The following is a 66,236-nucleotide window of genomic DNA, read 5'->3' as shown; positions in this document are numbered from 1 at the left end:
AGGTTCATAGTCCTAGTAGGTGTAGGATTGGTCGAGGTGATCCGGAGATGGAAACCTAGTCCGAGTAGGAGGTAAACTCGGACTCAAGGTTCAGTACTATAAATAGGGGACGCTGTGCATCAGGAAAGGCCCTACAAAATCAATACAAAATTGCCCTGCGCAAACTCTCACAACTTGTGATTTTTCTTTTTCTTTTTTCGCTGACACATCTTCCGTTGGCATCAACAGCACTGTGAAGGCAACCGGTGATATCTTAAGTCGGCATAGATAGCTCTGTCACCGTAGAATCAGCCGATCTCGCAGCATCTTCCGTTGGCATCAACAGCACTACGGCGAGGACGACTGGTTACCTATCCAAGTCTCGGTCGAGAAGGATTTCCGAATCCTTATTGGTCGAGGTCATCTCATCAGCCTTCTCGGCGAAGTGAGGTGTTACCAGGTTATTGTATTCGGCACGTTGACAGCCGAATTTGAGATTGAACTTCGCAAATTAGCAGCCTTGTCTTCAGGCTCTAGAACCCAAGAGGCCGAGAATTGTTCCTTCCTCGGCCGCAATCGCAAGACATAGAAGTCAACAGTGCGCTCAACGCAACATCAACAAATTTACTCCTCGGCCGAGCTCGGCCGACGAGTTGGCACGCCCCGCAATCACCGAAGGACGTAGTTAGCTTAGAAAATACTCGGCCTGCGCGCGACGTAGGTTCTGTAGTTTCTAGGGTCAACATTTGGCACGCCCAGTGGGACCCAGTGCTAATACTACGAAGTTCATATGATATATCAAGATTCCAATCTGGCTCAACGTAGCCGATTGTACGAGCTCCTGGAGGAATTGAAAAAACATAATGAGGAATGTAAAAAATCTTTGGAAGCAGAAAAAGTTCTTCGTGGCCATAGAGAGATGCAAAAGTCATTCGCTTGCATGTTGAAAATAAAAGCTCCTGTTACCCTGCAAGGGCAATGGGTAAATGAAGACAGGGCTCGATTTAATGCCTGGCTAGATGAAGAAAATTTTCCTTACGTTTCTGATTACAGATCAATTCCATTTGAAAAATGGTTAGGCCCAAAGGCCGGGGGGCAATTTTTCGCTCCGGCCGTAATCAGACATCGGCCTAAGAAAATTGTTAATTTGGCCGAAGAACAAAGGCCACCTATTTTTTCGGTTGAGGCTGAAAATATGGTCGGGCAAGAAGAAAAACCTAGGCCACCTATTTTTTCGGTCGAGACTGAAAGTGTGGTAGGCCTAGAAGAAAAAGTTAAAGTTTCTGAGCCACAAATCGACTCAAAAAATTTGGGTCCAAACACGTCCAAATCACTAAAACAATGAAAAATATGAAGTCTTACCTCATGTGAAAATTTCGAAATACCGATTGCGTGTTCCATTCGTCAAAAATAATTTTTCTCAATCAACATATTTGTAGTTTCATTGGTTAGGGTTTTATTCAACAATGGAGGGTGGGTGGGGTTTTGAGAGTTGAAGAAGATAAATAATACGTTAAAAGTGATTTAGGGTCTATTTAGAAATTTTTTATTTTTTTAAACCTAATAAGGTCAAAATTGTCATTGCATAGTAAGGTAAATAAGTCATTAATATTAAATTTTAATGTGGGGTGCATTCAACATTTTGTGGGGTGTTAATATAAAAAGTCTAAACGATATTAGCTACATTAAGGAAAAATAAGGTTGACTTAGCCTTATAATAATTTAACAATAATGTAGTTTAAATTCTTTTTTGGAGAGAATTGAATCTAAAACCTCTAACGTACAAGTGAAGAGGAACAAGACTAGACTGTAAATTAGGTGATTAGATTTTAAATGTTTAACGCTTGTAGTTGTAGGAAGATGCTGGATCCTCTTTGTGGGATGTTAGCGATCCTCATATCCTAACCGAACATCTTACATGATGTAGCCAATTTTCGTTAGATACTATTTGTGTTTAATTTTAATAAAAAAATTCAAATAATTCTGACCGCTTAATATACGACGAATGATTAAGATGTGAGAATCCTTAAATCCCACCATTTGGATCCGGTTGGGATCCAAATCCGTTGTAGGCAATGGCATGTAGGGAAGGGGACTTTGTTGACGTCATCATATATGCATTTGTCTGCATCGGAACTTTTTGTTTTTAAAAAAAAATAATTAAGTGCTTTTCTTATTATATTTTTTATACCGTATATGTACTATTCGTCTAATAGCAATGAACATGTATTTGCGGCTCTACTTCTAATAGAGTTTGCAACTGATAATCATATTAACTTAAATGTAGATCAGTAAGTGTAGCTTTACTCTAATTTCTTTTAAATCATACATATATAGCTTGTAATCGATAATTATATCAACATAAAATCAACAAAATAAACACAAGAGTGATCGTATTCATGTCTCATTGTAGCAAAAATGATTGACTGGAGTCGTTAAGGAACCATAATAATTTTTCCATATTAATTTCGTAAAATATATTTAGCAAAACTAATCTTTATATTAATCATAATAGTATTACGGTTTAAATTTCATTATTATTTTATTAGCTTTCCGACGTAGGAATATTTTTAATATAAATATTAGCGTATCAGATATTGATTTTTTTATTTTTTGGTAACGAAATCTTTAGTTAATTGAAAAAAAATGGCACCACACATTTTGTTGATGACCGGAAGAAACACCGGGCCTAGCCACCAGCGAGGCAATCAGTGCCTTCTCATAAGAGCAAGAAAAGAGCAAGTCCACCCAGAGGCGGCTTCCGGAGCGAGTGAAAACTGCAATCTCAGGGTTCTAAAGCCCCTTATTTATAGTAATAATGTTGTACTTGTACATTAAAAAAAAATAGTTTTATTAACACTTTAAAATCTTTTTGTGTACGTGTAATTTTCTTCTAAATATAAAAATTTGAAACGCACAATGAGATATTTGAAGTGTTCATAACAACATCCTAAATCTAGCAAAAAAAAAAAAAAACACCCTAAAAACGTTTTTTTATTCTAATTTTATTATATCATAATGCTTTATATTGGATGAGGATCCTCTCCGGATCCTCTTTGTGAGGATTTCGGGAATCCTCCAAGCGAATCAGTTTATCGTACATCGTGCGATCAGTTTTCATAGGTACTATTTATATTTAATTTTATATAAAAGAATTTACAATGATTTCTGATCACACGATATACGATTGGAGGATCCTTGGGATCCTCATAAAGAGGATCCATAGAGGATCATAATTCCCTTATATTCAACTGAAACTTTAAAGTTAGAGTTATTGAAGCTTCTTTTCTTGTTTGGTTGTTTAAGATTGAATTGCTTTGGATTATTTAGTAAAGATTATGTTTGTAGCTCTTTTTACGTATTATTTCATGATATTTGTAATCTTACAATCAGTGAGTCCTAAAATTTGTTATGATTTAATTTATTGTTTTCTAGTATCAATACATTGTCCTACTTTTTATTTTTATTTTTTTTGGAAAACCATCTTAAAGAGACGCCCTTTTTTTAAATTTCACATAGGTCTCTTGAAAACTTAGAGATAGCCCTCAATCCACCCATTACCCAAAAGGCAGGGTAAGGGCTGCCAAATTGCTGTTTAGCCCGAAAAAAAACACTTTCACCTGTCCATTATGTGGGGGGCAATTGATGGGCCAACACATGACCATCCAACATCCCGAGCAATTTGAGCCCGACCATGCAGCAGCAGGCAAGGCTGACGTTAGTATGACATCAGCCATGTTCGAGTGAGCGGAACTGGCAACTTCGGTTATTGTGGGTCCACTGCAGCAGCTCCATCAGAAACCTCAACGTCTTTATGGCGTGGCGAGATGTTAACCCTGGGATTTTCACAGCCTGATGGTCTAGAACAATGAATTTTCAACAATAAAATAAAGTTGAAAAAATATTATTGGTGTACCACTTGACACATTCTAGTGTGTCAAATTCAATAATAAGAAAAATCAAATGGTCAAGATTAATCCAGTTGTTAAAAATAGAATAAAAAACATAGAAAAGGGGGAAAAAGTTACCTGACCATCTTCTGCATTTGCCTTTTATTTTTTAAATAATTATGCTTGTTGTAATGCTATGTTTTGCTTTGTATTTGAAATCAAAATATCATATTTTTTTTTAACAAATGATATTATTTATATTAAGGGAGGGAGGGAGTGAGTTTAACCTCATAATAAGTTATCAATAATAATGTGGTGCAAATAACATATTACAGAGTTAACATTGTTGATGCAAAAATAGTAAATTTAAAAGGTACAATTCTTAAGTAAGTGGCTCTCTATTCCAGTGGTGAAAATAAGCGTTAACAGATTTATTGTTTGACAAAAAAAAGAATTGCAATTCTTGATAGAAAATCAATGGGGGGATTATCAATATTGGACGTGTACTTAAGAGGGAGGGAGGGAGGGAGGGGCAGACGGACGACAGAGGGAGCCAGGGAGAGAGAAATAAGGAGAGAGGCCCAATTATGGACAAAGTTGCAGGTTTGAAACAAAGGGAATCGGGTTTGCTGGAAGCCATGGCAAAGCGGTGGGGAGAGGGGTACTTTATAGAGGAGGAGATGGTTGGTTGCTAGAGATTTTTTTAATTTTTTTTAATATTTTTTTTCACAAAAGTTCTTTATGTATTTTTCATTTTTCTTGCGTAGCTAGTTCTAAGGTTAAATTTGTCTTTAATAATTTCTTTTAGATGAAATCTGATTAAAAGGGGTTATGTGAAAGAGAATTAAAGCATGAGAAGGTGTTAGTTTAATGTAAACTAGCATTTGTCTACACACTTTGTGTGTATGAACACATTTTTTTTTTGTAAAGTGAGAGAGAGAGAGAGAGAATGTGGGGGGAGTGGGAGGTTTTTGTTTTTAGTTTTTTTTTTTAAATTTTAAATATTAGAGATATTTTAATATCATTTGTAGGTGAGGCTTCAATAAAAAACAATAAAATTTGAATTTGTGAAATTACATTATTGCCTATCATTTTTTTGTGTGATAGAAAATTAAGTTGTCTTTTCACTCTCTTTTGGTTGACAAAGAGAGTTTCAATAATTAGTAGAGATAACACCTTATGTATGTGTTTGGGCCCAAAATAATAGTTTGGGCCGAGTGTAGAATCATTCTCGGCCCGGAAGGCCTTGCGACAAGAAGACCATGGATCGTTCAGCTTGTGGGCTTCCAAACCTAGGCCGGTTAGGTCAAAATGCAATGACAAGTCGAGTCCTGATACAATAGGGAGTCTCGGCAGGATTAACAACCTAGAAGCGGATAGGGCTCGAATAAGGACTAGGTTCACAATCCTAATGAAAATAGGACTGGTCGAGGTGATATTGATCCGGAGAGGGAAAACCTAGTCCGAATAGGATTCTATCTCAGATTCAGGGTCCAGTGCTATAAATAGCGGAAGCTGTGCATCAGGAAAATCCTCGACAAAATCAACACAAAATTGCCCTGCGCAAACTCTCACAACTTGAGATCTTTTTCTTTTCCTTTTTCGCTGACACATCTTCCGTTGGCATCAACAGCACTGTGGAAGCAACCGGTGATATCTTAAGTCGGCATAGATAGCTCTGTCACCGTAGAATTGGTCGGTCTCGCAGTATCTTCCGTTGGCATCAACAGCACTGCGGCGAGAACGGTCAATTACCTATCCAAGTCTTGGTCGAGAAGGGTTTTCGAATCCTTATTGGTCGAGGTCATCTCATTAGCCTTCTCGGCGAAGTGAGGTGTTACAGTTATTACATTCGGCACATTGAAAGCCGAATTCGGTTCGTGAACTTTGTAAGAGTAGCAGCCTTGTCTTCAGGCTCGAGAACCCAAGAGGCCGAGACGTGTTCCTTTCTCGGCCGCAATCGCAAGACGCAGAAGTCAGTAGCGCGACCCAACGCAACATCATCAAATTTACTCCTCGGCCGAGCCTCGGCCGACGAGTTGGCACGCCCCGCAATCACCGAAGGACGTAGTTAGCTTAGAATATACTCGGCCTGCGCGCCACGTAGGCTCTGTAGTTTCTAGGGTCAACATTTTGGCACGCCCAGTGGGACCCAGTGCTAAAACTACGAAGTTCATGCCAATTGAAACGCGATCGGTAAAAAAGAAAACAGCTATGGGAAAATCAATAGCCGATTTACCGATTCAGAACGTAGGACAAAGTGTGCCACAGGCGCAGAATCCCCTTAGCGCCGGGACACTTGAGTCCACAAGTGCGACTCGCCGAGAGAGGGAAGTTAATCTCGGCGGTCAACACCGCAGTCTAGAAATCCCTAACAGGAACACCTGTGTTCTCAATGAAGGGATAGTGGAGGATTGCGACGAGGATGGCGGTGAAGGATCTGACCCACCAACAAGGTCGTTTCTTCGAAAGCGACTCGACGAGCAGTCTCGGTCAGTCGAGCAGACGTTTAGCCGAGGTATTGACAAGCTACATGACGTGATACTCAATTCCACTGAGCAGCAAACCAGATTGCTCGAAATGCTGGTTAGTAAATTCAGTGACGGCAGGCCTTTCGATCCTTTCCAGCGCTTGCCACCAAGAAATAATCCGTTACCAATGGTACAGGCCGAGCCAATTCCTGCTCGGCCCAAACCAATTGACTTGGAAAAGGTCGGAGGGTCAAATAGTAGGTCGGACGGAATCGACCAGAGGGTCGAAGCAACACCTGTTGATATGACCGAGGTTCAGCGGATGATCGACTCAGCCATGAAGAAAGGGCCGAAGTTTCCTAAGTTTATCCATCTGTACCCGGCCTACATAGAAACGTTCGGATATCCGAAAGGTTTCAAGATTCCAGATTTTAGCCTTTTTGCCGGTGAATCGTCCTTGTCTTCGTTGGAGCACGTGGCTCGTTTCACCGCGCAATGCGGCGATGTTCATAGTGATTTCCATAAATTACGGCTGTTCAACTTCTCGTTGACCGGCTCGGCATTTGCTTGGTATATCAATCTCCCTCCTAATTCCATCCAAAACTGGGAGGAGTTGGTCGAGAAATTCCACGAACAGTTTTATCGACCAGGGTTGGAGGTGTCGGTTTCTTCATTAGCAAGGATGGCTCAGGCATCAGATGAGTCCCCAATGGATTATCTTACCAGGTTCAAATCAGCCAGGAATTGGTGCCGAGTACCCTTGCCCGAAGTCGAGTTCGTCCGGCTTGCTTTGAACGGCCTCGACGTCGAATACAAAAAGAAATTCTTGGGGGCAAATGTTCGGGATATGTATGAATTAGCCCAACATGTCGAACAGTATGATTATTTGCTCCGCGAGGAAAAGATTTCGAAAACTCCGTCTCGGGGGACGATTTACAAGAATCCTACTGTCAGTTATGCGTCAACCGAGGATGAATGCGTTAGTGTGGATGCGGCTGAGATAGTAATAGATAAGCCATACGTTTGCAAGGCCTTGACTCAAGTTGACTCCAGGGAAGTCAAAAGCCGCTCGGCCACTGAAGGAACATTGAAACCGTCAAAAGTGTATACTTTTGATATTACAAAGGCTGACGCAATTTTTGATCAACTGTTGTCAGCAAGGATTATCAAACTTCGGCCTGGTCACAACATTCCCAAGGCCGAAGAGCTTAAAGGAAAGGTGTATTGCAAATACCATAATTCAAGTAAACATACGACAAACAATTGTGTCGTATTTCGAGACAACGTCCAGAGCTGGATTGATAATGGAAAACTGAAATTTCCAGAGAAGAAGATGAGTATTAATGCTGATCCTTTCCCCACAGCAACCGTGAATATGGTCGATGCATACCTACCTAAGGACAAAGGAAAAGGGAAGGCCGAAGTTGTTGCGACGCAAGGCTTTCGGACTCAGAATTCTCGGCCACGTTTCATGGCCGATTTTCGTTCGAACAAACTACCTACAGCTTTAACAGGACCCGCTATTGTTAAACCTATGAGGGATTATAGCACCGATGAAGATAGTGGGACGGCGGTTTTTTGCAGTAAATGTAGAGCGAAGGTCGGCAGTGAGCCAGAGGAGAAACCATCTTCGCCTATCACAGAACGACCCACGGCCGCAATTCAGCAAAAAGCAGCCGGCGTCGGCCGACCTCAAGGGGTTTTTGATAGGCTCGGCCCAAAAGTGAAGATGGAAGAGACATCCTCAGTCAGGCGGCGCCTCGATTTTGGCGCTTCATTTTATGACGAGGACTATTATACACGTAATTCTAGTAGTTCGGAATCGTCGCGGAGTCAAAAAACCTTCAAACCTCCCGAGCCTAAAGATCAACGTTGGTACACATATCATTCTTCGAAAGGCGTCTACACCGCGTTGTCCAAATCCCAGAAACGCCGGCACCAGAGGATAGATTGCATGGCCCGTCGACAGGCAGCCCAAGAAACTTCGGTCCCTAAATGGCGGCCGAAGGACACATTTGTTACTGGTCATGAACGACCATCTCCAGCTATTATGACAGAGTTGGGTCAGGGGAAACGGTTGGTCGACCGAGATATCGAGACCACGTTCGAAGAAGCCGATAAACGGATCAAACTTCTTCTTCGCCCAGGGGAGATGAAGGCACGCCTCGAGCATTTCAGGCAAGAGGCCGAGAGCAAATTAGCCCCGCCAGCTATACAAGAACCGTTGATTAAAATTCGACGGAATTTGCATCCACCATTCCTTGGGGAGGCTTTGGAATATATGCGCGAATTCCATAAGAAACATTCGGCCAACGATCTGTATGGTTTGCCGAAAGCATGCCAGGACACCATTGATCTAGTCCTGACTTGTCCGGACGCCGAGTGCATCATCCAGAAGACCTCTGACCCGGGATTGAAAGCAAGGTTCCAGCACATACGAGAAGCCCGTGTCCTTGGATTTGAAGTCGACCCATACACTGATATCGTTGCAGCCGACCTTCCTTTCTCAATGGAGGATCTTCAGTATTTACGATATCACTTCGAAGTATTTTCGGCGGTTTCTCTCTTCGGCCTCACGACCGATGAAGTAGCACGTGTTGCACGTCTGGATGCTTATCTCGATACCAGAGATGCCCGGCTATACTACCAAGAGCAGGTGCAGGTCCTGACCCCAAGCACACTGTCGATCTCAACCTCGCCTGCGGCGGTCACACAGAACCAACAAGCTGCCGAAGCCGCACCGCAGGTTCAAACCCTCGAAGAAGGGACAGAGGAGTCTTTTTGTCCAACTCTGACAAAAACAGAGCCCGCAGTCGTCGACCAAACGAGGGATGAGGTTAGCGAGGAGGGTCCCAACCCGATGGGCCCGTCAGTCTTGGATAACATGGAAATTAGTATGGTCCATGTGTTACCTGCTGATTTTCAATCAAGCACGGCTCAACCGAATTTCCTCGATGGTGATGTAGTCGCCGAGGAAACTGGCCATGTGGATTTTGTATCTATTGCTGAAGTTGAGTCAACAATGAAAGATGATAGTCTGAAGGCCGCTTTGACCGAATTATTTCCTCGTTCGTCATCGGCCGCACTCCACCATTTAAAGCCATTGTATGTGACGGCCCACATCGAGGGATATCCCGTTTCTAAAGTTTTTGTCGACTGTGGCGCGACCGTCAATATCCTGCCTCTGAACATCATGAAGGCCTTGCGTCGCTCGAACGACGAACTTATTCCGTCAGGGATCACAATGAGTAGTTTCGTCGGCGACAAATCTCAAACCAAAGGTGTACTTCCGTTAACTGTGACTATTGCCGGTCGCACTCACATGACCGCTTTTTTTGTAGTTGATTCCAAAACCGAGTATAATGCACTGCTCGGTCGAGATTGGATTCATCAAACCAGTTGTATTCCTTCCTCATTGTATCAAGTGCTTGTTTTTTGGGACGGCAAATCGGTCACTGTTCACCCAGCCGATAACCAGCCCTTTGAAACTAACATGATCCAAGCACGGTATTATGATGACCACGTCGGCTACATTACTTTGCAAGGCTTCAATGATGAAGGCCGGCCGACTCGGATTTCTGTACAGAAAGCTATCGAGGTTGGCGCCGAGAGTGTCCACCAGGATTCGGCGAGACTCGGATTAGCCAATTTCCTCCCCGAGGCCGATGTCTGACACCGATCGAGAAGCACGTAGGGCCGCGGTTTCATCGACTATGGAACGACTGCTGGCCCATTGGTATACTATATCTAAACAGCCAAATTCGGGCGTTAACCTCGTCGAGTTCCTGGCCGAAGGAGATAATGGTCCTGTTTTGTCTCTTGATAAAATTCAAGCCGCCCCGGCCGAGCTCGAAGACCATCGGCCCCAAGTTAAGGATCCCCTGGAAGAGATTAATGTTGGGATGGCCGATGACCCACGGCCTTTGTTTATTAGTGCTTTACTTCCCCAACAAATGAAAGATGAGCTTCGTGCCTTGCTTACGGAGTTCAAAGATTGCTTTGCTTGGAGCTACCATGAGATGCCCGGCTTAGATCGTACTCTTGTCAAGCATGAGTTACGTATTAAGCCCGGATGTAAACCTTTCCGTCAGCCACCGCGTCGATTTTCGACGGAAGTGCAACTCAGCATCAAGGACGAGCTGGTTCGGCTTTTGAAAGCCGGGTTTATTCGGACAGCTCGATATGTTGAATGGTTGGCGAATATCGTTCCTGTTTTAAAGAAAAATGGTGCACTGCGCATATGCATCGATTTCAGAAATCTGAATCTGGCAACTCCCAAAGATGAGTATACAATGCCGATTTCAGACCTGTTAATCGACGTCGCGGCGAGTCATGAGATGTTATCCTTTATGGATGGGCATGCCGGGTACAATCAAATATTCATCGCCGAAGCCGATGTGCATAAAACTGCTTTCCGTTGCCCGGGGGCACTCGGTACTTACGAGTGGGTTGTTATGCCATTCGGCCTCAAAAATGCCGGCGCCACATACCAACGAGCGATGAACACCATCTTCCACGACTTAATCGGAACCATCGTCGAAGTTTACATCGACGACGTTGTCATCAAATCTAAACGCCGACGGACACATCTGGACGACCTCCGACAGGCTTTCCTCCGCATGCGTCAGCACAACCTCAAGATGAATCCTGCCAAATGTGCTTTCGGCGTGTCGGCCGGAAATTTCCTTGGTTTCCTCGTGCATCACCGTGGAATTGAAGTCGATGCGAATAAGGCACGCGCAATCGTCGATGCTCCACCCCCAACGACGAAGAAACAACTCCAGTCCTTACTCGGCCAGATCAATTTCCTCCGCCGATTTATTGCTAACTCGGCCGGTAAAATGAAAGCGTTCTCCACGCTTTTGAAACTCAAGGACTCAGATAAATTCGTGTGGAACGGCGAGCATCAGGCGGCGTTTACACAAATCAAAATATCCCTCACGAAACCCCCTGTCCTAGTTCCCCCTCGGCGTGGTAAACCTCTTAAGCTCTATATCTCGGCGGCCGAAGAGTCCATCGGCTGCCTCCTCGCGCAAGACAATGATGCCGGCCGAGAGCAGGCTATATTTTATCTAAGCCGGAATCTCAATCAACCAGAGATCAATTATCCCGCCGTCGAGAAACTGTGTCTCGCCGTATTTTTCGCCGCATCCAAGCTCCGGCATTACATGCTCCCGTCGGTCACCCAAGTCATTGCCCAGACCGACGTTATCCGGTACATGCTTACCCGACCAATCGTCAAAGGCCGAATTGGGAAGTGGACAATGGCGTTGTCCGAATTTAGTTTGCAGTACGTGCCGCAAAAAGCTGTGAAAGGACAGGCGTTGGCCGATTTCCTTGCTCAGCACCATTCGCCTTACGGTTTCGGGGATGCTGACGTCGAAATCGGCATGGTGGTGACCCGCGACAACTATTGGACGATGTATTTTGATGGTTCCAGTACTTCGTCTTCGGCCGGCGCGGGCATCGTCCTTCAATCTCCTCACAACGATCGCTGGTATTTTTCGCTCAAATTGGATTTCGAGTGCACCAATAATCAGGCCGAATACGAGGCTCTTGTCATTGGTCTTGGCCTCCTTCTTGACCTTCGAGCCACTCGTGCCCTCGTCCTCGATGATTCTGAACTCGTGATTAACCAAATTAATGGGTCTTTTCGCTGCATGAGTTGTACTCTGGCGCCCTACCACATGGTCGCCAGCTATTTGGCCGAGTCTTTTGACGGTATTACATTCGAGCATATTTCTCGGGTTCATAATACCGACGCAGACGAGTTGGCTCAAATCGCCTCCGGTGCTCAACTCATGGGGGGCAAGCTAGGCCGGGAGATACCAATATTACGACAGCTATACCCGGCCTTGGTTAATCAGCAAATCCTCCGACGAGACAATGTGATCCGCACCAGGGTCATGTCCTTACCTTCGTTGTTAGATCGGCAGGACTCTATAGAAATTTGCGCGGCCGAGGCTATACCAGATGATTGGAGGAAACCCATTATGCAGTACCTTGATAATCCTAACGGGACACATAGTCGCAGGACACGGGTTCACGCCATGAACTATGTCACGTACCAGAACGAGTTGTACCGAAATGGCGAAGATGGTTTGTTACTGCTATGCCTCGGCCCCCAAGAGAGTGCTCGGGCGATCGCAGAGGTTCATGAAGGGGTATGCGGAGCTCACCAGTCTGGACGGAAAATGCGATGGCTACTCCGACGACACGGCTATTTTTGGCCGAGAATACTGAAAGATTGTATCGAGTTTGCACGAGGATGCGTGCAGTGCCAAATCCATGGGCCTATACAAAGGGTCCCGGCCGAATCACTACATTCGGTCATTAAGCCGTGGCCGTTTAAAGGATGGGCCATGGACGTAATCGGCAAAATCACGCCGACTTCTGGAGCTGCTAAGCATGCATGGATAATAGTCGCAACTGATTACTTTACTAAGTGGGTCGAAGCAAAATCATATGCCGAGTTAACATCTAAAGAAGTTTGCGACTTCGTGGAGGAACACATTGTGACTCGGTTCGGTGTACCGGAAACAATCATAACCGACAATGGAACAATCTTCACAGCCGAAAGGTTTAAAGAATACACGGCAAATTTGAACATTCGGCTGGAGCAGTCCACACCGTATTATCCACAGGCGAATGGGCAGGCCGAAGCAAGTAATAAAGTGTTGATCGGCATCCTCGAAAAAATAATAAAAGAGAGGCCTGGCATGTGGCATTTGAAGTTGAACGAGGCATTATGGGCATACCGAACGTCGCCCCGATCGGCGACTGCAACAACCCCATACGCATTAACCTACGGACACGATGCAGTGCTACCAGTCGAGTTGAGCATAAATTCGTTGCGATTAATTGAACAAAGTAGTTTGTTTAGCGCCGAATATAATCAGTCCATGAGACAGGAACTAGAAGATTTGGAAGAAGCGCGACTTGACGCTTATAACTTACTAGTGGCGCAAAAACAAATTGCCGAGCGAGCCTATAATCAAAAGGTGCGACAGAAAACGTTCGGCGAGGGTGAATTGGTATGGCAAACGGTGTTGCCCGTAGGACTAAAAGATCCTAGGTTCGGCAAGTGGTCGCCGAATTGGGAAGGGCCGTTCATTGTGCATAAAGTATACGGCAAAGGGGCGTATCATCTTAAAGATCGGACTGGTGTGATTCACAAATTACCGATTAATGGGAAGTTTTTGAAGAAATACTATCCAGTTACTTGGGAAATGCGTGAGTAAAAAATCAATCCATTAAAATTGATAAGTATTTACAAATGAGTAGGACGATTGGTTTACATTCAAATACATCTAAGGAGAAGAGGGAAGAAGAGTGCTGAGCAGAGCCTTCAACTCCAACCACCGCACGTCGGCCATGATGACTTCGGCTTGCCGATTCTTTTTAGCCAGCTTCAGCCGCTCGACTCGTTTGTTGGCCGCCGCATACTCAGTTAGGCGATCCTTCCCGCCTGACTCGAAGTCCCTCGCAAGCTCAGAAGCAATGGCCGACCGGCGTTTTGCTAGTTCGGCCATCTGACGGTCGAGCTCGGCTAACGTTTCTCCTTTTGCCCGTAGATCGTCAATCTTCGGACGGAGGGTGTCTTGAACGGCCATGGCGGCTTGCAGGTCCTGTTCGGCCTTCAGAGCAGTCTGGAAGATACTAAATGTCTCCCGAACGCGCTCCAAGGCAGACGATGCCCGGACAATGGCATCTCCGCTCAGGCGACCATCGGCTCCAAGGTCGTTCAGACACACGCCGAGCAAATCGAGACCGTTGCGCTCAAGAACTTGCGATGATGAGAGCGCTAGGACTTCTCGCAGCTGGGTTAGGGCACTTGGATCGGCAGCATCAGTCGGAGCGGCCGAAGGGCCGGACTTTGCAATCGTGCTGGAGAGGAGGGCTTTGAATTCAACCTCCCATGAAGCCTGCACAAATAAATAAGGTTAAGTTTAAAGGAAGTCATGACAAGAATAGCAAGAAGGTGTCGTGTTTTAACCTGCCGAGAGGAGACCTCGGCCATGTCCCCAGGATCGTTGCTCGAACCTAAAGAACTCAATGGCCGAGCCCAGTGTCTCAGATTGCTTCTCACTTCACACGGCCGATGGAGGTTATCTACGTTTGATGGCCACTGAGGCGGCCAGGAAATATAGATAACGCCCTTCGGCGCATAGAATTGACGGTGAAAAGAATGTACAGGCACCTGACATTTGGTATTTTCTTTGTTTAGAGGTCTAAAGCGGAAAAGTAATCAGGAGGAGACGAGTGAAGGTACTTACGAAGGCCGAGGTAACCTCCTGTGGAGGAATATGGAAGCTTTGGTCTTGGGGATGGACCGGCGATTCCGCCGTAGCCTCGGGTTCCTCAAGCAGCCGTTTGCCCCGGTCGGCTGCCGATGGGCCGACTGGCGCAGCTGCTTCAGAGGAGGCAGGGACGCCCTGGTCCTGAGAAGGAACGAGAGGTTCGGCCACCGGGATCGGTTCCTCGATCGGGCGCTTGCCACGATTAGCTGGGGAGGGGCCGGTTTGAACCGCCATCTCGGGCACCGGGATCGGTTCCTCGACCGTGCGCTTGCCACGATTAGCCGGGGAGGGGCCGGTTTGAACCGCCATCTCGGGTATTGGAGGAGGTTGTCGACGAGTATGAGGACGGTGCGCCAGCGGGACCTCGTCGCTCCCCTCGCTCTCGTCCAACACAAGGACCGAGGGCTTTGGATTCTTGGGAGAGGTTCCCTCGGTCGTAGAAACCGCCTGTTGTGAGACAGGTGCCTTCTCGACAGAGGGAGGTACAACTGATGCGCCGGCCACTGAGGCAGGCTGCGCTGGGGTCGTCTCTGCGGCCGAGGCCGGTTGTTTCTCGACCCCAGAATGGCCGGCGGCGGGAGAAGAAGCACTGGGAGTCGTCGTGTGACTGGAGATAACGTGGATCTCCCGGGCACCCTTCTTCGCCATTTGTTTGACCCGCTTGGCTGGCGGGGAAGGCTCGACAGCCGGCTCGGCCTCTTGGCGAGGCCGTTTGATCAGCACGGCCCTACCAGCGGGTTTGTCCTTTTGGGCCACGACCGATTTTTTCCCGGTCGTGGCAGCGGCAACTGCCTCCGTCTTTCTCAAAGGTCGACTACCTAAAAAGATAGACAATTCAGTAAGGCAACTCAATATGCAAGGTTGATGGAAAGGAAGAAAATGAAACCGGTACCTTGAGGATGAGGGGCCGAGGCCTTCTTAGGCCGGTCACTGAAGAGTCTGCTAAGCACGTCTTCGACCGGCGCACCAAAGAATTCCTGGGTGTATTTCTCCCACCACTCACCAAAGGTGTCGGTGCATTGGGTTTCCGGGGTGGCTGGTCGAAGGCGGAATTTTTGGCAGCGCTCTTGGAACTCCTTCACGGCGGTTCTACATTCCTTCTCAGAGGAACGAGGTTCGCGTCCACGGCTTAGGACCGTTCGGGAGGAGAGAAGGGGGATAGGGCAGCCTTGAAGGTAGCCGAGTTGTCGGGCGAGGAAGTTCGGATGATATACTTCCCATCCTGACCGTTTCCCATCGCAGCCGAGAGGGAGGTCGCGGGCAAGCACAAACGACCCCCAGGTCTGACGGAGATCGGCGTCCTCCTCCGCGCTCCATGGGGAGATAGGCAGCCTGATGGAGGAAGGATAGTTTCGACGACGACATATTAGGAACTCGTCGTTGGAGAAGTCGTCGAGAGCGAAGAGGTACCGAAATACCTCTTCGGCTTGATGGGGAGGTGTCGGTCGAGAGGCCAGTTGAGACCCAAGCGCCTCTGTTGGTGAGAATTCGGCTATGGCCGGCCGAAGGGAGGCGAAGTATACCTGCAACCAGAGTTGGAAGACCCAGAGAGGACCATTCTGGTGCGGGTCGACCTTTTGGAGGGTCGCCTCGGCCAGGCAGCGGAAAAGTTGGGCGAGAATGTTGGAACTCAGCGCCAAGACGTGACCACTAGCCAGGGCTTCGGCTACCGGCATGTTCTCGACCAAACACTTGTTTGACTTGGTACAACAAATGTATTTGTTGTACCAGTAGAAGAGGAAGGCTTCATGTTCTCCCTCTCGCAGGTCCTCTTCTCCTCGGCCGGCGAAGTGAAGATAGAGGGTGTTGTAATTACAGAAGTTCTTGTGGAGCTTCTGAATATCTTCCTTCGACGGGATATGACCGTCACGGCTCAAGGTCTCGAAGGCCCGACGGTCGAAGAGCGTTTTCAGGTCGATATTCGACGGATGCCCAGAGAGGGTCGCGTCGACAGGGATCCCGATCGCCGAAGTCCCCAGAATGGCAGTAATATCCAGGATGGTGGGACCAATGGGACCCAGAGGGAGGACCATTATGTTGGTGGCCGAGCACCAGAAGCACAGAGCGGCTTGGAGAAGTTCCTTGTCGGGGACGATTTCCATGGACGAAAGGAGGATGGCGTCGTAGATGCCAAGGGCTTTCCATTGCTCGCCGAAGAGTCGTTCCATTCGAACGACCCAGGCTGCCCAGGATGTGGTCGTCGAGGGCCAGGAGCCCTGGGGTTTAGCCGCATCCCATCGCGACCATTCAAACCCTTGAAGCAAGGGTTTTAGGCAGTGCTCCTGTAGAAGGCCGATGATAGTCGGCGGTATTGTAGCCTTGAAGAGAGGACCCAGGATTTGGTACTGGGTGTTCATGTCGTTTTCAAACCGGATGGTCTTGATCGAGCTCCGATCAAGGATCTTCTGATGTTGGTCACATTCCCTGGAAAGCTTGGAGATGAAGGATGCCATTATGAGAAAGAAGCACGGAGTAAAAGGGTTTTCTGGGTTGGGGATTTAAAGACGAAGACTCGGAATAGGAGAGGCACTAGAAATCAATGGCAGAGAATTTCGGGAAGTTTGAGAGCGTAGAAGTACAAATGAGGAAATTTCGGTACTTATAGAGGTTGTGGGGGGAAGAGCAATCGTTCGAAATTCAAAACAAAGGGCAAAATCGACCGAAGGAATTGTTGATCATGATGAACATTTGGGAAATGCGGTTGAGAAGACCGAAGGTTTTAGGGTTTTGGGGGCGCACGATTGCGTGTGACGGCTAAATTAATGACGAAAAGACGGTTCGACGACCGCACGATGACAAATGGGCTCACGGACTGAGGTAGTGGCTCGCGGATTGAGATAATGGTCATGATGGCAAGACGGTTCAGGCTGCCGCACGCCTTAGACGTCATTATGTGGGATTGGCCATGTTAGAGGACGCCACGTGGCGAGTAGGTTAGCAGGATCAAGATCGTGCGATCGTGCTCAATAAATGCGCCTTGGAACTCGGGTATAAGGATTCTGAATGGTAGATTCGCTTCTTCAAGGCCGGAACTCGGCCGAAGATTGCAGGCCGAGGACCTCAGAAGCGAGGGGGCAATGTTTGGGCCCAAAATAATAGTTTGGGCCGAGTGTAGAATCATTCTCGGCCCGGAAGGCCTTGCGACAAGAAGACCATGGATCGTTCAGCTTGTGGGCTTCCAAACCTAGGCCGGTTAGGTCAAAATGCAATGACAAGTCGAGTCCTGATACAATAGGGAGTCTCGGCAGGATTAACAACCTAGAAGCGGATAGGGCTCGAATAAGGACTAGGTTCACAATCTTAATGAAAATAGGACTGGTCGAGGTGATATTGATCCGGAGAGGGAAAACCTAGTCCGAATAGGATTCTATCTCAGATTCAGGGTCCAGTGCTATAAATAGCGGAAGCTGTGCATCAGGAAAATCCCCGACAAAATCAACACAAAATTGCCCTGTGCAAACTCTCACAACTTGAGATCTTTTTCTTTTCCTTTTTCGCTGACACATCTTCCGTTGGCATCAATAGCACTGTGGAAGCAACCAGTGATATCTTAAGTCGGCATAGATAGCTCTGTCACCGTAGAATTGGTCGGTCTCGCAGTATCTTCCGTTGGCATCAACAGCACTGCGGCGAGAACGGTCAATTACCTATCCAAGTCTTGGTCGAGAAGGGTTTTCGAATCCTTATTGGTCGAGGTCATCTCATTAGCCTTCTCGGCGAAGTGAGGTGTTACAGTTATTACATTCGGCACATTGAAAGCCGAATTCGGTTCGTGAACTTTGTAAGAGTAGCAGCCTTGTCTTCAGGCTCGAGAACCCAAGAGGCCGAGACGTGTTCCTTTCTCGGCCGCAATCGCAAGACGCAGAAGTCAGTAGCGCGACCCAACGCAACATCATCAAATTTACTCCTCGGCCGAGCCTCGGCCGACGAGTTGGCACACCCCGCAATCACCGAAGGACGTAGTTAGCTTAGAATATACTCGGCCTGCGCGCCACGTAGGCTCTGTAGTTTCTAGGGTCAACAGTATGAAAAAAAATATCACTATTTCACTTTAATGAGAAATGGATGGTCTTTTGGTGGGGCATGTTAAATTTGTTAGTTGGTACTTGGTAGGGTGTTTTTTTTTTAAAGAGGTCGTGGTTCGAGTATGATGGTAACTCAAATAGTTGGTACTTAGAGAAAATGTTGGAATTTGAATAAGTACTAACAACATAAGATTTCTACTTTGTTTAGGGTCTAATTTATGCACGTTTGGTATTTTTTTTCTTTTTTTCATAAAAAAACGGCTTCATTTTAAATTAAGCAATAAAAAATGTTTGATAAAAATAAAATATCTTATTTATTTTTAAACCAATTGCTTTTAGACGGTTGTTTTTACAAATAACATGTACATTGCTTTTAAAAGCTAATTTCATAAGACAGGGATAATTTAGCCATCAGATTCACAACCTGTATGAAATGTTAAGGGCTTGTAGGTGAGAAAATGACGGTATTAAATTCTAAAGTATGTCAAGTAACTTAAGTTGACGAAAAATTACACAAAATAGCTTTGAATATAATAGCATGGATGAAATTAGCAATTTTTAAAGAATTTAGGGACTTATTTTACCGAAAAAGTAATTCAGATACCTAATTTTCACTAATAGTTCAGCAACTACATCGACACTTCACCCTTCTTAAAAAGTTGCATTTTTGTTCTTCACTCTTTACAGCATCTGCACCAATTAGTGGAAGGCAAAGGCAATAAAATTGCTTTCACTATTTACTCTAAACAATAATTGCCTTTGTGCAGGTCCACCTGTTTGGAAGGAGGAAGGGCATAGGCAATTGCTATTATTCACAAATATTTTTTTATTATTCTTTTAATGTTTTATTCATCTAACGAAATGACAGCATGTCATTCCGAATGAGACCAAACAAATCAGACCAAGACTTCCCTTCAAAAATTGTTGCCTATGTTAATAACTTTGACACTTTCCAATGATACGTGGAGAAGCCGGCGAAAGTGCATCCAATTAATAGCTCCTAATAGGCCTCTGTCCATGTAAATCCAAAATGGAAGACATTGATGAGATTAAGGAAAAATAATGTATACGTCTTGCGCTTTTAACTTCAATCCAAAACTCGTGTACAAACTCACTACTTAGCATGGAAATTCTTTTATCTAGATCAAAACTTGTATCTGTATGTATTTTCCCTAGCCACTCAATCAACAGTTGGTCGAAGTGTTCGTACATGATGCCTTAAAAGTCGATCACAGTTCTGGTTTGAAAATGACTGAGTGGTGAAAGGACTTTGTTGTTAGCATAATACTAGTTCCTAAACTCGTTGAATCCACTTATCGGACAGTTTCGATGTATGGTGGAAAATACGATCACCCAAGTCTTTCTTGTCATTATGAAATACGAGAAATATCTCTTGAATAATTAGAATTTCCACCACCGTAGTTGGTTGGAATTGAGACTGTGTTGCTGTTGAAGTCCCCACAAATGAGCTCTTACCAAGCCACTTGCACCAATTAAGACATCGGTGTAAGGGTTTTAGTCGCACTATTTGCAAATTCCATTAAAGGCCTCTAATTGGGCATTCATATCCTTTACACAACCATTAATTTAACATTCAGCGACTAATTGTTAATAAATCAATGATCATGAAAAGAAGAAAATGGATTGCAAAGTCAAATCTTGTTTCATAGATAAAAATAAAGAACATTACAAAGTTTTCAAGACGGTTAGATTACATGAAATGAATACATCTTGTCAAACATTTATTATAGAGTTACAAGATTCTCGACCATTCATATAGTGTCATGTGTCATTATTTATTAGTAATATCCTCTCAGATTTTTTATAAGATTCTCGATATAATACCACGTTGCTTTCACTATTTACTCTAAACAGTAATTGATTTTGTGTAGGTCCACCTGTTTGGAAGGAGGAAGGGCATAGGCGATCTCTATTATTCACAAATATATATTTTTTTATTCCTTTAATGTTTTATTCATCTTATCCTCTACATGTCATTATTGCCGTAGATTTTGTTAAGATTCTCGACCATTTACATAGTGCCACCTATTATAATCCATTAGTAATATCCTCTCAAATTTTTTATAAGATTCTCGACCATTCATATAATACCACATGTCATTATCCATTAGTAATATCCTCTCAAAATTTTTTATAAGATTCTCGACCATTCATATAATACCACGTGTCATTATCTATTAGTAATATCCGCTAAGATTTTTAGTATGATTCTTTACCATTTATAAATTAGGGTAAAAGACTGTTTACTATCCTTATTGTGGATGCAAATTTCTTCCTCCTCGATCTTGGACGATTTTGCACCTACAAAACAATTAACACCTTAGGTTAAGACCAAGAGCCTCACGCGCCCACGATGAATGGGGGGGGGCTTTGCCCGAAGAACCTCCGATGCCAAAGTTAGAATTTAGAGAGAAAGAGTGTTTAGAGAATTTTGGGATTTTTGCCAAAGTGTTGGAATTAGCTTTTTGGTGAGAATGGGAGTATATTTATAGGGATAGGAGGTGGCTAGGGTTTTTAGGTTTAATTAGCCAATTTATTTGGCTATTAAACATAAAATGAATGTTTTGGTGGTTTTTTGTATAATTGGCTAATAAAAAGGAAGAAATGGTGGGAAAATGTAGAAAAAGGTAATGGATTAGGTTTTTCAATGGGATAGCCGGCCCTCTTGTGTTTTTAGGTTTGAGTGGATGTTTCAAATTGACAATTAAGGGATTGATTAGGTAATTAATCCCTTAATTAGTCAATTATTATGATTTTATGAAATATGAAAGGAATAAGTATATTATTTAGCTAATTGATTAGCTAAATAATGAAATGGGAAATATATGAATAAATTAGGTTTTAAGTTGATACCTATTTTGGGCACTTTTGACTTGGTTGAAAAAATGATTCTCTACTGCTCGCGTGTAGGAAACCCGGTATGCCTCGAGGGTATTTTTGTCCTCTTTTGTCCAAAAGTCCACGTGTCGCCTAGTGAATATTTTTGGCTCCACAAATGCCCCCACACCTGTTGGGCTGCTCGCAAAAAAGGGCAGCAGGTGTAGAGATCTTCTTGCTTTAGAAAACTTAAGACTGCTTCCTATTTTGATGTTGATTCTCTCTTTAATAGGAAATTAGATCCTTCTAGGAAAGGGAAATAAATTTCTCTCAAAGCCTATTTAAGTCCACCTTAAGTGGGTTATTAAATCAACTTTGGAGAGCGATTTATTCTACCCTACAAGAGAGAGATAGCTTAGAGGATATTTGTTCCCCCTCCTCTAGCAATCTTCTACATCTTGCCCGTGCAAAGGACCGTCTTTCGTTGCTTTCTTCGTCTTCTTCGTGCCGCACCGATGTAAGAAAAATTTAATTTTTCTTGCCTTATTCTTGGATAGTGCTATTGCGGGGCAGCCGTCGGGGTGGTGCGGCACATCGGCTGGCAGGGGCCAGGAGTTGGCTCGGCATGGGCCGAGGAGATGTTGTGGCAGGGACCACTGCTTGGGCAGCTTGGCTTGGCTTGAGCCAAAAGGCAGCTTATGCAACTAGGGTCGCGGATTGTGGCGCTGGGGCGCAGTGCTAGGCGAGCCGCATGGCTCATGTCCTTTGGGCTCTTGGACCTGACTCGGGCCAGGCTGGTGATTGAGAGAAATAAGGAGATTGCGGGTCTCATGGGCTGCTGGAATGTTGGGCATGCAGGCCTCCTGCCTGTTGGAATGCTGGGTTGAGCTCCTCTGCTGAGTACCATGAATGTCGTTGGCTGCTTAGTCCTCTTTGCCGAAAGAAAGGTGGGCTGCTCCAGAAAGAGGAGGTAAAGAGGATCAAGGCGGATGCATTGGCTAGTCTGATCGCTGTCGTGGAGCTTACTATGAATGAAGATGGAAAGAAGAGATCTTCCCCGCCTGCTCATGAGATGCCAGTTAAGAAAAAACTGAAGACTTCTTCTGCTGCTCATGAGGGTCCGCTTGCTACCGAGAGGTATGTGATTGACATGATTTTCCAATGGGAAGAAATGTAAGGCTGCTAGATCTGAGCATGTGGCGTCTTCCATGTTGAGAATGGCTAGTACAATTGTGGATAAGATTACTCAGCGTAAAGGTTTTATCATGCCCTCAGTGTCGAAGTCTGTACCAGGACGTTCTTTGGGAGCCAAGTCCGGTTCACCTTTGTAGAGACTTGCTATTATGAAGAGTGGTAAGGTGGACTCTGCTGCTAAAGTGGCGCCAAAGCCTGCTCCTTTTGCTGCTGAGATTGATTCGCCTCAGATTCAAGATCTTAAGCTTGCAATTTCTGAGCTTCGTTTCGCTACTTATGCTAAGAAGAGAGTGGATGAGCTGCTCTATTTCTCCGGAAGACTTGCTTGCTTTTACTTTTAAGGCTTCCATTGGTGAAGTAGTTGGAGAAGTTAGTGCCCAGACTGGGGCAGCTGGGGGTGAAGCGCCGGATGATGCCGTTGCTAAGAGCGTTACGGCTGTTGAAGGTGTGGCGACCGAGTAGTCGTGGAATGTCCAAGCTGCTGTAGTGTAGTATTTTAGGTAGCCTTTAGGATTTTCTTTGTTTTTCCTTGTAGCTCTTGTTTTTCTTGAACTCATTCGGCCTTTGCTAGTTGTTTATAAACATGTTTTCCTTCATCTTCGCTTCTTTTGTTCACGCTTTAACCTTTAGACTTGATAGACCAGTGGCAAGCATGCTACTTTTTTATAAGCAGACAAGCTCGCGTAGCCTATGCAGCCGTAGGTGTTGGTGTAGAACTTTGCAAAGTTGTTAGCCATAGGGTTGGCAGCCGGATGCCTTACTTACAGAAGCAGACAAGTCCGCGTAACCACTAGGTTGTTAACCTTGACTTTCTTCAATTCCGTAGGTTGCGTAGCAAGTATCACAACACTTTAGGACTTGGTGTAGGTTGTTCCGCGCTTGGCAGAGGTGAAGCTTATCGACTACGTAGCATGTCGGCAGTGGATAAAACTTCGTATATGCACGCTAGCTTGTTTAACATTTCACAAGAATGCGCAGTTGTATAAGTCTAGCGCGGCTTTACTGCTCGAAGGGCAAGCCGTAGGCAGTCTTCCGGAATCCGTAGGCTACCTTAGTGCATTCGGTAGCAGCTTTAGGGTTCCAGGGCAGTCGTCTGTAGGGCGTACTGCATAATGTGCCCCCTCCGTCTCTAGGGCCCGGTTCCCTACGGATTAGGCCAAGAGGCCCAAAATCCTTCAGTTAGCTAAGCCTTGAAAAAGACCATTGTGGCTACTTCTAGGAATCCCGGCGCAAGCCATCGTGCATCTAGTTATACTAGGGCAGCCAGGCTTATCCACGTCTGGATATTCGGAGTGTAAAGTTTATCCTCCCGTCTTGGAGAGCTAACCCATATGGGTGTCGGGGAATTGGTTTACCCTCTCGCACTGGAGAGCATGGTTGGTCCCTCGGGGGGCGCAATTCCTGCGATGAGTCCCTAAGAAGGGCGCATCCTTCTTTTGAAGTGCAGGAATGATCAGTTGTTGTAAGCATGCAGCCGAGCCAAGTTGTGATTACTTCTGAATTTCTCATTGAAAAATGAGTGAAACGAACGAGAACTTAACTGTAAGGTAGGAACTGCATAACAACTGGATAGTCCTCAGCTTGTGAGGTGGTGCCCGTCGAGCTTATTGAGTCTTCGGGTTTTGATGTAGCGGGAGGTCACACATGGTACTTCTTCAGATTGTAGGCCATCCATTTTTTTTTCAATTTTTTTACCGCTTCATGGTGGTGAGGTTGTAATTACTCTTGCCCCCTACTCTGCTGATCTTGTACGGACCTTCCCAGATGGGATCCATCTTTTTGGAGCCTTCTCTGCTGGCAGTGATGAAGGCTTTTTCTGCGTCGTCGACATGCAAATGCCAGAAGTCTCCATCGGGTGGAGTAGGCGCAGCTAGAGTGTGCTCGGCTACTTCTGAGGCATCGTTGGGCCGCTCTGTTGCGTCACCTAGGCTCGGCGTGAAGATGCAGTAGGGAGCTGTGGAGATGGGGCCATGTCATACGCAACAGGAGATGCTCAACTGCCGGTATTGGGCCACTCTAGAGTTGAATCCTTGAGCAAGGGTCGGCTAGGGCCGTGTGATGCGCAGCAAGAAATAGTACTAAACTTCCGGTACATGTTGCTCCTATATAGAATCTTTTAGGGTGACGAGGACAAAACTTGCTTTCGAGTGTGTCCTTCCAGTGTTGCGTTTGTCAGAAAACTTTACATCCGCCAGGGTCTACGCCTTTATCGTCGCGCGTCTGGATTGGGCAGAATAGTACGTCATTAGAATGATTACATGCGTTTGAAAGTAAAACTTGTGCTTCTAGGTTGCAACAACTATCGCCAAAGTTAACTTTTGAATTTTTAATAACATCGATGAGAGCTTTTGAACTGTAGAATACAGGTAACTGTGGAATACAGGTAGTCGGGCCCCCATCTCTTCTCGCATGATGGTAGAGCTTATTGCTACTTTAGATAACGTCAAACATGTGAATAAGTCCTCCGCTGCTTCTAGGGAGGTGATGTCAGGTACTTCTTCAAGTCCTTGAATGTGCATTGGCGAGCCTCATCCCAAAGTGCATACTTCTCTGCCAAAGCAAAAGAGTCTGCCAGAGTTAGATCTTCTTTCATGATCAATTTTCCGAATAGCGGGTGGTCTGCTGGAAGTCCTTTTTGGAAGGCTGCTCTAGCTATCGAGTCGTTGCATCCGACTATTTTTGCCTTCTCTACTTTGAACCTCCTCACATAGTCGCGAAGCGACTCCTTTTGGTTCTTCTTGACGTTGAACAAATGATCAGACTTCTTTTTGATTGAGCGATAGGATGAATATTCTTTGGTGAAAACCAAAGAAAGTTCGTAGAAATCCCGAATGGATTGTGGCGGCAGGGTGTAGAACCAATCTTGCGCCTCGCCTTGTAGAGTGGTGGCGAATATCTTGCACATGAGCTCATCGTTGTTTCGATAAATGATCATTGCGCTTCGGTAGCGCTTTAAGTGTCTCTCCGGGTCTTCATCCCCTTTGAAAGATGTGAAATGTGGCATGCTGAACTCTCGTGGAGGCTCTGCCTGCTCGATCTCGTCCGTGAAGGGTGACCTGCTTATGTTGGTCATGTTCCGTCGTAGTGCCTCGTTGGTGACCTCGTTGCGTTGGAAATCATGCAATCGCTTGGTCAAGAGTCTCTCTACTTCTTCCTGAATTTGCCTTTGTTGGGGTAGTGCAGCTCTCGGCTGCCCCCAGCCATGACTTGCTGGTCTAGGCTGCTCTTCCATGTGTTTGGCTCGTCTATGCCGCAGATGCAGTGCATATGGTGCATTCCTAGCAGGCGAGCGAGTTCTTCGCAGGCTGCTGGTTGAACTTGAGCTGGATTGAGTGACTGCTTCTCTCCGTCAGTCGTGCTACCTACTCTGATGTGAGGTGGATGATGCTCCTTGTGGGCTTAGCCGCGAATGAACACTTTGTCTGGAAGGTTGCTGATGTTGACTATCGGAGTGTGACCCCAACCGTGAATGTATGCTCATCCGTGGGCCTAGTCGAGAGTACACGCTCCTCCGCGCGCTAAGACGGGAGTATACGCTATCTCGGGGGCCCAATCGGGAATGTACACTGCCTGAACGTTCAGCTCGTGGCTGGTCGAATGGCTACTTGCTGGGATGCTGCTGGAAAGGTTCGTCTGCCCTTGTCCTACTTCGGGATACCTCATCCGGGGCACGTTGGATCCCGATGCGTTGCAAAAGTTGATTCACCAAAGTTGTCTGTTGTGCAAGGGTGCTCGTCAACTCTATGACTTGTCGAGACAAGTGTTGTTCGCCATTTGGATTGGAAGAGCTTGGAAGGAATGCGCCTCCTTGAGCAGTGGAAAGGTGGTAGACTCCGGGCGCGAGATTTGAGTTGGGAAATGTCAAATCCGCGAAAAAATATGGTGAGAATGCCCCCGGCTCGATGGTAGGTCCAGATGGTTGAGATAGTTTTGGGCCGACTTGGGCTGCTTGGAAAGCCACGGGAGCAGTGTGGGCCTTGAGAGTGGGCTGCTCGTCGGGAGTGGGCTGCTCGTTGGGAGCAGGCTGGGTCACGAGAGCAGGCTGCTTGGCAGGAGCAGGTTGCTTGGCGGGAGCAGGCTGGGCCACGGAAGTAGGCTGCTTGGCAGGAGCAGGCTGGGCCACGGGAGTGGGCTGCTTGGCAGGAGCAGGCTGGGCCACGGGAGTGGGTTGCTCGACGGGAGCAGGCTGGATCACGGGAGCAGGCTGCTCAATGCGCGGTGCATGTGAATGCGAGGCTTGGGCTTGGGTCCACGTGAACTTGGATGGCACGGCTTGGATCGTGGTCTGGTACCGTGAGCCTTGGATGGCACGGCTCGGGCCGTGGTGAAGGCTCCATGGACCTCGCCATGAGTGGCTACCGAAGTAGCCATCGTGGTGGTTCCCATGGTGGCCGTGGTGAAGGCATCATGGACCTCGCCGTGGGTGGCTACCGAGGTAGCCACCACGGTGGTTCCCATGGTGGAAGCTCGTGGTGATGATGCCGCTCCCCTTATTGTCGCATTTTGCCTTACGGATCTCCGGGTCGTGGTGAAGGCTCCATGGACCTCGCCACGAGTGGCTACCGAAGTAGCCACCGCGGTGGTTCCCATGGTGGCCGTGGTGAAGGCACCATGGACCTCGCCGCAGGTAGCTACCGAAGTAGCCACCACGGTGGTTCCCATGGTGGAAGCTCGTGATGATGATGCCGCTCCCCTTATTGTCGCATTTAGCCTCACGGATCTCCGCAATCCCATTTCTTGAACATTAGAATTTTCACTTGTGGAATTTTCTAAATTTCTAGCCATTATATTTTGCTTATACGTTTTATCAAAGAACATTTGCAAGTAAAAAATTCTAATAATAAGAACGTATGAAAAATATTCAAATGGACTAGAAAATAAAGAAAAAACCTTTTTTGTGCGAGAGTCTTCTACGAGTATGGATTTCAACTCTCAATGAAAGCACCAATTTGTGGATGCAAATTTCTTCCTCCTCGATCTTGGACGATTTTGCACCTACAAAACAATTAACACCTTAGGTTAAGACCAAGAGCCTCACGCGCCCACGATGAATGGGGGGGCTTTGCCCGAAGAACCTCCGATGCCAAAGTTAGAATTTAGAGAGAAATAGTGTTTAGAGAATTTTGGGATTTTTGCCAAAGTGTTGGAATTAGCTTTTTGGTGAGAATGGGAGTATATTTATAGGGATAGGAGGTGGCTAGGGTTTTTAGGTTTAATTAGCCAATTTATTTGGCTATTAAACATAAAATGAATGTTTTGGTGGTTTTTTGTATAATTGGCTAATAAAAAGGAAGAAATGGTGGGAAAAGGTAGAAAAAAGGTAATGGATTAGGTTTTTCAATGGGATAGCCGGCCCTCTTGTGTTTTTAGGTTTGAGTGGATGTTTCAAATTGACAATTAAGGGATTGATTAGGTAATTAATCCCTTAATTAGTCAATTATTATGATTTTATGAAATATGAAAGGAATAAGTATATTATTTAGCTAATTGATTAGCTAAATAATGAAATGGGAAATATATGAATAAATTAGGTTTTAAGTTGATACCTATTTTGGGCACTTTTGACTTGGTTGAAAAAATGATTCTCTACTGCTCGCGTGTAGGAAACCCGGTATGCATCGAGGGTATTTTTGTCCTCTTTTGTCCAAAAGTCCACGTGTCGCCTAGTGAATATTTTTGGCTCCACACTTATGTTTCGTGGTTTTCAACATTTAGTACATCAAGTTTTTTTCGTCTCAGATTCATACCTAAAGTGTAAATTTTGGGACAGTCTCATACATCCGTTAGTCAAACTGTTAAGTTTTCTGTTAACTGTAACGTGGTGCACTAACTGGGCGCCACGTGTCATCCGAGTTTTTTTTTTTTTCTTTTTTCTTTCTTTTCTCTTCTTCTTCCTTCTTCCTTCTTCCTTCTTCTTCTTCCTCCGACTGCAACTTTCTTTTTTTTTTCTTCCTCCTTCTCCTTCTTCCTTCCTTCCTCCTTCCTTCCCTTTCTTCCCCTTCTTCCTTCTTCTTCCTTCTCATTCTCCTTCTTCTTCCTCCGAATCTGGGGAAGCTTTTTTGTTTTTTTCTTCTTCTTCTTCTTCTTCTTCTTCCTCCGAATCTACCCAGATTCAGTTTTTTCTTTTTTTTTTCTTCTTTCTTCTTCTTCTTCCTTCCTTCTTCTTCTTCTTCTTCTTCCTTCCTTCTTCTTCTTCTTCTTCCTCCGAATCTGCCCAGATTCAGTTTCTTTTTTTCTTCTTCTTTCTTCTTCTTCTTCCTTCCTTCCTTCTTCTTCTTCTTCTTTCTCCGAATCTGCCCAGATTCAGTTTTTTTTTTCTTCCTCCTTCTCCTTCTTCCTTCCCCTTCTTCGTTCTTCTTCTTCTTCCTCCGAATCTGGGGGAAGATGAAAGTTTTTTTTTTTTTTGAGGAAGAAGAAGAAGAAGAAGGAGGAAGGAAGGAGGAGGAAGAATGAGAAGAAGGAGGAAGAAAAAAAAAGGTTGCAGTCGGAGGAAGAAGAAGAAGAATGAAGAAGAAGGAGGAAGAAGAAGAAAGAAAAAAAAAAACAAACAAACTTCCCCAGACTTCGGAGGAAGAAGAAGAAGAAGAAGAAGAAGAAGAAGAAGAAGAAGAAGAAGAAGAAGAAGAAGAAGAAGAAGAAGAAGAAGAAGAAGAAGAAGAAGAAGAAGAAGAAGAAGAAGAAGAAGAAGAAGAAGAAGAAGAAGAAGAAGAAGAAGAAGGAGGAAGGAAGAAGGAGAAGGAGGATGAAAAAAAAAAAAGGTTGCAGTCGGGGAAGAAGAAGAAGAAGAAGGAAGAAGAAAAGAAAAGAAAGAAAAAAGAAAGAAAAAAAAAACTCGGATGACACGTGACGTCCAGTCAGTGCGCCACGTCACAGTTAACAGAAAACTTAACAGTTTGACTAACGGATGTATGAGACTGTCCCAAAATTTACACTTTAGGTATGAATCTGAGACGAAAAGAACTTGATATACTAAATGTTGAAAACCACTAAAAGATGAAAGTTTTTTTTTTTTTTTGAGGAAGAAGAAGAAGAAGAAGGAGGAAGGAACGAGGAGGAAGAATGAGAAGAAGGAGGAAGAAAAAAAAAAGGTTGCAGTCGGAGGAAGAAGAATAAGAATGAAGAAGAAGGAGGAAGAAGAAGAAAGAAAAAAAAAAAAAACAAACAAACTTCCCCAGACTTCGTCGGAAGAAGAAGAAGAAGAAGAAGAAGAAGAAGAAGAAGAAGAAGAAGAAGAAGAAGAAGAAGGATGAAAAAAAAAAAAAGGTTGCAGTCGGGGAAGAAGAAGAAGAAGAAGGAAGAAGAAAAGAAAAGAAAGAAAAAAGAAAGAAAAAAAAAACTCGGATGACACGTGACGTCCAGTCAGTGCGCCACGTCACAGTTAACAGAAAACTTAACAGTTTGACTAACGGATGTATGAGACTGTCCCAAAATTTACACTTTAGGTATAAATCTGAGACGAAAAGAACTTGATATACTAAATGTTGAAAACCACGAAACATGAGGGTAGTAAACGGTCTTTTACCCTATAAATTATATATTGGCATGTGTTATTATCCAATCATTTTCTCAGTTTTCTTTGTATAAACCCTTCAAACCACCATCAAACCACCATATATACTCACACCAAGCCTCTCCGTCCTCCCTACTCATATCAGTTCATAAATTTTTACAAAACAAAGTTCTTTCAACCAATAGATAACCTAAGGAGGTTGCAAGAGAAAGAAGAGGGAAAAGATAAACAACTAAGAAGGAGACATACCCAACACCGAAGGCGTAGGAGAAGCATCAAGAAATTGAGTAAGCTTTCTTTTTCTTGTTCTTCTTTAACCTGAAATTGAATGCAGATTCTTGTGTTTTAGTGGCGGAAATTCCTTAGCTTGCTTGATTCGGTGCCGAAACTCTGGCGTCTAACTGTGAGGAAGTAGGTGGTAATATTACGGTCGAGTCGACTCATTGTTTAACTCAGTCAACAAAGGCGAGTGTTGCCGTTTTCTCTTCTTTTTGCCCAACGAAAGTATAATTACGCCACAGGAAACCGAATTATAAAAAGGAAATGTGTGTAATTTTTCTTACATTGGGGATAATCGATTGATTGGTGATGTGGGTAGAATTATTGAGTTATTAATATTAGTTTTTCAATTAAATTCCAAAATTTATATCATCATTCATGTGCGGCTTACAAGCCCATGTTTCTGCTAAAAGATAATAAATTTTTTAATTAGTGCACTGCAAATTTCCAAAATGATTAGGTTAAAGATTTATCCACTGATTATTGGGTATTTTTCGGTATAAAGAGAGGTGAATTGGGGAGGGGATTTTATCATTTTGTAGTTTTTTAGTTATGCTATTATCTGGAAAAATATTTGCTAATCCTCTTCATCACAGGAGCAATGAGCAAATAGTTACAGTTCATTTATGTTTACATTTATGGTGACTATTGGTGTGAATCATGTATAATAGTTCTTCTAACACTAACAGTGTGGAAGGTTGGGGAAGATGGAATTGAGGCAAGAACCAATCTTCTGACGGAATTGAAGCATTGACACGGAGAGGAAGGTATAACAATTTGTGTATCTCTTAAACTGAAATTGAAATTAAGCTAAAGATAACACGTTGTGCTGGGACAATTGTGTGTCTTTGTTTCTTTTGCTCCATTGCTTTGTGTTTCTTTTAAACTGGTTTCCATAAATGTAGCCCAAAAGATAACTGTTGTTGAATCATATTAGACATGAAAATCTAATTTGGAAATAATATAGTTGTTCTGTTTTTCGTTGCCTCCTTGACATATTCAATTTTCATTGTCAGTTTGTTTTTCGCTTCTTTAAAATTAGATATTTATAGATACGCTTCTTATAAGTCCATAATATAAGTTTGACAAAATATATTCTTTTCTTGTAATCATACGGTATGAGCAATTTTGAAATGTTATTCTTTATTTTGTAATTTATAATCCATTTTTGGTTAACAATTAACAATTAATCACTAAATGTAAATTAATGGTTGTGTATAGGATATGAATGCCAGTTAGATACATTTAATAAAATTTTCCAAATGGCGCGACTAAAACCCCTTCCCCATTGTCTTAATTGGTGCAACACGCTCGGTATGAGCTCACTTGTGGGGATTTCAACAACAACACGGTCTCAATTCTAGCAAACTACGGTGTTGGCAATTCTAATTATTCAAGAAATCTTAAAGTTTTCGTACTTCATAATTGCAGGAAAGACTTGGGTGATCGTATTTTCCACCATACATCGAAACTGTTCGATTAGTGGATTCGATGAGTTTAGGCACCTGTAATCTGCCATAGCAAAAGTCCTTTCACCATTTCGTTATTTTGAAACCAGAATTGTGATCGACTTTTAGGGCATTATATACAAACACTTCAACAATCGGTTAAGTGAGTGGCTAGGGAATGTACGTACAAATACAAGTTTTGCTCAAGATAAAAGACATTTTCAGGCTAGGTAATGAGTCTATACACGGGTTTTGGATCGAAGTTATCAAGAAAGTGCAATTGTATGATTTTTCCTTAATCTGATATATCCAATATCTTGTGTTTTGGAATATGTCTTCTATTTTGGATTTACATGGACAAGGGCCTATTAGGAGCTATTAATTGGATGTACTTTCACCGGCTTCTCCACATATCATTGGAAAGTCTCACGAGCTACCTGACTATTGGGAAGCATGTCAAAGTTATTAACATAAGCAACAAGTTTTGAAGGGAAATCTTGGTCTCATTTGTTTCGCCTCATTCAAAATGACTTGCTGTCATTCTGGGATATGCTCAAGAAACTATTGGTACCTCTTGCAGAAGTATGGCCTGAGTGCGCCGCATTTTATGCTTTCTTTGATTTGTGCAATACTAGTAATCTACATCACAAGGAGGAGTAAGTTATATAGTTATATCCTACCTCTTGTTACATAAGTAAGTTTTAGAGAGAATGTATACCCAATTATTTGAAATTCATTAAAATTTTTATAAAAAATCTAAGTACTCTTAGCACTTGAGAATACTTGGATTTTTTTTTATAAATATTACAAGAATTTCAAATAGTTGAGCATTCTCTCTCTAAAACTTACTTGTGTAACAAGAGTTGGAATATAATTATATATCTTACTCCTCATTGTGACGCAGATTACTAGTATTGCACAAATCAAAGAAAGCGGCGCGCTCAAGCCATACTGCTGCAGAAGGTACCAATAGTTTCTTGAGTGTATCCCAGAATGACAGCATGTCATTCCGAATGAGACCAAGACTTCCCTTCAAAAATTGTTGCCTATGTTGATAACTTTGACATGCTTCCCAATAGTCAAGTAGCTCATGAGACTTTCCAATGATACGTGGAGAAGCCGGCGAAAGGGCATCCAATTAATAGCTCCTAATAGGCCCCTGTCCATGTAAATCCAAAATAGAAGACATTGAATATGATGAGATTAAGGAAAAATAATGCATACGTCTTGCGCTTTTAAATCCAAAACACAAGATATTGGATATATCAAATTAAGGAAATATCATACCAGTGCACTTTCTTGATAACTTCGATCCAAAACTCGTGTACACACTCACTACTTAGCATCGAAATTCTTTTATCTAGATCAAAAATGTATCTGTATGTACTTTCCCCAGCCACTCAATCAACAGATGGTCGAAGTATTCGTATATGATGCCTTAAAAGTCGATCACAGTTCTGGTTTGAAAATGACTGTGTCGTGAAAGGACTTTGCTGTTGGCAGAATACAGGTTCCTAAACTCGTTGAATCCACTTATCGGAAAGTTTCTATGTATGGTGAAAAATACAATCACCCAAGTCTTTCATGTCATTATGAAATACGAGAACTTTAAGATCTCTTGAATAATTAGAATTTCCACCACCTTAGTTTGCTGGAATTGAGACCGTGTTGCTGTTGAAGTCCCCACAAGCGAGCTCTTACCAAGCCACTATTGCACCAATTAAGACATCGGTGTAAGGGTTTTAGTCGCGCTGTTTGCAAATTCCATTAAAGGCCTCTAACTGGTCATTCATATCCTTTACACGACCATTGATTAACATTCAGTGACTAATTGTTAACAAATCAATGATCATGAAAAATAGAAAATGGATTGCAAATTCAAATCTTGTTTCATAGATAAAAATAAAGAACATTACAAAGTTTTCAAGATGGTTAGATTACATGAAATGAATTCTTGTCAAACATTTATTATGGAGTTACAAGAAGCGTATCTATAAATATCTAATTTCAAAAAAATAAAAATAAACCGGCAATGAAAAACTGAGCAGGTGAAGAAGCATAAGAGATGAAGAGTTAATGAAAAGCTAAACAGGTATATTTTTTTCAACTTACATTTTCATGCCTAATACCACTTAATGTCACTTGTCTTTTGCGCTACATTTATGCACACAATTTTATAAGAAACACAAATCCATAGAGCAAAAGACACAATGTGTAATTTTAGCTTAATTTCAATGTAGATGTACGAATTTTCTCACCTTCCACCCCGTGTCTTGCAATAGATAAACACTTACTATGGTATCAAATTTGCTCCCACTTTCAAAGTTAGTTAAGAGATGGAAAGTTTTTCTCACCTTCCACTCTTTTTGCCATGAGGTCAACTTGAAGGTGGATGTATCAGCTTGAAAGTGGCAGGGGACCCTTGGGTGTGATAGAATACACTGCTCTCCTGGGTAGATTTGATAGGGAGAAACAAAAATTGAGAGGACAGTTTGTGTTCTTCTACCAAGTATGTGACATCACCGAGAGAGACGTTCACTTTATGGTTAAATCACTTGTGATGCAAGGAAATGGATGCAATGCATTTGATGCAAATGGTGAGGTTGTGTATCAGGTCGATAACTATGATAACAAGCACATCGACGAAGTTCATCTCATGGATCTCCGCGGCAATCTTCTCTTGACGGTATGTGAGAACAAAATGTGGTTTCCCGAGTTGGAAGGGCTATGGAAGCAATAATAATGTTACTGCTCAACCTGATTCTTTTCTTCATTCAATTAACTAAAATGTCTTTGGATTTTGACTGGGAGCATTGTATATTTTTTGCGGCAGACAAGTATGCATGGGTGGGACAAAAGAGAGAGCAACAGGTTGTTAGCAATTGCAGAAATGGCAAATTAGAAGCAAGAGATTTACTCGAGGAGAGATTCTAACATGTAACCGACTATATATCTTCCGATTAGTATCACTCTCGAGGCACCATGATGTACTACGTTCTGTTTAATAATCATGACCCAAATTTTATTACAATAATGAAGTACATAACCGACCTAAATACAACCGATGAATTTTAACGAAGACTAGCTAAACGCCGGCCAAAGGAATACGGCATACAATACAGATTGAAGCAGAAAGCAAGAAAGGTAGAAAAAAAATGAAAAAAAATTATATTAATGATATAAAATTGCCATATATATTGGACTGGTAGACCAGAATATTGTTAGCAGAATGCTCAATCTTCATATCAACGAATCAACGAGTTTGCCCCAAGTCTTTCATCTCAAATTCCCGCTTTAGGTGTGAGGTAGTTTTTCTAAAGCTCTTCCAGAGTTCAGTTGAGATTTATGTAAGAAGCGAACGATTGGATAGAAGGCCAAATGAGAGGGAGGAAATATAAGTAGTGAACAAAATGAAGGTGTACATTAACAGAGTATGAAAGGATATTGGACAAATGAGATTTCTTTAATAGAAAACTAGCGAAAAGTCCAAAAAATTTTAGTTTTAATGAAAAATTATAAATAAAGGTGTAGTGAATAATGCCTAGAAAAGGTAAAAATGTGATTTTTCGTTAAAAGTGAACAGTACTAGGAGTTTCGTTAAAACTCCCTTGTTTAATTGGGTGCTTGGTGAAAATGCTATAAGAGAGAAACGGAGGAGAGTTTTTTAGTTTATTGTGAACACATTCGTATACCAAGTGCCATAGACTCATAATATAAGAAGTTGAATAATAAAAAATAAAAAAAATTCTAACCACTTGTGTGTACCGAACCATAATTTTGACGCATTAGAAAATTTCTCGAAAGAAAGAAGACTTAGGGCCTATTTATTTGGCTTCACTAAACTTCCTTAGACTAGACTAGATTACACTTTGGTTTAGTCCCGTGTTTATTTCACGTCGACACTATGTTTAATGAGACTCGCCTAAACTAAGAGCTCGTTTGGATGTGCTACTCTATAAAGCGCTTTTACTCACTAGCGCTTTTTGTTTGTAGCACTTTTCAATAGCGCTTTTATGAGGAAGTAGTTTGTTGTTTGGCATGCAACCAACTAAGCGCTTTTGTATTGGATAGAAGCGTTTTTGATATTAAATAGTGTTTGGTTGTCAAATGAAAAAGCGCTTTCATTAATAATTCTCAATAATTTTTGCATAAGTATTTTTTGTATATAATTAGCATACAATTTGATTAAGAGTTGATGAAAATTCAATTACAAAAAATAATGATCACTAACAAAATTATACATACTTATTGAGAATATGTGTTTGTTTCTTGAAAACAAAATGACACGTTATAGTTGCATGACAATCAAATGTGAAATAAGCATTAACTAGATATAAGAAGATTAGCAATCCTTTCTCGTTCAACATCCATCTCTCGCCTATGAGTAAAATTTTCATCAACAATTTCTTCATCTCTATGATCTTCCTCATGTCCAGGTGGAAGTAGCTCATCATCATCATCATCATAAGGTTGGAACTCTTGATCTGTCATGGAATGCTTCCTAATAAAATTGTGTAAGGCCATTGAAGCAACAACAATTTGTACCTGTTTTTCAAAAGGAAAGTTACGCATGAGACGAATCATTGTCCATCTATTTTTCCAAACACCAAAAGTTCTTTCTATTGTGCATCTTAGGGATGAATGCAGTACACCATTGCATATGTATCTAGTATTTGTTATATATAATAATGCAGTACACCATTGTTATATATAATAATGCAGTACACCATTGCATATGTATCTAGTATTTGTATATATAATGCAGGATATGTAACCATTAACAATAAATTCATTAGTGTTGCTTTCTGTTGTCATTAGAAGTTAATTTGCTATTAGTAGTATCTACAATCGTTAATGCGACATCAAATATCGGCATCAAATCTGCAAGTTATTGTTCATCGTCGGTCTTTCAGCGTTCGAATGCTTGGTTTCATTCATGATATGATGGTGTCCAGGTAATACGTACGACATGAACGTTCTGTGTCACACGCATCTACTTACATGGGATGGGATGTGCAAAGTCATGAATCGTCAACCTCAAGGGCATCAGAGAATGAATCAGGAAAATTAGAAATATAGTGAAAAAAATGCAGAAAATACCATTGGAATGTCAATGAACGATCACTAAACCCTAAAATTATTTTCGTGTAGTTCAAAAATCACAACAATTTTGATAAAAATAACATATCAACAATCAAATTCACACACTACATACAAATTTTAAGATAAGAAATAGCAAACATACCTCCACAAGAATTTTAGGTGACGGAGATTTGGGGAAGATGGAGAGGAAGAGATGGAGACCAAGACTTCTCCAGCCACCAAAATATTATGAAAATAAAAGACTTCTAGGTTTTTAACGTGCAAACCTAGAAAAAATTGGTGATGTCAATTTTGATGTTTTTTTCAAGTGTAATGGCATTTTAGACTTTGCAAATTGAAAAATAGGGATAATTCGGGAATTGAAAAAAATTCATTAAAGGGAGCAAAGTGCTTCCCTTGTTTTCTCTGCATAGCACTTTTAGGAGGAAGCACCTCCTAGGTGCTTCTTAGAAAATGCTTATTAGTGCTTCTACTTCTAACTAAAAGCACTTTTAAAATATTTGCCAAACGACATTTTTTAAAACTAAAGCGCTTTTACTCATTAGGAAGCGTTTTTGACTCTTTCAAAAGCACAACCAAACAAGCCCTAAGTCAGACTAAAAGCTTCGTTGAAAAGCCTTAGCGAGGCCCCCACGAAATTGGCCGGACTACTAAGCCAAATATGCTCGCTTCACCCCTCCCTACTTCGTTCCTCCCATCTACATCTTTCTCGTGTCTCAAAATCCTTTTCAAACACAGATCCCGCAAAATTCGAAAAAAAAAAGCAAAAAATTTCGAACCCAGAGAACCCAAAAAATCCCAAAATTTGAACTCAGAAAAACTTAGAAACCCAAAAAAACCAAAGAAATCCAAAACAATCTGCAGTGGGATGATCATGGTTGTTTCAATCACAAATGCACCCAAAAAAACCCAGAGATCCAACCCTTATCTTCCACCTTTGAGCCAATCACACAATCACTTCGCCTCCTTCAATCTCTTTCTTGCTCTATGTTTTGATTTTGAGATTTGCTATTGATTTTGTGAGTGGAAGTGAAGAGATAGGAGGGAGAGGTGAAGTAAAGAGGCAGGAGGCGAAGATGAAGTGAAGAGATAGAGGATTTGCAATAAAAAAATGTCGGTCTGTTCGTCTGATTAATAATGGCTGATAGGATTACAAACGTGAAAAATAATTAGGATTTCAAAAAATTAAATAACTATAATATAATTTTTGTTTTTTTAAGGTAAAAGTAAATTAAATATGATAAAAAAATAATTTGGGTCCTAAAAGTATTTTAGTCCATAGTTTAGTTACCAAACATTATTATTTTTATCTTACTTAGTCCAAGTCAAGTCAGTTCAATTTAGACATGGAGGAATTAAGCTCAAAGTAATATGTCGTTTTTTGGTCTATTAAATAAATATCTTTTATCAATTAACAATTTTTTTTTTTAACAATGGATATTATTATACTAAGGAGAGAATGTAGGTTTAACTTATAATAGACGAGTAATAATGTGGTCAAATTCATGTTCGGTGAGTGACCTAGTCGATTTCTTCTTCGTAATTCTTGGTTTATCTGTAAAATTGTTGATGTTGTTGGACCAAATTGTTGTTGGTTTTTAAATTTCTTGACCAATTTGTTTTCTTGTTACATTGAGTATGGCTTTGTGGTATTTGTCTCCTTGTTGAAGGCATCTATCTGTCTTTTTCCTTTTTCTTCTGGCAATTTGTGGTATTTTGTAATTCTGATGATTTATTCAGTGAATTGAGTATGGCCTTGACATTGCTTCATTCTCTCTAGGTAGTGTCTTGTTCTATCTCTGTTATGATCCTAATTCTAAGATTGCCTTAATCGTAGGAAATTGGACAAATTTGCAATAGGGAGTTAATTGGTAGGAGATTTTGGGGCTCTTTTTGTAATAGAGTCTAAATTGGGGGCTGATTTAATAGACTTTTGTTTGTTTTGTTGAGCTGGCAAGGCAGCAAAATGTTGTTATATACCCCTGGATTGTGGCAACGGTCATATATGAAAAAACAATATTAAAATACTTCTTCAATTGTTCTTTTCTTCTTTCTACAATCACCATTGTTGCAGGTCAAGGTTGAACCCAGGTTATTGGGATACTAAGATTGGTATCACCCACGATCTTGGCTCCCTTCCGTGCATGCCCCGCCAAATTGCTGCTACCCGCGCCACCACCATGGATGCTCGAGTTTCTTCCTTGGAAGCTGCTTTTGCTTCCATTCCTGCTCTCATCGTCGAGAATGTGAAGTCCTCTGTGAACGCCACTGTTGCTACTGCCATGGATTCCTAGCTCTCGACACAACTCGATCATCATCTTCCCATCTATTTCGAGCAATTTCGACATGAAATCCGTTCATCCATCTTCGCGATCGGGATCAGATCCAGTTGCCTCAAAGCCTGTTGAAGTGTTGAAGTGTATTTTGGCCTCTAGAGTCAGCTACCATGTTCTCTAGGGATAGCTCTAGGCACTAGAGTAATTAGTCTTCTTTCCTTGATTTAAGGGATGTGATTGATTGGTGCAAGTTATTTTTTGTAAGGTGTAGATTAGGCTAGCTTCTCTTTCTTCTCCCTCTTTCTTCTCATATATATCTGGACCCCTTGTACATTAAACTCATGAAATACATTACAAATTAAAGCCATAATTTCTATATGGTATTAGAGCAGGTTCTTTTGTAACCTGTCTCTGCCATTCTTGCTGCTGCAAATTTTTTCTTTCAAAGTCTAAGTCATGGCTGAAGAAAGTTATGTGAACCATGATGAGGAAACACAACATAGTCTCTCTCCAAACTTTTCAGACGTTAAGGTTAACACCAATCAACGTTTATGTTTAGTTCTCTTAAACGAGTTCAATTATCTTCCTTGGTCCCGAGCTGTTTCATTAGCTCTTGGAGGCAAAGGGAAGTTAGGGTTTGTAAATGGAAGCGTGGAAGCTCCAAACCGTTCTTCCTCTACATACGATGCATGGCTCTGCAAAGATCAACTTGTCATGTCCTTGCTGCTCAACACCATGGAGAAACATGTTGCTGAAATTTTTAGCTACTCCAATTCCGCACATGATCTTTGGAAAGCTTTGTAGGATATGTATGGAAATCAAAACAACTATGCACATGTCTTCCAATTAAAGAAGGACATTGCCAGTGCTCAACAAGAAGGGAAAGCGTTTTTTCAATACCTTGGGAGTCTCAAAGCAATGTGGAATGAGTTGGATGTACATCTCCCACATACCACAGATCCTACCATTCTCTTAAAAAGAGCTGATGAAGATAAAATTTATCAACTGTTAGGGGGTTTGAGCTCTGAGTACGAGGACCTAAGGAGTCACATCTTGATGAGTTACGACCTACCTACCTTCAATAATGTTTATGCAACTATTCAACAAGAAAAAGCAAGGAAGAAGGTTATGAATGCTGATCACAGCCCCAGATTGACTGAGACTCGGGCATATGCATCAAATTACAAGAATTTAGAAGCCAAGGTATACAAGGGAAGAAACACACATCTAAAATGCAAATATTGCAATGGTGTTGGTCATGTGGAAGACAAGTGTTGGGAACTTCATCCTGAACTTAAACCTAAGTTCAGCAAAGATGGAAAGACGATACCAAGGTCCTCACATCAATTTCAACCTCATTTCAAGGCACAACTTGCTAATGCTCACCCTCTTACTATTTCACAAGGATCCATGGAGTTCATTGCCAATCCATTATCACTGATCAATGAATTTGCAGCTTACTTACAAAGTAAGGGACACGAAGGAGGCTCACATGGTTAAGGCAATGAAGAGGGTAGTCACACAACTATGTTGGGACAATTTGCCGGCTTTCTTGTTGGAAATGAGAAAGTTCCAAAGGGAGAAGCATAAGGTATACTCAAAGCCTTCACGACTGCCCTATTAACTAGTACTGAAACTGATTGTTGGATAATTGATTCAGACACCACATATCATATGACAAACAAAGTTACAAATTTACATCATTTAAAAAAAATTTCAAGTCCCTCGCATGTGTCTGTTGCAAATGGAAAAAAATGTCTTAGTTTTGGGAAAAGGATAAATAAACTTACTCTTTCAAAAAATACCTTCCACTGCCCTCTATGTACCAACCTTTCCTTTCCAACTTTTGTCAATTGGAAAGATCACCAACACTCTAAACTGCCGTGCTATTTTCTCACCAAATAATGTGATGTTTTAGGATATTCTCACCATGAAGATGATTGGTGAAGGGGTCTTCATAAATGGACTTTACTACCTGTGCAAGAATGCCTGTTTCACTCAGGCTCTTCAAGCTCAATCGAAGTCCATAGATGAAAACCAACTTTGGCATAGGAGATTAGCCCACCCCTCTGAAGTTGTCTTGTCTAAACTGTTTCCAAATTTTTGTAACCCTTATCCTACTTGTGATACTTGTCAATTTCTAAGTTTACTAGGCTACCTTTTGGTAATTCAATGTCTAGGACAAGTAAACCTTTTGAAATGGTACACACCGATGTATGAGGACCTGCAACTGAATCAATGGAAGGGTTTAAGTACTTTGTTCTATTTGTTGATGATTTCTCTCGAACAAGTTTTCTATATCTTATGATCAAAGAGTGAAGTCCCAACCATTTTCAAAGATTTTCACATGCATGTTAAAACACAATTACAATCAAACATTAAGGTTTTAAGGTTAGATAATGGCATTGAATTTCTATCCAACAACATGCTTCAATACATAAGTTCTCAGGGTATCATACATCAAACCAGCTGTGTAGGGACTCCTCAACAAAATGGAGTAGCCGAGAGGAAAAACAGAGATCTCTTGGAGAAGACTTGTGCTCTCATGATTCACATGCATGTTCCAAAGAAATTTTGGTCATTTGCCATCCTTACTGCCACTTATCTCATCAATCGACTTCCAAGTCGTGTGCTAGGGTTTAAATCTCCCTATGAAGTTCTCAAGGGGAGGAAAATAGATTTGACACACCTCAAGGTGTTTGGTTGTGTTTGTTTTGTTCACATCCAAACCTTGAACCATGACAAACTAGATGCTAGGGCAACCAAGTGTGTGTTTATGGGATACTCGGCCACTCAAAAGGGATACAAGTGCTTTAATCCAATCACTAAGAAGTGCACAGTTTCAAGAGATGTGAAGTTTGAAGAAGATTGTCCCTATTTTACAAGTCAGGGGGAGGATTTAGTTAACATGTTCCCACTCCCTCAAAACTTTAATCATTCAATGTTGGAAGAAAGATCAGTCACTGTGAGTCCAGATTGTGAAGAGGTACAAACTGACCAAATTATTGCCAGTGAGAGTGAAGAAGAGCCTCACTCTGATCATTCTCAGTCCACTACAGAGTCTCAGGTGATTAAGAGAAACCCTCATCGAATCAGAAAACCTCCAGCTAGGCTGCAAGACTATGTTACATATGCCTCACGACATCCTATCACTGAATGTATCAGCTTTAGTAAGTTCTCAACATCTCATGCTGCATTTCTTAGTGAAATTGATAAGCACTGTGAACCAAGAAGCTTTCAAGAAGCTTATCTTCTCCTACAATGGAAACAAGCCATGACAGAAGAGCTTCGTGCACTGAAAGAGAATCACACCTGGAGTCTAGTTCAACTACCACCAGGAAAAAAGGCTGTTGGAAGTCGTTGGATCTACAAGACAAAATTCAAAGCTGATGGATCTATTGAGAGACACAAGGCTAGACTTGTTGCTCGAGGTTTCACACAAACCTTTGGAGTAGATAATAAGGAAACATTTCCACCGGTGGCCAAGATGAACTCAGTCAGGGTTTTACTTTCAGTTGCAATCCATTGTGGGTGGTCACTCTACCAAATGGACGTGAAGAAAGCTTTCCTTCACGAAGAGTTGCAGGAAGAAGTGTATATGCAACCTCCTCCAGGCTATGATGGTATCAAAGGCAATACGGTTTGCAAATTGCACAAGGCAATATGGTTTGCAAATTGCACAATGCAATATACGGATTGAAACAATCACCAAGAGTTTGGTATGCCAAGCTCAGTTCTGTTCTGGAAAAGGCTGGATTCATGTGAAGTAATGCTGATTATTCGTTATTTGTGAGAACTGGCACCAGTGGGAAGTTGGTGGTCCTCATCTATGTTGATGATCTTATCATCACTGGAGATAGTACCGTGGAGATTGAAGCACTCAAACTCTCACTACATCAAACTTTCGCTATCAAAGATTTGGGGAGGTTAAAGTATTTTTTGGGGATCGAAATGGCAACATCTTCAAAAGGACTATTTCTACATCAACGGAAATATGTATTGGACCTTCTTCAAGAAGCAAAAATGCTTAACTGCAAGCCTGCTATCACTCCCGTTGATTGTAAATTGAACCTCAGCATAGATGGAGAAGCCATGCATGATGTAACCTATTATCAACGATTAGTAGGCAAGCTCATATACCTTACCATCACTCGTCCAGATATCACTTATGCAGTGAGCTTGGCTAGTCAGTTTATGCACTCTCCCACTGTTGATCACCATAATATTGTTAAGAGAATTCTTCGTTATCTCAAGGGTTCAATAAGGCAAGGAATTACAATGCACAACAATCAATCCACTGTCATTAGTGGCTACACAGATGCAGACTAGGAAAGTAATACAATTGATAGGAAATCAACCACAGGCTATTGTACATTTGTTGGTGGAAACCTTGTCATATGGAAGAGTAAGAAGCAACAGGTAATTGCTTGTTCCAGCGCAGATGCTGAGTATCGAGCCATGGCAGCCACTGCTTGTGAACTCATTTGGCTTAAAGGGCTTCTTTCAAACTTAGGGTTTTCTAGTTCTACTTCTATGTCACTTATGTGTGATAATCAGGCAGCCATGCATATTGCTGCCAACCCTGTGTTCCATGAAAGAACCAAACATATTGAAGTGGATTGTCATTTCATCAGAGCTCAAGTTCAAACTCAAATCATCCAGACCATGTTCACATGAAGCCATGATCAATTGGCAGATCTCTTTACAAAGGCATTGGCATCCACTCAGTTCCATCGATTATTAGGCAAGCTTGGCTCAGTTAACCTCCTTGAGCCAGCTTGAGGGGGAGTGTTGAAGTGTATTTTGGCCTCTAGAGTCAGCTACCATGTTCTCTAGGGATATAGAGTAATTAGTCTTCTTTCCTTGATTTAAGAGATGTGATTGATTGGTGAGCTACCATGTTCCCTAGGGTTAACTCTAGGCACTAGAGTAATTAGTCTTAAGGGATGTGATTGATTGGTGCAAGTTATTTTTTGTAAGGTGTAGATTAGGCTAGCATTAGGCTAGCTTCTCTTTCTTCCCCCTCTTTCTTCTCATATATATCTGGACCCCTTGTACATTAAACTCATGAAATACATTACAAATTAAAGCCATAATTTCTATAAAGCCCAAATGGGACTGGGGGTGGTCCACCGCCTCGTCCGGTGTGGACTCCTCACGTTGATTTTCCACATTTCATGGAGGAGGAGCATACTTCATCGATGGTAAATAAAGATGTTCAAGATAGGTCTCTGTTTATTCGCGCCTTTTCTGAGTGGTCCACATTGCGCTGCATTCTTTGAAGTACAACTCAAACAACAAGGAGATGATCAAGTGAAAGGAGGAGGAAGAGTCACCCGCGAAACCCCCGTGCTCAAACCTCTGCTCAAGTTATTTGATGGTCCAGAGCAGTCTTATCTCTGTACTGCTGCAAGGATTTTCAGCCACTCCAAGGTATATGTACTTCTAGAGGATGGTCATCGTCCCAGGCCATTGGAGGCTGACACCATTACCAACACCAACACTCCACGTGCGGGGTATGCTTTTGGCCTGAAAACTGGATCATTTGATAAATTCGCTTCCCCAAAATCAATTAAGCCACTTGGTACTCTTCTTTCGGCCCATGGACAACTTTATTATATTGCTTCTCCATGGGGCTTCCCATGGATTCCGGAAGCATCCTTTGAGCGTTATGATCCTGCTCATGATAAATGGGACACACTGCCCTCTTTTCCCTACTATTCTTATCGTTTGGATCGTACGTATAAACTGGTTATGCTGTTTGTTACGGCTGGATTTTGTTTTCGATGCTGGACATGCGTTCCCAGACAGTCCAACTCTTTGGCTATCATGACAAGAAAAATGAATGGTATCCAGTTAAAGGTTCCACTGGTTTCGCTGGGAGGGCCGTGGTTGTAGGCGAGACTCTCTATGCCGTAGCATTGTCTCATAATCTGGTTATAGCATTCTCCTTTGGGAAATGTGGTGGTGAAGACGGGGTCCTATTGCCTATACACTAAGCCCATCCTTACCATTGAAAGGCCTAAAGACTGCAGATCCACCATCTCCATTTTGTGAGAGGACGTCAGTGTGTTTGGTTCATTTGGGTGGCCGTGATTTTTTGTCATGTCCAGACCGGGCAAAGCCTATACCTTGCTGATATCCAACATATTGGTGTCACCACGTTTGAGATTGTTGATGATGGAGAGGAAGGGAACCCTATGGTCAATACCTTACATTCAACTGTCTATGCTGTTGATACCTCAGACTTGGATATTTTCGATATTGACTTCGGCTTCGCGACGTAAGTTTTCTTCAAGTTTCTTATGTTTTCATCTATAACTAATCTTAATTCGTCTGTTGTGGTTCATTTACACATTTGTATGTAATGTAACCTCTCTATGGTTGATGATATATATGACTTGGTTGGACGATGTTGAACCGGAAGGGGAGATTATGACACTCCTAATTGAACAAGAAGAAACAGAGTGCAAGGTAATTAAGTTACCATCCTCACCTACTGTGACTGGAATGTGTTTGTTTATATTGGAAGGAGTAACGCAATATGGTCTTCCTAGCAATTTTCAATTGGAAAAACGATTTGTTCTGGTTCCTGAATTCGTCATTTCAATTTGTTTGCTGGAGTTGATATGTAGTGATTTTCTTATGTTTAGAGTCCGCGAGAATCAATTTGCTGTGCGATTTTATTGAACAGGAAACGAGTCTGGAAGAATTGAATTGGGGTGTCGCGGATGCTTGTCAGCTGACCAAGGGAGAGGTGAGATTTCTTCGCAGATTAAAATGGTTGCATATCTATTAAGTGATTTTATTAGCCATAGAGTCATGATTTCTGCAACATTATTATTGGGTTTTGCAGGGAAAAGTCAAGAAGAAATCCAGACAAGGAAAAGTCAAGAAGAAATCCAGACCAGGGAAATAGAAGAGAAAGAAATATATTTGTTGGCTTCTCTCAGTAAAATTGAGGGTTAACATTGTGCTTTAAATGCGGGCTTCATTTGTGCTACGTCAACAATTAACGTCTAATTAGACAATGAAATTGACGGTAAACGTGTGCCTACCATTTTCCAATTGTAAAAACGTATTATTTGTTCTGGTCCTTGTATTGGTCATTTCAATTTGTTTGCTGGAGTTAATATGTAGTGAGCTGGCAGGGTGGGCAAACGGGTAGAGGAACCGTGGGTTGGGGTGGGTAATCTAGGTTCGAGGCGGGGTATGGGCCGGTTTCAAATGTTTTAGAAAATAAACGGGGCGGGGCGGGACAGGGCGGGGCAGGACGGGGCGGGGCGGGCCCGTGTCATTTACGGGGTGGGCCGGGTCCTAAACCCTAGAAAAAGGGGGCCCCGGACCGACTCGTTTCTAATTATAATGAACGGTTGAGATTGAATGATAACCTATCATCCAATCTGGACCGTTAGTTTCTACCCTAGTCATCTAGAGTCCAGGTTTCCGAATTAGTCTCACTCTCGCCTCTCCAACATCACTCCCTCGACTCCGACAACATCCCAGAGAACCCAGCCCATCGCTGCCGCCGTAACCAACACAACGGCACCACCCATCTAGCCATCCTCCTCAACGACATCCCAGAGAACCTAGGTCCTAGAACCATTACGGCTTGATTCTCTCCTCTTCGACAACACCACCGCCGTCGCAACCACCATCACCCCATAACCGTCGTCGAGGGCACTGCTACCAGCCCTCACCCCTCTAAAATTTAGGTAATTTTGAATTAGAGTTTTGTTATTAATGTGAATTTCTGGTGTGGGATTTTAGGGTTTTTAAATTAGAATTTGTAGATTGATGAATATCGAGAATTTTTGTGGGTGTTGATTTTACTAGGTTAATTTGCCCTCCAATTGGGTATTGGGTATTCATTTTCTTTTTTGTTTTCCATCTTTCGATTATCTGGTTCTTTTTTTATAGGAAGAAACAAACTTTTATATACGGTTAAATTATACCATTTTTATGTGTTTATGGTGAATTTCATGTATTCCTCTATCACAGGGACTTCATATGTCTGTCCTGTTTATCTCATAGTTGAATTTGTTGGGTTTGAATTTTGTTTACTACTTCCTATCCGATTCCGTGTCTAGAATTGTTCGTTTTGTGCTTGCTTAGATTGAAATCTTGTTCTTGTGCATGATATACTTAATCTGTTTTTCTCTCTTTGACTCTCAAAGAACGTAATTGATCGAGTATTTTGCTTTGGAATTATATTTTCTCATGTAAGTTTCCTGTTAATTTCAGATTGTCTGTTCTTTAGAATTAGCTTGGTTTCAGTTTCGTATAAAAACTTTATGGAAACTTAGTTATATTTTACCCGATTGGGAGTAATGATTTAAGCACCTTCCCTTTGTGTTGAAATTTATCGTTTGTTTGAGAGTTATCTATGTTTTTTGTTTGGAGACCTTCATTTCTAATAGTCCTGATGCTTCCATATTGCTGAATACATGTTTTCTAGAGCTGTCTGCTCTGCTGAATACAGTTCACCCTCTCTTGCCTATCCATAGTTCTGTATGATTTCTATTGTATCGAAATACAGTCAAACTTTCTTCATATTTCAACACCTTCCCTTTGTGTTAAAATTTATCCAAGTGGACATTGTTATTGACATTATCATGAATTTGGAATTTATTGCGGATGCGGATGTCATGTTTATGTTATTTTGGATTATTTGATTTTGGACTTCGGAATTTAGATGTCTCGGACTCTCGGATATTTTGTATGTTGATTTGATCTTTAGATGTCTCTCAAATGTTATTTTGAATGACTCAGATTTAATGTATCAAACTATGTTGGACGATGTAAAGTTGTTATTTTAGATGTATTATTAATCTATGGACTTGGATGTTGGACTCTGTAATATTTGGATTGGATGTGAATTTGTGCAGGGAGTGAATTTGTGCAAATTGTAAAATCTGCACATTGCACTGGTAGTGAATTTAAAAAAAAAAAAAAATCAGAAGACTCGTGGACCTAGCCCGAACCGACCCGTTTCAATCGGGCTGGGTTAGAACCGGTTCCTATATTAGAATATGTTGTCCCCGGCCCGTGCCCAGCCCTCCATTGGCTTGATGCTTACCAATTGCTAGGAAAAGGAATAAAATGCGTCTATAAAGTCCTTTTATTAATTTTCTTATAATTTTTATACTTCAATTAGCATCTCCTAAATTGTGTAAAAGTACTTGGAATTATTTCTACATCTTCAATTTCCTCTCCAAGTACCGTATATTTCTTAAGACGTAAAGCGCCTTGTTATTAATTAATTAGGTCATCGCTAAGTGCACTTTCAAAATAAAATGCTTTCCACTTCTTCACCCTCCAAAAATCCAATCGCGTTGTAACATGTGTTTTGAACTCCGGTGTACCATAGCCGGCCCAACTACAGAAATTTTTGTTGATACCATTTTAGATCTTGGTGTTATTTATTTATTTTAACAAAGATTTGTTGTTTCTTAGTTTTTCTTAATAAGCAAGGGTTTTTAGAAAATTCAGCCATTTGCCTTTATGATTTTATCCTTATCTTGTTCAATTAGCATCTCCTAAATTGAATAAAACTTGCAAAATACTTTAACTATTTACGCACTTCAATTACCTCTTCAATTATATTGAACTCCAACTCATAACCGAAATGAGTGGGGTGAGGTTGAGTCTTTTGAGCAAACATATGGGAAATAACCGAATGAGTAGCACCCTAGTCAATTAAAATTCTAGTGAGATGACCAAGAACATTCAACGTACCTATGATCAAATTGGGGTTACTCTGAGCATCCTGTAAGGTGATGTTGTTGACGCAACCCTGCATTCGCTGTCTACCTCCACGACCCCTGTTTGCCTGATTGATGTGTCCCTAATTACCTTGACCCTGGTTGGTTTGATTAGGTTGCCTGGCCGAGCCGCCACTGCTAGAAGCTACATCAAGATTCTGGTACTGCCCTCCAGCATACCACTATGATCTGCCACCTTGATACGGCGTATAACTTCCCTAGTACTGCGGATAGCCGCCCTGGTAATAAGGATTAGGTGGGTATTGATATGCTCATCCCGGATACTGGGATATGTCGCTATTGTAGTGAAAAACACCACCATAACCTGTTAGCGTGTAGGTACCAAGTCCTGGAATCTGCTGTAGAGGAACTACATGTGGTAGTGTAGAAGGTTGAGGTTTTTGATTCTGAGGGCATTGATTATCTTTGTGCCCTATCTAACCACATGTATAGCATCCATTACTTTCCCTCTTACATTCACCATAATGGCGATTGTTGCATCTGCGATAGAGCTGAGCACCGGAATTGTTGAAGTTCCTTTGACTCTGAAAGCGTGAATTGCCTATAGACTTGCCGCCCCTTCGAGGCGTATTAGAATTTGACCCACCGCTAGATGGTCCAGAACTATTACCGCTTTCTTAAAACTTTGAGTCTTTCAAGGGCCAAATGATGATTGCCCCATGTTATTATTCTTCTGGTCATTATTGTTATCCTCATCATCATCATCATCATTATCATCATCATCAGGAGCATTCTCGGAATCTTCGATACGAAGCAGAACCTCAAAGAATTCTTGGTAGGTAGAGCATGGAGTAGAAGTCGCCAAAGAATGCAGTCGCTTACGAGTCCCCCTTTTAAAATAACATAACATCTCTTTGGGATTCCCAGCGATCTCGGGACAATAACGAGATAAGTCAATGAACTTCCGGTGGTACTCTGTGACTGACATTTTACCTTGCTTTAACTTCGTGAATTCATTTTTCTTGTATTCTGGAGGTGTGAATCTAACCTCAAATAGGCGTCTAAAAACATCCCAATTCATGGCATCTTGAGCAGACAACGGGTGTGACTCCTGAGCCGACCATGATTCCCCTCCCAGACAGACGAACCAAGTCGCTATCTCGACCCATCTCTCCGCTGGAAGATTCCCCTGTCGTTGCATAACGTGAAAGGTCTTCTCAACATGGTCGATCCAAACCTTGGATTTCTCAGGCCCCTCATTGCCAAAGAGATAGTCTTTTAAGGAGGACGAAGTGTGGACGGAATGGCACTAGCGATAACCTCACCGAGTTTCCCAAAATCAGGAAAATTAGTCTCAGAAGAGAAGGGTGGCACTTTACGAGGTGTCATGATTCTTACATAAGAGATCAAAAATTATTAGGACCTATAACACATACGAGGATTGTAAGACTGCCAAACCTATGCTCTGATACCAAACTGACACACCTCGACTGGAGTCGAGGTATGCTAGCCCACCCAAAGGTGACGTAATCAAAAAGGGAAGTGAAGCATAAAAATATGGATAAATTTAAACCAAAACTAACATTTATTTAATCTAAAGTAGCAAGTGTAGAGTAGTGGGAATAACCCATAAAACATCAGTGTTCAGAGCATAGATGACCTAAAAGTGTGCAGTCGAAACTAGATAAAGTACTTAATACACAACCAGGAAAAATCCCCTACATTTATTTGTGGATATGTCAAAACAGCCAGAGATTCCTCGTACATCACAAAGTAACAGCTAACTAGGACCAGGAGGAACGAAAAACAGAAATATGAGTGGGCAAAAACAAAGGTTTATAAAACACATTTATTTTCTGAACATACTAACCACTTGCCGTAAAACATGTACAATTTCCAGAAAATCATACTACGTATAAGTATGAAATCAAATGTAAATCAACAATAAATCTAGAAATACGCCAAATCACAATATCACAACAGTAGCATAATAAAATCAGGTGCTCATCAATCTATGCTAGCAAAAGACTGGGTGTAATCATAATATACGCTCTAGTGTTACAATCACATGAAGACTGGCGCTATTCGCGGTCACATACGAGTCGGAGTTGCCTATTGCTACCTCTACGATAGGACTGTCACCTACTTGGATCCAAGGCGAGCTTGCGGTGATGTGGTAGAAACTAACACACAAATTAAACCCTATAATTTGTACGATTATAGTATGAGTAAGTAGGGATCATTCTAGGCTGGGGATTAGGAGGGATGCTAATCAACTCAAATTAAACTTAAAAACTGAAAACTAAGCTAGACTAACACAAAATAAGAATTGAGGGGTTTTTTTGACGAATTTTAAGAAACAAAAGTAAATAGTAGCAATTAAATTGAGTTGTAAAGGGAATATGGGTGAAAAGCTAGCTAGAGGGTTCTTTTCCACACATGAAACATATGCACATAAATCGATTTCCAGTTATTCTTTCTATAAACCATGAACGACAATGCCCTAAATTAATTGTGAACAACACTAATTAACTTTCAAATTTTCGTAAGTTCATTGAATTGGACTCAACGACGCAACCAAATTATCCTTCTCAAGTTCCCTAACTATGAAAAGCATGATAGAGACACATATAAAAGGTCATTAAGTTCAGTGAAAATCATAAGCATCGACAAGGCATTCGTAACTATGAAAAGCATGATACTCCTGCCATGGATTTACTTAACTCAGTCATGACTAGTGACTTTTATTACTTATAAATATAAGTTCATAACGATTAGGTGAAATTCCCTTATATTCTAGCATCAAATCCCTGCATACAAACTAAGTATGCATCCTTAATAAACATACAAGAATAAGTTCTCTATAAGATAGATAAGTAAATCGCATTCATGTTTTACGAAATAATAACTGGATGTAATCAATTTATATAAAACATATGATCATGGCTTCGAATTCACCTCTAACTAAAAAGAAACTTAGCTACACATGTTCATCATAATTGAAAAGCAATCTAAAATAAACATTGAAACTAAACAAGGATAGAAAGAACTCTAAAATTCTCCAATGGTTGAATGCAATATGAGTCACACTCCTTCTTCTCTGATCCTTGCAAGTTACGGCACAAACTTTGAATAAGGCATGCGACACAAATCTTCTCCTTCTCCAATTGCAGATTGCAGCACACTTGTATTCTCCCATGAATGCTCCTAAAACATGCGATACAACCCCCCTGAATGCAGCACAATTATGTTTATATAGGGTAGGGTTCGGCTGAAACCAAGGAGGAAAAGGATTGAGTTGTTTGGATTGGTTTAGGACTCCTAAAATCATGTGGGAAGCATTTAAAATATGATAAGGATTCCTTTTACAACTGGAAATAGGAAGAGATAATATTAGTTAATCAAGGATAATGTTGGATAAGATTAGATAAGATAAGATATGGATAAGATAAGGTAGGTTTGGATAAGGTTGGATAAGATAATGTTTTTCCTTGTTTTCCAAGCTTCAATTTGGATTGCTCCAAATCTTGGCACATGTCTTACACATGTTAAACACCTTCTAATCATAAAAAACGTCCAGCCCACTTGTTCTCTAAGCATGCTATCCATTCCATATCCAAAACTACTTCAAATTGCTCCAATTAGCCATTTATTGTCATCTTTACCAATTGGACCTACAACATTGTCAGACTTAGCCCACTCCCCCACTCCCCTTTAGTGTAGATAATATTGCTTGTTTAAAAAAAAATTACCTCTTCAATTGCCACATATTTCTTAAAACATAAAACGCTTTGTAACAAGTACATTCTTGACATCCTTTATTCATGAATCTCTGTTATATATGGTGCTAAAGGCTAAACTTGTCTCTTTCTGGTCACACTGCCTCGGCCTCCACATCACGCACAACCCCAATGCCTTCAATGCAACCACTCACCTCTTACTTTGCACTAAATACCCCCCCTCTCTCTCTCTCTGTTTGTCTTTCTAAGCAATTCTTCTCACTCCACCATTGCTCTTATGTTCTTTATCCTCAATATATGGCTTCAAGGTACTTTTGGTGACCATGGAGGTGGATGGGAAGGTGGCCATGCCACATTTTATGGTGGTGGTGAATGGTGATGCCTCTGGCACAGTGGGTATGTCAAACTCACTTCTTTTTCACTTTAGGTTAATTTATGTGGTAAAAGTCAAGTAACTTGAGTTTGAATGACCCAAATTCGCTGATATGGGTGTAGTCACATTGATTGGAGCATATGTGCCTCCAATTTTGAATTTGTCATTGTAGTTTAAATTAGTTTAAAGTAGAACATCACTTGTACATAAAAAAAAAATCGAAGCCCAAAATCCAAAGCCAAGATAGCAAGTATTTTTTACCATGAATATTGATTGTGTATTTGGATATTGCAGGTGCTTGTGGATAATTAGACGTTAATTGTTGACGTAGCATAAACTAAGCCCACATTAATTCTACATCTTTAATTCTTCCCCACTTACCACATATTTCTTAAAACATAAAGCGCCTTGTTACAAATTAGGTCATCGTTGAACGAGCCGATGCCTTACACTTCTTTGCTCCCAAAAATCCAACCGTGCCATAACAAAAGTGGGTCAAATTCCGGTGAGCGAGTGAGTCTTTTTCTTTCAAAAGTATTATATTAATATAGTTTCCAGGCTTTTACTTGTGCCTATTAGTGTGACATGTGATGTTTAATTTAGAAAATAATAATTCCCTACAGTTTATTATTATATTATTATTTTGTGAGTATAAATTGTGACATGTACACACTTGTATTTTATCTGCTCATCATTGAATGTACATAGGGTAACACTTTAAGCGTTGATCAACACATCCCGACTCGAGGGCACACGTAAACATTTTAAGTGGGTACGTGTCATATTTCAAATCAACAATTTGGCACGCCTCCAAAACAAAATGTCTTCCCCTTCTTCTTTCTGCCCCGATGCCTTCTCATATGCCTCGATGCCTTCGAGATATAGGTAAATTACTTTACATAGACATACATATGGTAACAATAAAATGTGCCTAACATATGTACTTTTTTTTATCCAAGCCTAACATATGTACTAATACATGCAAATTAATTTACCTACAACATTAATTTACCTATAAAATATAGTTAAATTATGTCACACACCATAATAATAATGTGACGAATATCTATATATATATATATATATATAATATATGGTTTACCTACAAAATATAAAAATATTACTTTATTTCAAATACATATAATCATAAGTGGCTAAAAAAACGTCAAGAGGAGTAATTAGAATTTTAGAATTTAATGCCCATATTATGTGGGCATCATTGAAGCCAAAATTGGAGGGTTGTGTGTGAGAAAACGTTAGAAGGGTTGTGGCATATGTTGTAAATTATCTGAAGTAATAGGTCATTTAATTTTTAATGTGGCAACATATTTGAATTTTGGGTTTATATTCGATGTTTAAAGATAGGTGAGTTTTAATCTAAAAATTACGAGTCGTACGGGCCTATATCTAAAGAACCCTAATTTTTATAAATTGAATAAAACTTGCAAAACACTTGAATTATTTCTACATCTTCAGTTACCTCCCCAACTACTCCATACTTCTTAAAACATGAAGTGCCATGTTGGAAATTAGGTCAAACTGTGTGTGCCTTCAAAACAAAATACCTTCCACTTCTTCCCCCGACAAAAAAGCCAACTGGGCCGTAACAAAAGTGGGTCAAATTCCGGTGTAGCATAACCAACCTAACTACTGAATTTTTTTGTGGATACTGTTTTTTTTTTTTTCATTTATTTTAGATTATTGATTCTTGTTTTTCCTTTTGGACAAAGATTTGTTGTTTCTTAGTTTTTCTTATTTTGCAAGGGTTTTTAGAAAATTCTGCCACTTCTTTTACAACTTTATCCTTATATCATTTTGTTATGTTTTATAATTTTTATAAATTTCAATTAACATCTCCTAAATTGTATAAAACTTGTAAAATACTTGAAATTATTCATACGTCTTCAATTACCTCTCCAATTAGCACATATTTCTTAAAACGTAAAGCGCATGATTACAAATTAAGTAGTGCACCTTCAAAACAAAATGCCTTCCACTTATTCGCCCCAAAAGTATCTAACCGCACCGTAACCTTTACCCCGTGCCCTCTACTGAGCCCTAAAAAGGTTGTGCCTTTGCATACAATCACTGCACAACTCCATTGCCAATGACCTTGAATCTCGGATTCTTTACCACAAAGAAATTGAGTGAGCTTGAAGAAGTGGAATTGGGAAAGAAAAACCGAGAACACTACATCGGTACCATTAAGGTTTGAAGAAGTGAAAAGCGAATCACAGATCGAAAATGGAGTGGTGACACCTATTCACTCTCCTCAACTTACAAGTTCAACCCTTAAGAGAATAAAGATGCCAGAATAACCTCCAAGGTCAACTCCATTAAGGATAAGAAGACTTAGTAATAGCTATGAAGCCTGCAACTATTGTGTAAGGGAACCTGAAAATTTGAAGAAGCAGAAAGGATCAATTTGGCAAAGGCCAATGAGAGATGAATTTGCCATGATTGAGAAGAATTGCACTTGGGAACTTGTAGCTTGTAATTGGTGTGAAGGGTCTATAAGATCAAACTCGACGTGGATGATTCAGTACAATAGAACAAGAGAACGCTAGTTGCCACAGAATATTTTCAGCGGCCTGGAGTGGATTCCATTGAGACTTTTCCTTATGTGGCAAGGTTGGACAATATTAGAATCTTGATAGCCTTGACTACATAAAACGGTAGGAAAATCCATCAACTTGATGTAAAGTTTGCCCTTTTCAATGGTGTTTTGGAAGAGGAGGTGCATGGAGATCAACCACAAGACTTTGTTGTTACAAATGAAGAGTACAAAGTCTCCAAATTGAAAAAGGCACTGTATGGTCAGGACCAAGAGCTTGATCTAGTGAAATTGACTCTTACTCCAATAAGAAAGTCTTTAAAAAGAGTCCAAGTGAAGAAACACTTTATACTAATTCTGGAAATTGTTTAGATATTCTTATTGTGTCTATTTATGTTGATCTAAAGCTGTGGAGCAATAAACTTTGAACTCAAGGAGGATATGATGAAAGAGTATGAGATGGAATTGGAGTGGTTCAAGAATCCAATGGATAGGCCAAGTCATATCTCGAAGCCTTGACTTCAGTTGAGAGAGACAACGATGAACGAAAAAAGGAGCATGGATGAGGCATTGATTCAAAGACATTGCAATTAGGGATGGGCAACGGTTATGGCGGGTGGGTAATCGCGATTATTTACCCATAACGGTTTATGTTCATACACGCATAACCATTTACCCGCTGAGTAATTGTATAAACGGTTATACCTATACCCATAACAATTTATAAATGGTTAACCATGCCCATAACCGTTTACCCATTTAACCATAACCATAACCGTTTATCCATTTAACCATAATCATTTACCCGTTTACCCGTTTTTGAATCTAACTTTATCAGAATTTGATTTGTTTTTAGGTTGAAAAGTTAATAAAAAAATATATAAGATAACACGTCCAAAAATCAACTTATGAAAAGTTCACATAAAAAAAAACCATGTAATCAAATTAATAAAAAAATAAATATAGAGCCTCATATAGAACCCAAAAGGTATATAGCTCCTCACTAAGGGAGATTCTTTTTTAGAGCCTAAAGATTCCTCGAGGCTCTAAAATGGGCTATATCCACCACTTTTCTAGTCCCATATAATGCTTCTTATTGGAGATGTTCTTATTAGTTAAGTTTCTTAATTTCATGTTTAAAATTGACCTAACTCATTAAAGTAATATTTGTAATCAATTTTCTTAATTTTCTATTATAGTTTTGATGTGGCACACTGTTTGGGCCGACATGGGCCAACCCGAGTTGAAAATTCATAATCCTCGCCCCAGAAAAGATCTCTCAGGCTAGTAGGCTTTTAGCTCAATAAAGGGTTAATTCGACTAGATCCTAATGGAAGTAGGATTATGTGAGGATTAAGTTCAGATGTGGCTCGCTTAAGTCCTGGAAAATTGAAATTGCTAAGGATCAGAGCAAGCCTTGATTAAATATGAATTATTCTAAGAATCATAATTCATTCTGGATCAAATAAGAATGAATTAATCACATAATGGGATCAAGTTCAAAATCTTAATAGGCTAAGAAGGAAATTAAAGAGATAAACAGAGAATATTCAGGTTTTTTCAGGGTATTACAGTTAGCTTATTAATCATTTGGCCTGCGCGCCACGTAAACTTGGTAGTTTTTAGGGTCAACAGGTTCATTTACACATTTGTACACAATGTAACCTTTCTATGGTTGATGATATATATATATATATATATATATATGACTTGGTTGGACGAGGTTGAATCGGAAGGGGAGATTATGACACTCCTAATTGAACAAGAAGAAACAGAGTGCAAGGTAATTAAGTTTCCATCCTCACCTCACTCCTAATTGAATTACTTATAAGCACTTTGAAAAGGGAAGAAGAGAGGCCTCCCAATAAGATTGAATTACTTATGTGCACGATTTTCCTGAATTAAATTGGGAAATTTGAAAGTGAAAGTGAGATTAAACTGAGCTACACTGCACAACTACATGTAAAACTTTTCTCAACTTGTGATTCCTATAGTACACAAATTCAGGTTTGGAAATCGCAAGACTTGTGACATGTAATCGAGGTTTCTTTCTCGACCTTTAACTAAAAAAAAAAATACTATGGTGATCTAGAGGCTGCTAGATCTTGGTTTTTTTATGAAAGGTTTAACAGTTAAAAAGCTTGGAGTATGAAGGGAAGTCTTAGTTTGATTTGCTTCGACTCATTTGAAATGACTTGTCATTCTGGGATATGCTCAAGACACTATTGGTAGCTTCTGAAGCAGTATGACCTAATGGCAACTCATTTTTTGCATTTTTGATTTGTGCAATAATATTAATCTGCGTCGCAAGGAAGAGTAAGTTATATGGCTTCATCCATCTCTTTTTTCTTAAGTAAGTTGTAGAGAAAATGCCTGCCTAATTATTTCAAAATTTATTGAAACTTTAATAAATAAATCTGAAGTACTTTGCACTTTAGAGTGCTTTTGAAAGTTGTTGTCTAGAGACCATATATATTTTATTTTTACGAAACATTTTTTTACGGCTTAAGTTTAAAGTGAAGCAGTTTTTAGTGATAAAAAGCAATATCAAACTGGGGCTCAGTCAGACTGGAATTTGCAAGTTGAATTGAAGCAATCAATTGACGCCGCAAAGGAGCAGCGTATCTTAGCCTGAAAAGTTTCATTTTTGATTGATTTCTAGGTTACACAGAGCTTTTAGTTAAATAGCTAAGAAAAATAATGAAAATTGGTGCTGAAATTTCCAAGTATGTGACGTCGACGTTCACTCTATGGATGAAATCGCTTGTGATGCAAGGAAACGGATGCACTGCATTTGATGCAAACGGTCAGGTTGTGTATCGGATCGATAACTATGACGACAACAAACACGGCGGTTTCCCAAGTTGGAAGGGCTATGAAAGCAATCATAAAATTAGAGCTCAACCTTGTTCTTTTCTTCATTTAATGAACTTAAATGTCCGTTGATCTTGACTCGGAGCATTGTATATCTTCTGCAGCAGACAAGCATGCATCGGTAGGAGTAGGACAACAGAGAAAGCAACAGGTTGTTAGCAATTGCAAAAATGGCTAATTAGAAGCATCTGAAATTTTCTTTATATGCAACTAGACTTCATCTGGAGGAGAGATTACTCAAGCAGAGATTCTATAACATGTAATTGACCGTATATCTTCCAATTTGAAGTACTTAACCGACCTAAATACAACTTAACTGATGAAGTTTAACGAAGATTTGCCTAATGCCGGCCAAAGGAATACGGCATACAATACAGATTGAATCAGAGAGCAAGAAACTTGGTCATAAAACTGCTGTACTCTTGCCCAGAAGTGCAAAAACCATGTATATATGAGATTGTAAAACTCTACTTATGCTAATATGATATAAATTGTCATATATATATATATTGGACATGGAAAGATTGACAAGCTTGAAAAGAATTACAATAAAAACACGGACATGGAAGTCAAAGCTAGGTAAAACTGAAATGAAGCCAATGGGGCGGACACAATGAACTATCAGGTCTGGACTTTTGGTGTAAGCATACCTAGCTGTTTCAACTATACATGGTACTACGGTTCCAGTACATCGAAAACAGTTATTAGCTCCTCTTGGAATTTTTGAGGTTGCGTACTGTCATTACGAGCTGTTGTCTTTCACCTTCAACCACTGCAAATTTGAGACTTATCTCTGAATATCTTTCTTGCATATCTTTTAGTTCGCTTTCCATTGATATATTCTTCTCCTTCAGTGATGCTAATTCAGTTAATAAGTCACCGTACCTGCTATCAGCAGTGGAAAAACTTGGTTCTTGTTCCGATGAAATCTCATCGCTAGTGGCATCTTTAGCTACCTATATGATAAAGATGATTTCACCAATCATTACAGATATAATATGACATCATTTAAAGGCAAACAGAGAAACAGAGAGATTGAACAATAAGAAGAAGCAAGAGCCACTAGAGGGGAGTGGAGAAGAACTAGAAAAAGAAGAGCGTAACCTCGACGTTATGTTCTTAATCAATATGCCCCGCATGTGAACCCTTATAAACGATAAAATAACCAAACCTCATAAGCTTGAACCTAGGCATAAAACCTCAATTTTGTATTTTCTTTTTAGAAGAAATATAGTTATATACACAATTTTTTCTTGTATCCATCATAATCGAATTTAAGCATAGTATCAGATGCATTGCACAATATGGAAGGTTTGCTTACCATTTGAAATGCACTATTCTGATTTATTTCTTCCACCCTGCTCTCTAATTCTGCGATTACGTTCTGAAGATCCTTTTCCTTCTCCAAAAATGCAGCAGTTGAGGTTTCCAAAGCAGCTTCCTTTGATTTTATTTGTCCCTGAAAAAAGTCAAAAGTTCAGAAGTTGAGACGCAGGTTTTGAAGTTCGCAAAGACTATGCTGTGTCATTATTGCAATTATAACTAGATCTTCTGTTGGTTTATGTTTCGTAAAAAAGTTCTATACCAAAATTGTTTCAATATACTGTTTGCAATTTAAATTTTACCTCAAGCAATTTTATTCTCTCTTTCATACTTGCAACTTCTTTTGAACCACGAGCAACTGGCAAAGACTTATTGTTTCTCTGAGTAGTTTTAATTCCATCAGAAACTATTGCGCGCCCATTGCTTTCCTTGAGCTTCTTTTCAACAGTAGTGAACGCATCTTCCTTCTTTTTCAGGTCAGCCTTAAGCTGAAATACCTGCTTTCTAAGTTTCTCTTTCTCTACCTCATCCTCATATATAGCATGTTTAAAGTCCTTACACCGAGCCTTAAGCTCTTCTGTCTCTGATTTTAGGAGTCCAATTGTTACCTCCTTTTCATCTTTGAGATGCTGCATTCTATTCAAACCCTCCAATGACTTCTCTGCTTCCTTCTTAAGAATAGAAATTGTACCTACCAGCTCATTTCTTTCCGCATTTCCTCTTTGTATCCGCATTTCAGCTTCCTCGATTGATTTCTTCATTTGTTCCAACTCAGCTCTCAAATTTTTGCTTTCCTCCACTTGCTCAGAAAGGCTGTTATTCTCTGCCGTAAGCCTTTCAATCTGAGATTTGAGCTGTAAGATAACCTGGGAGAGATTTCCCTTTGCTTCTTCCTCTTGTTTCTGCTGATGGTCGAGCTGCTTGGAATTGTTGTCCATTTCCAATACAATCTCTTCGATCTGTCTGGTTTTCTCGTCTAAGTGGCAAGAGAGCTTCTGCAACCGTGTCTCGTAATCATTTCTAACTTCCTGGAGCTCGTCCTTCGTTTTTTGGAGCATTTCTTCTAGTTGACTCTTCTGCGCACACAATTCACTGGCTTCTGTCATTGCTTTCAAAGCTACCTTTTCATTTGCATCAAACGTTGAGGCCATCTGCACAGAGAGTCTTCGAAATTCTTCCTGAAGCCTCTCAGCTGTATTAGCATTTTTTGATCTAGTTTTTCGCAGTGCCTCCTCCGCTCGGATGGCTCTTTGCTCCTGCTCAACTTTGGCACATGTTACAGCCTCTAAATCAGCTTCAAATATTTGTGCCTGCTTCTCCAGTTCTTCCTCCAAGCTTCTGATATGGAATTCAAGTTCCTTTATGGTAGCCAATGTATTCGAAAACTCTTCTGACTGGTTCTTCAGTTCCGTTTCCAAATCCTCAACTCTGGCACATGTCACAGCCTCTAAATCAGTTTTAGACACTTGTGCCTGCTTTTCCAGTTCTGCCTCCAAGCTTTTGATATGGGACTCAAGTTCCTTTATGGTAGCCAACGAATTTGAAAAATCTTCAGACTGCCTCTTCAGTTCTGTTTCCAAATCCTCAACTTGGCATTCGAGTTCATTTATGCTAGCAGAGGGAGACGAGCATTCGTACTGCATCTTAAGTTGTTCTTGCAGTTGGCTTTGCTCTAGTTTATATGAGATGTCATGGTTTTCCTGTTTCAGTATCTCATAGTCCAGTGCAAGCTGCTCCATTTGCATCTCGAGCTCATCTTTGTCTCTCCTATAGATTTCTATTTCACCATAGAGTTCGGCAATCTGTTTCTCGAGCATGTGTGTTTTCTTGGCATTGCTGTGCTCCTGAACAAGATCCTCCAGCTCTAATTGCTCCTCATCCTCACTTGTCCCACCTTTAGAGATGGTTGCCTTCAACCCGGCAGCATCCCCGCAGGATTCTGGCCTGTTGGAAAGATTGGCTATTTCACTATTTTTCTGCTCCAAAATTTCTTCCAGGTCTCGTACTGCAAGAATTAAATCAGAATTTGATTCTTGCGTCTTCTGGAGCTGTAAACGGAGATTGAAACTCAGGTCCTTCTCATAACTCAATTCTTGTCTAATTTCATCAACAAGAGCCCGCAGATCCCCGCCCTCTAACTGGAACCTGTTTCTAATTTTTGCATCATCCACACGTTTCTGAAAAGACTTTAGTTTCTCACATTCCGCCTTGAAAGAATCTCGTTCCTCTTTCAAGCTAATGACTTCTCTTGAAAGATCCTGCCCCCTTTTGCTCTCCTTTACTATCTGCTTCCTTAATGTTTGTAATTCTAGCTCTGACATATCTGCCTGTCTAGCTAGAACAACAAGATCAGCCTTTAGCTTTTCAATATCGTCATCTGAAGACTGTTGGGACCGTTCTCTTGCAAGGGTGTCATGAGAACTCTTTGTTGAGCCATCAGTACTTACTCCATGTTCAGAACCTGCAGACCATGCCCATTGTGATCGCTGATTGTCGTCATAGGTTGTTGTTCGGGTATAAACAGCAGGTTGATGTTGTACTGAGGTGTGACTCAAAGACGACAGAAAGTTGGAAGGATCTCTTGATCCAAGTTCTCGCGGAGTATCAAGTCCAGAGCCGCTATCAGAACTTGACAACGTTATGTCAGATCCAATGGATGCTCTGCGGTTGAGCTCTGCAATTTGGGTGGTTCTATTAATCCCCTCATCCTGTGAATTGACATGAAAACCTTTTAAAAAGTAGAAAGAAGATCTTTGCATTAAATGAAAAATGAATTTTACTACCACCTATCCACCCAGCCTCCAACCATCTCAAAGGAAAGAAGTAATAACTTTGAAAAGCAATAACGAAATGAAAACTTTTCAACAGAAAAACAAATGACATTTGAAGCTTTAAGTGAAAACTCACAATCGAAACGCTTTCATCCGTATCCTTATTGCTTAAGAGGTTCTTGAAGCTTCTATCCTGGGATTTAGCATATGCATCTTCGCCGCCTTCTACCTCTCTTCAAAATTTCTCCAACAAAACAAAATGAAAAATCAGATAACATAAAATGGAAAACTCCAACAAAAAATAAAGAAAATAACTACAACATTTTGTATATACCTCAGATCAACATTTGCTTGCAACCTTTGAATGGTAACCTGTTCGGAAACATAAACAAGAGTTCGATAAGAAACAGCAATCAAACTGTTGTCCAACATTCAACAATTTGACAAAGTGGGAGAGTACTAACATGCATAATTGCATTAGAATTTGAATTCTTGAGGGGAAGAGATACACAGGACGATTTAGTAGCCTCGGCATAGTCAGCAAAATCGACAGAAACCTCCCCAAGAACACTAGCCTTGGACGATCCCTACACAAACAGAACACAACCAAATCAGATACTCATAAACAGAACCAAATGCTCACTACACAAAATCTAACAAAACAATTCATACAGCTGAGACAACAAAGTTGTAGAAACTCTCTTTGATCTTCCCGGTTCTTGGCTCGCGGACGAATTTAACTGTTTCATAGACCGGATTCTCCCATCGACAGTTCCCGTCACGAACTGTAGCTTTATCTGATTTCACAGTTGGCTTCCCCACATCCACAGGAACCACAGATACCAGCAATGCATCCACACCCAACTGTGTCACCTGAAATCACAAAACCAAACACTACCTTACATATAATCCTCCGAAAACCTCAATCACACACACACACACTCTTCAATTGCATACTAATTTTCCAACTTTTCTGCTTTTAGACACTCAATGATAGAAAAATACTGTTTGTGTTTCATTTCCTGCATTTTCTCAGCCACCAAACAAAACCCAATCGGGAAAAAACAATCAAAAAGCTTGAATTTCAATGGACATTGAGTTTAGACCAACCTGAGTTGCACGGAACTGCAGTTTGAAGACTTCTTTGATCTTGCTCTTGTCGGTTCTCCATCTCGCCGACTTGAACATTTTACACTAACTCAAAAACCCACAGCAAACCTCACCGGAACTCCAACACTCACCGGAGCTCCGGCACAATCAGCCGGAAAATCGCCATTTCTGCAGTACCAATTCCCACTGAGAACCAAGCTCTGTGCTTTTCAAGTTCTAGCTCATTGGCTTAAAAAACAGAGTGTGGTCGGTTGAGTTGACTCGGTTAGACCAGTGCGAGTTCGACTCGGTGGAATGGATTTCAGAGAAGCTTGGAGTCTTGGACTGTGCGTTTTGGGAAATGGGTTGGAAAATGGGTTGGAAAATATGTAACAGAGGAGAAGAAAACGAAGCAGATCTGGAGAGCTTTCTCTTCTCTCTTTGTAACAGTCTTTTGGAAAGAGATGACACATGTATTCTAACTTTTTCAAAACAAATATTGGGAAGAAAATATTATTTATAACTTATGTAAAAAAAAATTGAAGGAGAAGCTTCACTGAGATAATTTATTAATTAATTCAAATGTAAATTTAATTTGGTAAATGGTTTTTTATTTCTTAATTAATTTTAATAATGGTTTCTGTATTGGGTTAAGGGAACAGTAAATATGAAACTTTGAATTTGACATACAGGCCCTTGTGCTTTTATGGTATTCTGTTTTCAGAAGGTATTTTAGTATTTTTTTGGTCAAATTCCAACAAAGCACAACACTTGAGATTTTATTTGGATTTGATTCAGATCTTCAAGTTTAACATTTTCTTTCATGTGTGTCCAGTTGTATCTAAATTTGCTATTAAAATTTGGAGAGTCATTGGTCATCCATTAGGGTCCTTAATTTCGTTAGATTTATTCATTCTGATGACCATTAATAAAGATTGGTGTAAACAGCTAAGAGCATCTTCAAATGAGATGTCAAATGTAAAACATCAAAATGATATTTGATGGCCTATGTGGCAATTTGACATTTTATACAATTTTTTGCTCCACGGTGTGTTAAATAATAATATCATTCCTTTTATCTTTTTTTTATCTCTTTATGGAATCCAATTATTAAGATAACCAATCAAATACTTGAAACACACGATAACTTTTATTATATATTGCATCACATTTATTAAATAAATTTAGCATCTGCTGTCAAATTTGATAGCAGAAGGCCTTACTTTCAAATGATTCAACGCCGTGTAAGAAATTAAAGGTTTGATTGGAAATAGTTTGCTGCCATTTTTTACAATTGTATGTTTATGTGGCACTTTAGACATATCATTTGAAGATGCTCTTAAAAATATGTAAAAATCACGTCTCCTCGTGTTTATCTTTAAATTCTTTTTTTGTCAATGTTTACCTTGAAATTCTTCATATTTAATAGTTTTTGACATAGTCTTGTCCTCCTTTTACCAACTTGTCTATGAAAATTCCACGTATCCTCTTGTTTATCTTTAAATTCTTTTTTTTTTTTTTTGTCAATGTTTACCTTGAAATTCTTCATATTTAATAGTTTTTTGACAAAGTCTTGTCCTCCTTTTACCAACTTGTCTATGTAAATTCTAAAAATAAGTAACCAACTTAAAACGTGTAATTTCCAACTAAATGAATGTTTTTACTTGCTTTTATAGCCTTATGCACTATGTGAGAGTGTACTGTGGAGAACTTTAATTCCTTGTAGATTATGAACAAGTGAGTCGCGGAGATTTTCCTTATCACTTGTCGAAGAAGAAAAACATAACTATTTCGTTTTTGGTTATAAGAATTCACAAAATTGTCTCTTCGTGATAAACATTGTTTTAACTTATGTTTTGTTTTCTTTAAGGGGAAAAAAGAACTAAAAAAACTCAAATTAGTTCTGTTACACTTCTCTGAAGTCCATTTAAGTTTGTATTACCTGAATGCTTAATCATAGGTATATTATTAGCAAGACATTTTAGCTAAAATGGCCCTTGAAATTGGCATCACTCTTTATTTTGGTCTTTGAGATTTGAAATCGATATAAACGACGCTTAAGTTTGTCCACTATCACTCATTTTTGTCCTTCGGTGAATTTTTTTTGTTAAATAAGGAACAAAATAACAAAAATACTTTCAATTTCATAAGCAATGGGCCAAAATGAATTGACAGAAATTGAGGGTATTTTTGTCATTTTATCCTTATTTAACGGAGATTTTTCACAAAATGACCAAAATGATTAACGGTGGATAAACTTACAGACCAGTTCTATCGATTTTAAATCTTAGGGACTTAAGTAAGAAGTTATATCATTCTCATGGACTATTTTAACTAAAAAACTTATTATTAATCTAGGTAAGCTTGTATTTTCTCAGAAAACCTGAGCTTGTATATTTTGCCCCTATGGGATAATCATATTAAATCATTTAATTGTGTCACTATCATTCTAATTGAATTTTTTGTATGATAAG

At 40.8% G+C, this 66,236-nt stretch overlaps 1 protein-coding gene, 3 long non-coding RNA genes and 1 pseudogene across 6 annotated transcripts; 3 read left to right on the top strand and 2 right to left on the bottom strand.

The window, feature by feature from the left end:
• Positions 1–30,261: 30,261 nt before the first annotated feature.
• LOC103411619 (uncharacterized) lies at positions 30,262–34,968 on the top strand. 3 transcript variants are annotated; one of them, XR_525588.4, is made up of 4 exons: positions 30,262–30,494; positions 31,176–31,253; positions 34,311–34,620; positions 34,768–34,968. It is a non-coding gene; the product is annotated as an uncharacterized lncRNA (long non-coding RNA). The 3 variants fall into 3 exon arrangements; XR_525589.4 differs by having other exon boundaries at positions 30,349–30,494; positions 34,323–34,620; XR_011582007.1 differs by lacking the exons at positions 30,262–30,494; positions 31,176–31,253 and adding an exon at positions 33,615–34,026.
• A 1,193-nt stretch (positions 34,969–36,161) lies between these two features.
• LOC139196708 (uncharacterized) lies at positions 36,162–37,262 on the bottom strand. The gene is made up of 2 exons (XR_011581807.1): positions 37,180–37,262; positions 36,162–36,479 (listed from the first exon to the last, which is right to left on the bottom strand). It is a non-coding gene; the product is annotated as an uncharacterized lncRNA (long non-coding RNA).
• Positions 37,263–39,769: 2,507 nt separating this feature from the next.
• LOC139197159 (uncharacterized) lies at positions 39,770–40,813 on the top strand (annotated as a pseudogene).
• A 4,776-nt stretch (positions 40,814–45,589) lies between these two features.
• On the top strand, positions 45,590–46,303 carry LOC139197035 (uncharacterized). The gene is made up of 3 exons (XR_011582008.1): positions 45,590–45,787; positions 46,008–46,070; positions 46,170–46,303. It is a non-coding gene; the product is annotated as an uncharacterized lncRNA (long non-coding RNA).
• A 12,758-nt stretch (positions 46,304–59,061) lies between these two features.
• LOC103421816 (uncharacterized) lies at positions 59,062–64,259 on the bottom strand. Its single transcript, XM_070823493.1, has 8 exons — positions 63,784–64,259; positions 63,346–63,546; positions 63,138–63,260; positions 63,008–63,045; positions 62,810–62,906; positions 60,205–62,610; positions 59,901–60,038; positions 59,062–59,535 (listed from the first exon to the last, which is right to left on the bottom strand). The coding sequence occupies exons 1-8, from the start codon at positions 63,859–63,861 to the stop codon at positions 59,284–59,286; spliced, it is 3,333 nt and encodes a 1,110-aa protein (XP_070679594.1). The 5' UTR covers positions 63,862–64,259; the 3' UTR covers positions 59,062–59,283.
• Positions 64,260–66,236: the final 1,977 nt, after the last annotated feature.

Source organism: Malus domestica, chromosome 06, assembly GCF_042453785.1.
Source record: "Malus domestica chromosome 06, GDT2T_hap1".
Lineage (NCBI taxonomy): Eukaryota > Viridiplantae > Streptophyta > Magnoliopsida > Rosales > Rosaceae > Malus > Malus domestica.
This window is presented reverse-complemented; position numbering and strand designations above follow the sequence as displayed.

Bases quoted from the DNA above. Each gene is read 5' to 3' on its own strand.
- LOC103421816 (XM_070823493.1), bottom strand. From the start codon at position 63,861: ATGTTCAAGTCGGCGAGATGGAGAACCGACAAGAGCAAGATCAAAGAA. The intron at 63,046-63,137 runs GTTAGTACTCTC...GTTTCCGAACAG, and splicing joins ATTCTAATGCAATTATGCAT to GTTACCATTCAAAGGTTGCA. The intron at 62,907-63,007 runs GTATATACAAAA...GAAATTTTGAAG, and splicing joins CAAGCAAATGTTGATCTGAG to AGAGGTAGAAGGCGGCGAAG.